The sequence below is a fragment of the Mesoplodon bidens genome (assembly GCF_964165515.1).
Source record: "Mesoplodon bidens genome assembly, chromosome: 1".
Lineage (NCBI taxonomy): Eukaryota > Metazoa > Chordata > Mammalia > Artiodactyla > Ziphiidae > Mesoplodon > Mesoplodon bidens.
This window is the reverse complement of record NC_138176.1, coordinates 30,111,390-30,172,337: the sequence shown is the minus strand read 5'-3', so window position 1 is coordinate 30,172,337 and position 60,948 is coordinate 30,111,390. Positions and strand designations below refer to the sequence as shown.

At 41.3% G+C, this 60,948-nt stretch overlaps 1 protein-coding gene across 1 annotated transcript; it reads right to left on the bottom strand.

The window, feature by feature from the left end:
- Positions 1–6,612: 6,612 nt before the first annotated feature.
- GOT1 (glutamic-oxaloacetic transaminase 1) lies at positions 6,613–38,848 on the bottom strand. The gene is made up of 9 exons (XM_081242593.1): positions 38,607–38,848; positions 27,839–28,020; positions 15,097–15,220; positions 14,342–14,454; positions 14,013–14,117; positions 12,669–12,819; positions 12,418–12,583; positions 11,425–11,567; positions 6,613–7,196 (listed from the first exon to the last, which is right to left on the bottom strand). Exons 1-9 carry the CDS (start codon positions 38,722–38,724, stop codon positions 7,057–7,059), a joined length of 1,242 nt encoding a protein of 413 aa, XP_081098719.1. The 5' UTR covers positions 38,725–38,848; the 3' UTR covers positions 6,613–7,056.
- Positions 38,849–60,948: the final 22,100 nt, after the last annotated feature.

Sequence of the window (60,948 nt, the reverse complement as noted above, 5' to 3'; positions counted from 1 at the left end):
AACTAGAGAAAGAAGAACAAACAAAACCCAAAGTTAACAGAAGGAAAGAAATCATAAATATCAGAGCAGACATAAATGAAATAAAAACAAAGAAAACAATAGCAAAGATCAATAAAACTAAAAGCTGGTTCTCTGAGAAGATAAACAAAATTGATAAACCCTTAGCCAGACCATCATGAAAAAGAGGGAAAGGACTCAAATCAATAAAATCAGAAATGAAAAAGGAGAAGTTACAACAGACACTGCAGAAATAGAAAGCATCATAAGAGACAACTACAAGCAACTCTATGCCAATAAAATGGACAGCCTGGAAAAAATGGACAAATTCTTAGAAAGGTATAACCTCCCAGACTGAACCAGGAAGAAATAGATAATGTGAACAGACCAATCACAAGTAATGAAATTGAAACTGTGATTAAAAGTCTTCCAACAAACAAAAGTACAGGACCAGATGGTTTCACAGGTGAATTCTATCAAACATTTAGAGAAGAGCTAACACCCATCCTTCTCAAACTCTTCTGAAAAATTGCAGAGGAGGAACACTCCCATACTCATTCTACGAGGCCACCATCACCCTGATACCAAAACCAGACAAAGATACTACAAAAAAACAAAATTACAGACCAATATCACTGATGAAGATAGATGCAAAAATCCTCAACTAAATACTAGCAGACAGAATTCAACAACACATTAAAAGGATCATACACCATGATCAAGTGGGATTTATTTGAGGGATGCAAGGATTCTTCAATATATGCAAATCAATCAATGTGATACACCATATAAACAAACTGAAGAAGAAAAACCATATGATCTTCTCAATACATGCAGAAAAAGCTTCTGACAAAATTCAACACCCATTTATGATAAAAACTCTCCAGAATGCGGGCAGAGGGAACCTACCTCAACAAAATAAAGGCCATATATGACAAACCCACAGCAAACATCATTCTCAATGGTGAAAAACTGAAAGCACTTCCTCTAAGATCAGGAACAAGACAAGGATGTCCACTCTCACCACTATTATTCAACATAGTTTTGGAAGTCCTAGCCATGGCAATCAGAGAAGAAAAAGAAATAAAAGGAATACAAATTGGAAAAGAAGAAGTAAAACTGTCACTGTTTGCAGATGACATGATACTATACATAGAGAAACCTAAAGATGCCACCAGAAAACTACTAGAGCTAATCAATGAATTTGGTAAAGTTGCAGGATACAAAATTAATGCACAGAAATCTCTTACATCCCTATACACTAACAACAAAAGATCAGAAAGAGAAATTAAGGAAACAATCCCATTCACCATTGCAACAAAAAGAATAAAATACCGAGGAATAAACCTACCTAGGGAGACAAAAGACCTGTATGCAGAAAACTATAAGACACTGATGAAAGAAATTAAAGATGATACCAACAGATGGAGTGATATACCATGTTCTTGGATTGGAAGAATCAATATTGTGAAGATGACTATACTACCCAAAGAAGTCTACAGATTCAATGCAATCCCTATCAAATTACCAGTGACATTTTTTACAGAACTAGTACAAAAAATCTTAAAATTTGTATGGAGACACAAAAGACCCCGAATAGCCAAAGCAGTCTTGAGGGAAAAAAACGAAGCTGGAGGAATCAGACTCCCTGACTTCAGACCATACTACAAAGCTACAGTAATCAAGACAATAAGGTACTGGCACAAAAACAGATACATAGATCAATGGAACAGGATAGAAAGCCCAGAGATAAACCCACACACCTATGTCAACTAATCTATAACAAAGGCAAGGATATACAATGGAAAAAAGACAGTCTCTTCAATAAGTGGTGCCGGGAAAACTGGACAGCTACATGTAAAAGAATGAAATTAGAACACTACCTAACACTATACACAAAAATAAACTCAAAACGGATTAAAGATCTAAATGTAAGACCGGACACTATAAAACTCTTAGAGAAAAACATAGGAAGAACACTCTTGGACATAAATCACAGCAAGATCTTGTTTGACCCACCTTCTAGAGTAATGGAAATAAAAACAAACAAATGGAACCTAATGAAACTTAAAAGCTTTTGCAAAGCAAAGGAAACTACAAACAAGACGAAAAGACAAAACTCAGAATGGGAGAAAATATTTGCAAACGAATCAATGGACAAAGGATTAATCTCCAAAATATATAAGCAGCTCATGAAGCTCAATATTAAACACACAAACAACCCAATCAAAAAATAGGCAGAAGACCTAAATAGACATTTCTCCAAAGAAGACATACAGATGGCCAAGAAGCACGTGAAACGATACTCAACACCACTAATTATTAGAGAAATGCAAGTCAAAACTACGAGGTATCACCTCACACCAGTTAGAATGGGCATCATCAGAAAATATACAAACAACAAATGCTGGAGAGGGTGTGGAGAAAAGGGAACCCTCTTGCACTGTTGGTGGGAATGTAAATTGATACGGCCACTATGGAGAACAGTATGGAGGTTCCTCAAAAAACTAAAAATAGAATTACCATATGATCCAGCAATCCCACTACCTGGCATATACCCAGAGAAAACTGTAATTCAAAATGATACATGCACCCCAATGTTCACTGCAGCACTATTTACAATAGCCACGTCATGGAAGCAAGCTAAATGCCCATCGACAGACGAATGGATAAAGATGTGGTACATATATACAATGGAATATTACTCAGCCATAAAAAGTAACGAAATTGGGTCATTTGTAGAGACATGGATGGATCTAGAGACTGTCATACAGAGTGAAGTGAGTCAGAAAGAGAAAAACAAATATCGTATATTAACGGAGATATATGGAACCTAGAAAAATGGTACAGATGAACTGGTTTGCAGGGCAGAAATAGAGACACAGATGTAGAGAACAAACGTATGGACACCAAGGGGGAAAGTGTGGGTGGGGTGGGGATGGTGGTGGGATGAATTAGGAGATTGGGATTGACATATATACACTAATATGTATAAAATAGATAACTAGTAAGAACCTGCTGTATAAAAAATAAAATTAAAAAAAATAAATGAACATATAATTTAATGTCAGCATGTAAAAGGTGCTGTGGGAAAAAAAAAAAAAAAGGAAAACACAACCCACGCCAGCTAAAAGTGACGAGTCAGGGACAACATAGAAGAGACTCTTGCACTGGGAGAGAGGCTGGAGTTAATGATTTCTAAGACCCCGATCGTCCTTCAAGACTGTAGGATTTTATTTCTTCAGTCTTGAGGCTGGGTAAGTACAGGGCTTGCAGGCCTGTGGTGTGCAGCCCAACACGGAGTGTGCTAACTTAACAAGATTTACAGGATAGTGCCATGTACCTACATGCCAGGGGCTCCGGTTTCTAAGCCTCAGAGTGGTCCCCAGGCTGAGGTGTTGGGTGCCCCCACCCCCAGCCCAGAAGCCTCCCACTTTAAGATGGCCCCATGACTCGTAGTCATTTAGCTACTTTGAGCCTCAGCCTCATGTAAGGACTGGGTGTGAAGTCCCTCTGGATTATTTGTGGTAGTTGTGAGGATTAACTAAGATAATGCCTATGAGTTCTCAGTAAACATTAGATTCCCAGATTCCAATTACTTCCCACTGCCCCCTGTTCCTTCCAGAATCCTTCATTGTGACATGAGATCTGTCCAAACAAGACTTCCAGCCACTGTTGGTCAGATAGGAATGGAGAGAAGCTCTTACCTTGCCACTAAGGAAACTTTATTTCTAGTATAACTGGATTCTTGGGGAAAGATTTGTCGTTCTACCCTTGAAAGGCAAAGGGGCTGTGGTGCCATTTGCCAACTCCGGAGCCATGAGGAGATATATGGTGTCCCATTCCTGGCAGATCCTGAAGAAGGAATTGGTGAGGAGTGTCTTCCCTCTTCCTGAGAGGGAAGAGTGGAAGACTGAACAGACAGGTATTTTGAGGAAGGGAGAGGCAGGTGTAGGAGGCGGCCTCGGATGAACGTGGCCACCCTGTACCTTTTAGAGTCACAGAGAGTTCCAGATTAGGCTTCAGAAAGACTGAATTCTGACAGAGAAGGCCATGTAGGCTACTCTGCCCTTGACGCTGAGCGAATCACAGGCTACGCTCTGAGCCCCTGAGAACTGCTCTGTACTCGCCCTTCCTGCTTTAGGAGATTCAGAGAGAATAATGCACAGCAACAGGGTACAGTAATAGCTTAAACTTATGGACTGTGGACCAAGACTTCTTGGGTTCAAATCCTAGCACCTATTAGTCATGTGACTAATATTAATATTAGGCAAGTTACTTGATTTACTCTGCTTGTTTTCTCCTCTGCAAAGGGTGATGATAACATTAGTACCTACCACACTGATTTATTGTTGAGGATTAAGTGAACCGATACATACAAGGGCTTACAATAGTGCCTTGACAATGGCAAATTGTACTCAGTAAATGTTAATTTTATTAATAAAGCCTCTCCTCATATTTCCTTTAGATACATAATTTTTAAAGAAAATATCACAGTTACAGGTTAAGCGCCTCACCGTCTCACTCCCTTTCTCCTCACTGGTAACCACTTTCCTGAGATTGATGTGTACCTTTCCTACCTATATTTAAAATTTTTATTACATATGTATGTATTCATAAGCAACTACAATATGCAGCACATTTTAAGAAATGGTATCATAAATGGCATCTCATTTCACCTTTCATCCACTCAAAATTATGTGTGAGCTTTACCCTCATTGACACACACAGCTCTGGTGCCATGTCCAGTCCTGTGACTGTACTGGATGTGGGGTGTTGATGTACCCCCTACTGATGCACACTTGTGTTTTCACCTCTTCACTGTTACACTGTGCCCTGGTCACTCCCATGGCTCTCTCCAGGTGCACGTGTGAGTTTCTCTAACGTGCATACATAAAGTGCATATATTCTTTGATTGTAAAGTATACACATCCTCAGCTTTTCAAAACGTTGCCAGATTGCTCTCCAACATATTTGTACCAAATTTCCCATTTCCCCAATCTAAGTGTAAAATAGTATCCTGTTACTTTCATTACATTTCCATTTTTTCTAGCGATGTTCAGAACATTTTCATTGTTTATAATTGATTTGAGTTTTCCCTCTGAATTACCTGTTCATATCCTTTGTTCATTTTTCTACTGGGTTATCTGTATTTTTAATTTGTAGGATTTTAAAAATTAAAATAAAAAATCCCAGATAGTAATCCTGTATAACAGTAATTCTTTATAATTCTGAATAGTAATCCTTTGTCTATTATATGCATGGCAAATATATTCTTCCAGTCTGGAAAAAAAGACTGTAGGATTTTATAACAACTCAAAGGCATCCTAAAAAGAGGCAGATCCTGTTAACATAACAAGAATTATTTTTCCGTATTTTAAGACACCAATTAGTAGACTTCTTGTTTTAAGTAAGACTCAAATTCTACTAAATCATCATTTGGAGAGTCCCTTGGACTCCCTGGAAAATGTGATCTATGTTTAAGTGGCTCTAATCCTTTCAACAGACTAAGAGGTACTCCAACTACAGTGGGAGGGACTGGGTTCTAGAATCACCCTGAGTGATGTCAACCCTTCTATGAATACATGAAGTTCAGTTTCTTAAGTAACATATGAAGATGGCTGGCCTCTGAAAGACAAAACTGTCAAAGGGCTGTGTTATGGTGAGTTCACTAAAGGGAGGCAGATTGCAGGAATACATTTTAGTTTTTTCTTTGGCAACTGGTAAATCCCACTCTAGCATTCACTTTTCTTTTTTAACATCTTTATTGGAGTATAATTGCTTTACAATGGTTAGTTTCTGCTGTATAACAAAGTGAATCAGCTATATGTATACATATATCCCCATATCCCCTCCCTCTTGCGTCTCCCTCCCACTCTCCCTATCCCACCCCCTAGGTGGTTGCAAAACACCGAGCTGATCTCCCTGTGCTACGCGGCTGCATCCCACTAGCTATCTGTTTTACATTTGGTAGTGTATATATGTGCATGCCACTCTCTCACTTCGTCCCAGCTTACCCTTCCCCCTCCCCGTGTCCTCAAGTCCATTCTCTATGTCCCAGCATTCACTTTATTTTTTATTTATTTATTTATTTTTGCGGTACGCGGGCCTCTCACTGTTGTGCCCTCTCCTGTTGCGGAGCACAGGCTCCGGACGCGCAGGCCCAGCGGCCATGGCTCACGGGCCCAGCCTCTCCGTGGCATGTGGGATCTTCCCGGACCGGGGCACGAACCTGTGTCCCCTGAATCGGCAGGTGGACTCTCACCCACTGCACCACCAGGGAAGCCCCCAGCATTCACTTTAAATCGTGGGTTACAACCCATTAGCGGATGACAAAATCAAGTCCATGGGCCTCAATCAGCACTTTCACTTTATTACTTTAGGGGAATAGAATAGAATAGAATAGAATAGAATAGAATAGAATAGAATAGAATAGAACAGAATAGAAAATATCAGAATGCATTACACATAGCAAGGGTAAGTTTTGTTTTGTGAAACTTTCATGTCAGTTAAATGTGTGGGTGAGATATATATTTCTTAACTTGGTCACTCTAAAGAACTCAAGCTTAGGGACAGGGACACAACCATGCAGAAAGAGCAGGGAGACACTCTGGATCAAGATGACGAGTTTTAATGACATAGCTGACACCCACAATCACACGTGGCTCTTCAGACAAACTCATCTTTGGGACTCGGCTTTGTACAGAGTAAAGCAACACACAGGAGCACATGAGTGACATGGGCAATACTCCTGCTTCCAGCGAGGGGGCAAGACATCTACATTTCATCATCAAAGTAAAGTACCTTTTTATTCTTCTCAAATAAAAGCCTTAATTTGCTCTGGCCTCCAAAAGGGCTCTAATCCCAGATCCCCATTTCCTTTCAAGAGATGTTCTCTTCCCGTGGGGCCAGCTTAAACAGAAACCACCTCACCAGAGCAGCTCTTCTGTCCCTCAGTAGTCTCTAATCTAGTTGTGATGTATACAACCAGGTTTGTGCAGGCAGGGAATACACGAGACAGAGGACCGCTTTGGTGGTGCTTGCTTGGGTGGTGTTTCTTCACTGGATTTTGGTGACTGCTTCATGGATGGAGCTGGCCACATAATCTAGGTTTTTGGTGGTTAAGCCACACATGTTGATCCGACCACTTGGCAGCAGATAGATGTGCTTTTCATTGACCAGATACTCAACCTGCTTGGCTGTTGAAAACCAAAAGAGATACATAATCAGAGCAGTAGGAATCCTTTAAGTAATGGAGGTCCAGAGAGCCCATTACAATGACAATTTCCTTTCTTCCCCCTAACACAGATGAGCAAAACAATAGGAGTAATTTTGTCCACCTGACGCAGTGAGAAATACGCTCAACAGATTCTGGAAACTACTCTTATGAGCTAACTTCCTAATCCCAGAAAGTTTTTTGTTTTGTTTTTTGTTTCTTTTTTTTTTTTTTTTTTTTTGCGGTACGCGGGCCTCTCACTGTTGTGGCCTCTCCCGTTGTGGAGCACAGGCTCCAGGCGCGCAGGCTCAGCAGCCATGGCTCACGGGCCCAGCCGCTCCATGGCATGTGGGATCTTCCCAGACCAGGGCACAAACCCGTGTCCCCTGCATCGGCAGGCGGACTCTCAACCACTGCGCCACCAGGGAAGCCCCCCGGAAAGTTTAACATGGTTCTTCCTGATGGGAATTTTAATCTGGGACTACCTCCCAACCAAACCTTGGAGGTTATGTTCACTGGGACACCCTATCCACTCAACCAAACCCACAGACTTAAGGACAATCCATTGATATGAAAAACTGGTTAAGAAGTGCTTCGTTTATCTCTTCCTTCACCTATATTTGCTTAACCCTGAGCACCCAGAGCAACTTCCCTTTGACATTTCATTTTCACAGTACATTGGACAAGACCCTGAGATGAGCATTCCTGGATAAATGCTGTGTGTGTGAACCCGCAGGCTGAACACTGCAGAGACCTCTCGGGCCTGGTGCATCTCAGCTCTCATTCACACACACACACACAGGAGGGTTTTCCCATGAGTGTGCAGAAACCCTGCTGTATGAAATGGGAAGGGACTGCCTGTACTTCCCTTCTGCCACAATCTCTAGAGCTTTTTTTGCTTTATTGCAAAGCCATGAGAGAATTTTAGCTGATTTTTTTCCCCTAAGTAATTAGCACCCTTAAGGCACCATCAATTTGAGGGATCAGGATAATAATAATTGTCATGGACTGAATGTTTGTGTCCCTCCAAAATTCATACTTTGAAACCCTAAGCCCCATTGCGATGGTATTAGGAGGTGGAGCCTTTGGCTGGTAATTAGGTTTAGATGAGGTCATGAGGGTAAGCATGCATGATGGGAGTAGTGACCTCATAAGAAGAGACCAGAGAGCTTGCTCATGCACGAGCTCTCTCTCTCTCTCTCTCTCTCTCTCCCCCCCCCCCGCTCACCTCCTCCCTTCATGTGAGGATACAGCAAGAAGACAGCCACTTGCAAGCTAGGAAGAGAAACCCGAGCAGAACCTGTTGATGCTGGCACCCTGATCTCAGATTTCCTAGCCTCCAGAACTGTGAGGAATAAATTTCTGTTGTTTAAGCCACCCAGTCTATGGCATTTTGTTACAGCAGCCCGAGCAGACTAAGACAGTAATAGAATCATAATCATCAGAGGAGAAAACACTAGGTGCCAGGCAGTGTTCTAAGCACTTTATATTAGCTCAGTTAATCTTAATAACCTTATCGCCCCCATTTTATAGATGGCATAGATGGAAGTTAAATGACCTTCCCAAGGTCACACAGCTAGTCAGCTGTGAATCTCGAATTTTAAGGTGGGCAGTATAACTCCCGGCTCTCAGCTCTTAGCCAGGATACTATACTGCCTCTGTATGGAAGTGAAAAACCTAGACCCTGTACTCAGTGCTACCTTTGGGCCCCTCCAAACAAAGCCACTTTCACAGTAGCCCTGACCAGCTTTAACTATGTGAATTACAGCCATCCAAGGAGATAGCGCCTAACCTCACACGTCAACAGAGCCACGGGCACAGCACCTTGTAAAGCCTATGCCCCAGAGGTAGATGTTGTGGTTACAGGGCTCCCGCCCCGTTTTCTTAAATAGAAATGAAACTTCTCTACTTTTATGGGGAAAGGGAGTATCACAGTTGAGAAGCTAGTAAAGGTTAGGGACTCTTTCCCTAGAAAAAGGCCAATATACGCATACCCAATTTTAAAAATATTTCAGGATGAAAGCCCCTGTTCTGACAGATAAAATGTAGAAAAGGAAGTACCACAACATGAGAATTGTAGAAACTATGTGGCGGGCACATGGGGTTCAATTCCTCTAACTTTTCTGTATGTTTAAAATTTTTCCTAATAAAATGTCGGGAGGAAAAAAAAAAAAACCCTGTTTTTAAAAAGGGTAAATGATGCCAAGTTCTAAAAGTATAACTTTATGTTATAAGCCCAGGTCTATTCTCACCATTTTTCAATTCATAATAAAACTAATTTCCTACTCTGGAGAGTGGGACAATATGGATACTTCATGGGAAGACATCCCCACCTTGTGAGCTTTTAGAATATTACTACTCACATGCACCCCAGTGTTCATTGCAGCACTCTTTATAATAGCCAGGTCATGGAAGCAAGCTAAATGCCCATACAGACAAATGGAAAAAGATGTGGTACATATATACAATGGAATATTACTCAGCCATAAAAAGGAATGAAATTGGGTCATTTGTAGAGATGTGGGTGGACCTAGAGACTGTCATACAGAGTGACGTTAAGTCAGAAGGAGAAAAACAAATATCGTATGTTAACACATATATGTGGAATCTAGAAAAATGGTACAGATGAACCGGTCTGCAAGGCAGAAATACAGACACAGATGTAGAGAACAAACATATGGACACCAAGGGGGGAAAGTGGCAGGGTAGTGGTGGTGGAATGAAATGGGAGATTGGGATTGACATGTATACACTAATATGTATACAACAGATAACTAGTAAGAACCTGCTGCATAAAAAAATAAAAAAAAGAAGAGGGCTTTCCTGGTGGCGCAGTGGTTAAGAATCCACCTGCCAATGCACGGGACATGGGTTCGAGCCCTGGTCTGGGAAGATCCCACATGCCACAGAGCAGCTAAGCCCGTGTGCCACAACTACTGAGCCTGCGCTCTAGAGCCCATGAGCCACAACTACTGCAGCCCGTGTGCCACAACTGCTGAAGCCCGCATGCCTAGAGCCCCTGCTCTGCAATAAGAGAAGCCACCGCAACAAAAAGCCCGTGCACCGCAACAAAGAGTAGCACCTGCTCTCGGCAACTAGAGAAAACCCGCGTGCAGCAGGGAAGACCCAATGCAGCCAAAAATTAAATAAGTGAATAAATAAATAAATTTATTTTTTTTAAAAAAAGAGATGTGGCTGGGAAAAAAAAAGAATATTACTACTAAACACCATTTCCATTACACTTAATATCTTAAAAATTGTATAAGGATGATTTTCCTTAATTAAGTGAACTAATTCCCCATTCCAGAACTGTGAGGACACCAAAGGCTAACTGAGCTATCCGTTTACTTTCTTGGTTAGCCTCATTTTACCCCAAAGTGTTTCAGTGAGTCTGCAATATACAATCTTTACCACCTTTCTTTTGGCTTTTTTCTGAGCCCATTTCAAACAGGCACTCTGATGGCCCTGGTTTATAGTACCTCCCAGTACCTCTGAGGTTCTACTGACTACCCAAAGGCACACATCTGTCCCCTGAGCCACTAAGACACAAGCTCCACAGGGAGGTCATATCTGCACCATGCAACCAGTGGCTTAGCTTGAGGTGCTCGGGAATTACTTATTAAATGAATGAGTCCTCTATCATCAGACGGGATGGCCAATCACTGATACACCCTACTGACGGCTGACCAAGATCGTGCATGGCTGCCTGCTAGACTGTCAACTGACTTTTAATTCCAACTACCAATCTAAATTCTTATTTATGAAGTGAAAAGAGAATGTTGTAACCTAGGCAATGCTTGGAGACTAGGAAAGACCTGTTAAGAAATTAGGTCCTTCGATAATCATATGTAATATTTATACTTAAGGTTAAGGAAAAGCCAAAAGGTGCCTAAGCATTTATAAAAGATGTTTCATAAGTCAAGCCTCCAAGGTACAAATCCTGTTACTTCCCAGCTGGCTCTGAGCCACTTCCCAAGCCCATAAAAATGAAAATATCTGAGTTATGTTCTGCAGGGTAGACCACAACAATGCTCTTCTGAGACCCAAGCGGTCCAGGAGATGGGTGGGACACACTGAGAAAATCTAACTTGTTCTGGTCCAAAGTAATAGCTGACCAAATGGGCAACAGCTAAAGGAGCCAAGCCCAAGAACACTGGCTGTGAGGAGTGCGGTGTCCAACAGTGAGCATTTGAGGCGGTGGGGCCACTTACAGTTCAACCCAGTGAAACTGAACATTCCAATCTGCTCCGTGATATGGTTCCAGGTTCCAGGGGTCTTGAGGGCTTCTAATCGTGCCCTGAGCTCAGATCTCATGGTCAGAATGCGGTCAGCCATTGTCTTCACATTACCTGTCCTGAGTAGACAGCAATATGAATACCAATCCACACAGGAGAGATGGTACACGAAAACATAAAAAATTTTGTAATGTAATTTAATCTGTAAGCTGAAAACAAGATCACAACCTGCCTAATTATGGTATGTGGATGCCTGGATGGGTGGATAAGGAGACCAGAGATAGACTTACTAGGCAGAAGGAAAGGACTTTATTTACTGATGGAGTTTATGGCTAGTCTTAGGTGTACTGGCTGTAATACCACTTATGTTTTAACTCAGACTTCAGCTAGGTGCTGCTTGAGACAGGATAATATATGTTCTTCAGCTAGGTGCTGCTTGAGACAGGATAATATATGTTCTTCAGCTAGGTGCTGCTTGAGACAGGATAATATATGTTCTTCAGCTAGGTGCTGCTTGAGACAGGATAATATATTTTATCAGGTGTAATTAAGTAGAGATTGCAGATTTAGCTACTACAAAAAAATTACTATTTCAAAATAAGACAAAATATATATAAATTAGATAAGAATGAAGAGCCCCAAAATTGTTGCACTGACTTGAAGTTAGATATTCTATTCTATCAGAAATTCCTCCCTGTATTTCCCAACTTTAAGGGGAGGAAGCCTGGGTGGTGGGAGAGTGGGGAAACTCCCATTCACTGAGGGCCTCCTTCCTATGTTCCCAGTGCTCTGTTACACATGTGTGTTAAGTGTCAGCTCTATTTTACAGAAATAATAACTGACACTCAAAAGAGGTTCAAGTATTTTTGTCCTGCCTCTGCCAGCATAAAAGGAAGAGACAGTTAAATGTAATGGGACAATCGCTGTTCTGCATCCCCACGCTTTGCCATCTGGTGTTGAGCCCCTTACCATTCATTAAAAAGCTCAGGGTCAGAGAGAGTATGGGCCACGATTCGTGCTCCCTGAGCAGGGGGATTGGACCACGTAATTCGCACTATCTTCTCCATCTGGGAAAGGACCCGGAGGATGCTATCAGGTTCTTTCGCAACCACGGTCAGATTCCCCACTCGCTCATCTAAAAGGAAGGAGGAGAATCAGCCTTGGGGCTCCGGGGGTGGCGAGGCTGGGGCAGCTGGGCTGTAACTCATGAGAGCACTCACTGTAGAGCCCGAAGTTCTTGGAGAAGGACTGGGCACAGAAGAGCTCGAACCCTTCAGACACAAAATAGCGAATGGCCCAGGCGTCTTTCTCCAGGTTGCCAGATGCGAAGCCCTGATAGGCTGAGTCAAAGAAGGGGAACAGAAACCGGCGCTGCGAGGAAGAAAAGTGAGTCAGGGCAGGAAATCCTCCTGGAACCAACCTCAGACACTGGCCTTCCTTCCCCAACTGGTGCCTGGAAGGAATGTCTCACCCCGTCCGTTTCTCCTACCTCTTCCCTTTCTGCATCCAACTCCACTTTACATCTGTTTCTCTGTTCACCTAAATACCAACTAACAAATCTAACAACTTCGGTAAACCTTATTTTTTTAAGTATATTGTCCTAGAGTGTCACGATGCTGCTTTGCCAACAGGGCACATCTGATCATGTCACTCCATGACATCAAAGATTTCCAGGGGCTCCCCACTGCCCTCAGAATAAAGTCCGAGGCTTCAGCACAGGACCTGGCCCCCATTTACCTCTCTAGCCTCATCACTCACTCGCCCCCTCCCCTGGAACTCCAGCCCATATCAAGAATTACTTTTACTTCCTCATATGGACCATTACCTCTGCCTTAGGCTTTTGATGGTGCTCTTCCCTCTGCGGGAAACATTCCTTCCCTGCCAGCTCCGACCCATCCTCATCCTTCAAGTCTAAACACGGAAACCACTTCTTCCAGGAAGGCTTCCTCTGCTACCACCAACCCTCCCAAAATGCACGCACTCCCCAGAGTCTGGGCTATGTGCCTCCATAGGACCCCATCAACACAGCTGTCTCACAGTATGTGGCTGTGTCCCCAAACAGGCTGTATGCTCTGAGGGCAGAACCACCTCTGCTTTGTTCACTATTGTCCCCCTATGGCACCTGGTACATAATAGTTTATCAAGAAGTATTCTTTAAACATGTTAGTGAAGAATATATACACCTTGAGCTAGAAATTCCAGTGTAGAAAGTTATCCCAAAGAAATAATTAAAAGGAGGTTTATTACATATATTGTTCACAAGAGTAAGAAACCTGGGCATGAAATGGCCATCAACTGATTTAATCAATCTGTAATGTGACATAGCCATGCATGTCATGTATAACTACACTAAAAAAAAAATTTAAAAAGAAAAGAGCCTGACATTCTGTATATCAAAATGTTAACAGTGGCTTTCTTTAGGTAATAGAATTTATAGTTAGTACTTATTTTTTTCTTTAGGCTTTTCTCCATTTTTCCAAATTCTTCCGTAAATAGGTACTGCTGTTGAATACATCAAATATTAATATACACTATTTTAAGAGATGCTCTGAAAAGACAGTTACCTTCATGACAGAGGCAATCTGCTTCCACTGCTCCGGAGTTGGGTCAGTCCCAGTTGGGTTGTGTGCACAGGCGTGGAGGACAAAGATGGAGAACTCGGGAGCTTTCTGGGGAGAAGGAAGGTATGTAAGTTCTGACACCAGCAGGGACATAGTGGGCAGAGTCAGGGGCACAGAGGGCAGGTACTCCCTCCTTACGTGCCATTTCAAAAACCACCATCTGGTCTGAGTAGGGTGTCTCAGACTCTCTCACTTATCAACTGATCCAAAGACTTTTCCCTGCTCTTCTTGACGTCATAGCATTCTGTCTACTTTTTCTTCTAATAACCCACCTCCAGATCATTCAGAAAACCCTGGAGGTCTAGTCCTCTCTTCGCTGCATCCCAATAGTGATAAGACCGAATTTCTTTAAATCCAGCGGCAATAAAGACACCATTATGATTCTCTGCAAACAAAGGGATAAAACGTTAAATGTTTTACAAACACAAGGAAACACAAGGAGGCATGAACAGAAGGGACTCAAGGCAGCTTCCAGGGCCCTCACAGGCTCAACACCCACTGGGTGACATGGAGGTGAGGGGTTAAGATTGAGAGGAATGATTGTGACCAGGAACAAGTTTGACCAGTCTAGTCATGCTGACTTACATCCTACTACAGTGGGACCTCCCTCCTCTGGGAAGGCTCAATATATACTAAAACACAAGTTCACCAAGAGTCTTGGGATAAAGTAGTCCCAATCTGAATTTAAGCATCAGGTTACCCATGTACTGCCATAATCCACTGCTCAAGCCATTCTCATGTTAGTTGATCCAGGGCTGGGTTACATTTTCAGTGTAAGCAGTGAGACTCATGAGGATAATTCCTTCCCTGCCAGCACCCGACCCATCCTCATCCTTCAAGTCTAAACACGGAAACCACTTCTTCCAGGAAGGCTTCCTCTGCTACCACCAGCCCTCCCAAAACACACGCACTCCCCAGAGTCTGGGCTATGTGCCTCCACAGGACCCCATCAATACAGCTGTCTCACAGTATATGAGAATTCCCCTGGCTTCTCTGTTTCTCCTCTCGCTACAGCTACAGGACTCACCCCAGGTTGGTGAGGATACATAGACGGGCGTGTCCTTGTTGTTTGTTCCATTGTACCATCGCGCTAAGAACTCAGCTCCAATTCGAAGTGCACCTGTTCCCCCCAAACACTGCACACCTCCTACCTGAAAGAGAAGAAGCAGGGTCACTGGTTAGTTAATGGTGAGGTCAGATAATATTAGGGAAAATATGGCAATGATGAGCACTTCCTTAAATGTGTAATCTCTATAAAATGTCATAACTACATGAAAAAGTATTATTTGCCCATGTTTACAAATGAGGAAACTAAGGCTAAGAAGTGAAGCACCTTGCTCAGAGTTACCAGCTACTCAGCAGAAAGGTCAGGTCTTCACCCAGTAAGTCTGGAAGTCTGACCCCCAAAGGAGTGTCCCTCTGAACACAGAGGTAGAGGACATACCTAGGCCCTAGGACATACCTCGGGCACATTAGAGTGTGCCCTGCAAGGCAAACCCATCCCTTTGCACCCATCCCAAGATGAAAACTGCCCTCCAACAGAAGCTGGTAAAATAATGTTCCGAGCTTGCTATCAACATCAGTCTGCAGTGCCCTTTCTCATCGCTATAACAAAGGCTTATTAACCCTTAGAAATGTTCTCACAGAACAAAGGTGATATGCAAATACTACTCTCCTCTCCTGAAGCCTCCTCTCATCTTAAAATGGCCTCACCTGGGCAATAATAAAAGTCCTACGTTTTACCGTTTACAAAATACCTTCACACACATTCTTGTCTGACCCTCACACAGCCCTGTAAAGTAAGTTCTACATCCCCAATTTATACATGAGGAAATTGATTCAGAGAAGTGGTTCGCCAAGGGATTTGCAGCTGGTGAGCGGCAGAGCTGGGCATAAATCCAGGCCTTCTCACTCTACATCTAGTCACTAGGCCCTACTTCTGTTGTTCTGCCTAAACATCTTTGCTTTTTCCCCTTCACACTTCTAATTAGGTTTTAGCATAACTCTTTCAGTAGAGAAGTGTCATTAATTACGTGTTGCTTAATATGTCTAAAGGAGAAAAAAAGAGAAAGATCACAGAAGAATGTCTACTGAAAAGGAAGGACACACACCAATGTAATAACAGCAGCAACCTCTGGGGAGGGGCCTAGGATGTGGGAATAGTGGTCAAAGGGACTTTGGCCTAATCTACAAGTTGTTTTTTTAAAAATAAGGAGAATGTATTCATGTATTATTTGGAAAATTTTTTAATAATTTAAAAAATATATTTAGATGTCTGTAATTTGCTATAAAATAATTCAGTTTTGGCAGGGAGGGTGGGGGAATATACAAGACTGACCAAATACAGACCATTGTTGAAGCTAGCTGATGGATCCATGGGGGTTTGTTCATTACAGTTTTAACTACTTTTGTATATATTTGAAATTTCCCACAATAAAAAAGTAAAAAAAAAAAAATCTTCCTAGACAAAGAAGAAAAGTTTCCAAAATCTTTTTTAAAAGAACTTATGTCAACACCAATGCTAAAAGATGACAAAGGGAAAAAAAAGAGAAAAAAAGAGACCTCTTTCATGAATATTGATACTAACTTCCTAAATATTAATGAACAGTATGAATCCAATAGTGCATTTAAAAATACTCCCTTGGTCAAGTTAGTCATCCCATGAATGCATGATTATTAAAAAATATAGGAGTGAGTTCGTTTTCCTGGACATCTCCCATGTATATGTGATTTGATTTTCTCCTATTTTAAAAAAAAAAGAGAAAAGAAATATAAAATTTGTCATGCTGCTAGATAGAGAAAATGATCACCCAAATGATCATCATAACAGGAGAAAAAAATATAGCTATCTCTGATATAAATGCTTGGTAAAAAAAGAAGCAATGAGACTTCCTAAAAATAACTAAAAAAATAATAATAAGATCCAGCCATGATGAGTAAGTCAGCTTCATGATGAACACTGAATCACGAGCAGAAGTCCCCTTTAAGCTAGGAACTAGGCAATAATACCAATTATCACTATTATTCCCCACTGCTCTATTTATATTCAGAGATCTGAGCATCTGTGAAAGAACATCGTCTGAAACGTGAAACAGAAGTGAAGTTGACGTTCAGGGAGACGAGGAACTGAGCATGGCATCCACTGCAGAGAGGAGCAAAGGCAGTGGACTGGGATGGAAAAGGTCAGTGTGCATCAGATGTGGTTCTTCAAAGTGGTCCCCCCGAGCACTGGTCCCTTCCCATTTCTTTATTTTTTTTTTATTTTAATAACTTCATTCATTCATTCATTCATTTATTACAGTAGGTCCTTGTTGGTTATCTATTTTAAATATAGCAGTGTTTACCTGTTGCTTCCCATTACCTTAAAGGTTTGGGCTTCACATTGTGACCTACCTGGATTCCTTACGCAAATCTCGACCAAGGTGATGTAACCTAAATGTACATTCATTTTTTATGGATTTGTCATCAGCTAAGCTGAATGTCAACTTTATTCATTATTTCACATTTCAAATACCTCAGCACTTTGTATAGGAATGCTGATACTTCCTATACAAATGAGCAAGGTCTCCCTTAAAGCAGGGTTTTAAGTTATCATGGATATGTGACAGGTGCATGTGGATATCAGTAAAGACATTCCCAAGCATAGTTTTTATATTTCCTGTGCTCAGCTTTTTTTTTGTTTTTTTTTTGTGGGGGGGGTTGTTTTAATTAATTTATTCTTTTTTCTTATTAGTCATCCATTTTATACACATCAGAGTATACATGTCAATCCCAATCTCCCGGTGCATCCCACCACCACCCCCAACCCCCGCCACTTTACCCCCTTGGTGTCCATGTTTGTTCTCTACATCTGTGTCTCTATTTCTGCCCTGCAAACTGGTTCATCTGTACCATTTTCTAGGTTCCACATACATGCGTTAATACACGATATACGTTTTCCTCTTTCTGCTTTACTTCACTCTGTATGACAGTCTCTAGATGCATCCACATCTCTACAAATGACCCAATTTCGTTCCTTTTTATGGCTGAGGTATATTCCATTGTATATATGTACCACGACTTCTTTATCCATTTGTCCGTTGATGGGCATTTAGGCTGCTTCCATGGCCTGGCTATTGTAAACAGTGCTGCAATGAACATTAGGGTGCATGTGTCTTTTTGAATTATGGTTTTCTCAGGGTACATGCCCAGTAGTGGGATTGCTGGGTCATATGGTAATTCTATTTGTAGTTCCTTAAGGAACCTCCACACTGTTCTCCACAGTGGCTGTATCAATTTACATTCCCACCAACAGTGCAAGAGGGTTCCCTTTCCTCACACCCTCTCCAGCATTTGTTGTTTGTAGATTTTCTGATGATGCCCATTCTAACTGGTGTGAGGTGATAACTCATTGTAGTTTTGATTTGCATTTCTCTAATAATTAGTGATGTTGAGCAGCTTTTCATGCTTCTTGGCCATCTGTATGTCTTCTTTGGAGAAATGTCTATTTAGGCCTTCTGCCCATTTTCGGGTTCGGTTGTTTATTTTTTTAATATTGAGCTGCATGAGTTGTTTATATATTTTGGAGATTAATCCCCTGTCCGATGATTCATTTGCAAATATTTTCTCCCATTCTGAGGGTTGTTTTTTTGTTTTGTTTATGGTTTCCTTTGCTGTGCAAAAGCGTTTAAGTTTCATTGGGTCCCATTTGTTTATTTTTCTTTTTATTTCCATTACTCTAGGAGGTGGATCAAAAAAGATCTTACTGTGATTTATGTCAAAGAGTGTTCTTCCTATGTTCTCCTCTAAGAGTTTTATAGTGTCCGGTCTTACAATTAAGTCTCTAAGCCATTTTGAGTTTATTTTTGTGTATAGTGTTAGGGAGTGTTCTAATTTCATTCTTTTACATGTCCCTGTCCAGTTTTCCCAGCACCAGTTATTAAAGAGGCTGTCTTTTCTCCATTGTATATCCTTGCCTCCTTTGTCATAGATTAGTTGACCATAGGGGCATGGGTTTATCTCTGGGCTTTCTATCCTGTTCCATTGATCTATATATCTGTTTTGGTACCAGTACCATATTGTCTTGATTACTGTAGTATAGATTTGTAGTATAGTGGGAAGTCAGAGAGTCTGATTCCTCCGGCTCCATTTTTTTCCCTCAAGACTGCTTTAGTTATTCGGGGTCTTTTGTGTCTCCATACAAATTGTAAGATTTTTTGTTCTGGTTCTGTAATAAATGCCATTGGTAATTTGATAGGGATTGCATTGAATCTGTAGACTTCTTTGGGTAGTATAGTCATTTTCACAATATTGATTCTTCCAATCCAAGAGCATGGTATATCTCTCCAACTGTTGGTATCATCTTTAATTTCTTGCATCAGTGTCTTATAGTTTTCTGCATACAGGTCTTTTGTCTCCTTAGGTAGGTTTATTCCTAGGTATTTTATTCTTTTTGTTGCAATGGTAAACAGGTGTGTTCCTTAATTTCCCTTTCAGATTTTACAACTTTAGTGTATAGGAATGCAAGAGATTTCTGTGTATTAATTTTGTATCCTGAAACTTTACCAAATTCACTGATTAGCTCTAGTAGTTTTCTGATGGCATCTTTAGGATTCTCGATGTACAGTAACATGTCATCTGCAAACAGTGACAGTTTTACTTCTTTTCCAATCTGTATTCCTTTATTTCTTTTTCTTCTCTGATTGCCGTGGCTAGGACTTCCAAAACTATGTTGAATACTAGTGGCAAGAGTGGACATCCTTGTCTTGTTCCTGATCTTAGAGGAAGTGCTTTCAGTTTTTCATCATTGAGAATGATGTTTGCTGTGGGTTTCTCATATATGGCCTTTATTATGTTGAGGTAGGTTCCCTCTATGCCCACTTTCTGGAAAGTTTTTATCATAAATGGGTGTTGAATTTTGTCAAAAGCTTTTTCTGCATCTATTGAGATGATCATATGGTTTTTATTCTTCAATTTGTTAATACAGTGTATCACATTGATTGATTTGCATATATTGAAGAATCCTTGCATCCCTGGGATAAATCCCACTTGGTCACGGTGTATGATTCTTTTAATGTGTTGTTGGATTCTGTTTGCTAGTATTTTGTTGAGGATTTTTGCATCTATATGCATCAGTGATATTGGTCTGTAATTTTCTTTTCTTGGAGTATCTTTGTCTGGTTTTGGTATCAGGGTGATGGTGGCCTCATACAATGAGTTCGGGAGTGTTCCTTCCTCCGAAATTTTTCAGAAGAGTTAGAGAAGGATGGGTGTTAGCTCTTCTCTAAATGTTTGAAAGAATTCACCTGTGAAGCCATCTGGTCCTGTACTTCTGTTTGTTCCAAGATTTTTTTTTTTTTTTTTTTTTTTTTTTTGCGGTACACGGGCCTTTCACTGTTGTGGCCTCTCCCGTTGCAGAGCACAGGCTGCGGATGCGCAGGCTCAGTGGCCATGGCTCACAGGTCCAGCCGCTCCGTGGCACGTGGGATCTTCCCGGACCGGGGCACGAACACGTGTCCCCTGCATCGGCAGGTGGACCCTCAACCCCTGCACCACCAGGGAAGCCCTGTTGCAAGATTTTTAATCACAGTTTCAGTTTCATTACTTGTGACTGGTCTGTTCATATTATCTATTTCTTCCTGGTTGAGTCTTAAAAGGTTATACCTTTCTAAGAATTTGTCCATTTCTTCCAGGTTGTCCATTTTATTGGCATACAGTTGCTCGTAGTAATCTCTTAGGATGCTTTGTATTTCTGCGGTGTCTGTTGTAACTTCTCTTTCATTTCTAATTTTATTGATTTGAGTCCTCTCCGTCTTTTTCTTGATCAGTCTGGCTAATGGTTTATCAATTTTGTTTATCTTCTCAAAGAACCAGCTTTTAGTTTTATTGATCTTTGCTATTGTTTTCCTTGTTTCTATTTCATTTATTTCTGCTCTGATCTTTATGATTTCTTTCCTTCTGCTAACTTTGGGTTTTATTTGTTCTTCTTTCTCTAGTTCCATTAGGTGTAAGGTTAGATTGTTTATTTGAGATTTTTCTTGTTTCTTGAGGTAGGCTTGTATAGCTACAAAATTCCCTCTTAGAACTGCTTTTGCTGCATCCCATAGGTTTTGGATCATCGTGTTTTCATTGTCATTTGTCTCTAGGTATTTTTTGATTTCCTCTTTGATTTCTTCAGTGATATCTTGGTTAGTTAGCAGTATATTGTTTAGCCTCCATGTGTTTGTGTTTTTTTACATTTTTTTCCTTGTAATTCATTTCTAATCTCATAGCGTTGTGGTCAGAAAAAATACTTGATATGATTTCAATTTTCTTAAATTTACTGAGGCTTGATTTTTGACCCAAGTGTGATCTTTCCTGGAGAATGTTCCATGCACACTTGAGAAGAAACTGTAATCTGCTCTTTTTGGATGGAATGTCCTATAAATATCAATTAAATCTATCTGGTCTATTGTTTCATTTAAATCTTGTGTTTCCTTATTTATATTCATTTTGGATGATCTGTCCATTGGTGTAAGTGAGGTCTTAAAGACCCCACTATTATTGTGTTACTGTCGATTTCCTTTTTTATAGTTGTTAGCAGTTGCCTTATGTACTGTGGTGCTCCTATGTTGGGTGCATATATATTTATAATTGTTATTTCTTCTTCTTGGATTGATCCCCTGATCATTATGTAGTGTCCTTCCTTGTCTCTTGTAACATTCTTTATTTTAAAGTCTATTTTATCTGATATGAGTATTGCTACTCCAGCTTTATTTCCATTTACATGGAATATCTTTTTCCATCCCCTCACTTTCAGTTTGTATGTGTCCCTAGGTTTGAAGTGGGTCTCTTGTAGAAAGCATATATATGGGTCTTGTGTTTGTATCCATTCAGCAAGCCTGTATCTTTTGGTTGGAGCATTTAATCCATTCACGTTTAGGGTAATTATCGATATGTGTGTTCCTATGACCATTTTCTTAATTGTTTTGGGTTTGTTTTTGTAGGTGCTTTTCTTCTCTTGTGTTTCCCACTTAGAGAAGTTCCTTTAGCATTTGTTGTAGAGCTGGTTTGGTGGTACTGAATTCTCTTAGTTTTTGTTTGTCTGTAAAGCTTTTGATTTCTCCATCGAATCTGAATGAGATCCTTGCTGGGTAGAGTAATCTTGGTTGTAGGTTCTTCCCTTTCATCACTTTAAGTATACCATGCCACTCCCTTCTGGCTTGTAGAGTTTCTCCTGAGAAATCAGCTGTTAACCTTATGGGAGTTCCCTTGTATGTTATTTGTCATTTTTTCCTTGCTGCTTTTATTAATTTTTCTTTGTCCTTAATTTTTGTCAATTTGATTACTAAGTGTCTCGGCGTGTTTCTACTTGGGTGTATCCTGTATGGGACTCTCTGCACTTCCTGGAGTTGGGTGGCTATTTCCTTTCCCATGTTAGGGAAGTTTTTGACTATAATCTCTTCAAATATTTCCTCTGGTCCTTTCTCTCTCTCTTCTCCTTCTGGAACCCCTATAGTGTGAATGTTGTTGCATTTAATGTTGTCCCAGAGGTCTCTTAGGCTGCCTTCATTTCTTTTCATTCTTTTTTCTTTATTTTGTTCTGCAGCAGTGAATTCCACCATTCTGTCTTCCAGGTCACTTAACCGTTCTTCTGCCTCAGTTATTCTGCTGTTGATTCCTTCTAGTGTAGTTTTCATTTCAGTTATTGTATTGTTCATCTCTGTTTGTTTGTTCTTTAAGTCTTCTAGATGTTTGTTCTTTAATTCTTCTAGATCTTTGTTAAACATTTCTTGCATCTTCTTGATTTTTGCCTCCATTCTTTTTCCGAGGTCCTGGATCATCTTCAGTATAATTATTCTGAATTCTTTTTCTGGAAGATTGCCTATCTCCATTTCATTTAGTTCTTTTTCTGGGGTTTTGTCTTGTCCCTTCATCTGGTACATAGCCCTCTGCCTTTTCATCTTCTCTATCTTTCTGTGAATGTGGTTTTCATTCCACAGGCTGCAGGACTGTAGTTCTTCTTGCTTCTGTTGTCTGCTCTCTCCTGTGCTCAGCTTTTAACTCCACCCTTTCTCTCCCACTCCAAAAAGCAAATTCATTAACTAAAAGAAGTCAGAAAGTCAGTAGACTAGATTGAAAATGTGTTTGGAAGAGATAAACCCACTTCACTAACAGTAACTAATTCTTTTTTTTTTTTTTGCGGTACGCGGGCCTCTCACTGTTGTGGCCTCTCCCGTTGCAGAGCACAGGCTCTGGACGCACAGGCTCAGCGGCCATGGCTCACAGGCCTAGCCACTCCGTGGCATGTGGGATCTTCCCGGACCGGGGCACGAACCCATGTCCCCTGCATCGGCAGGTGGACTCTCAACCACTGCGCCACCAAGGAAGCCCTAGAAACTAATTCTTTATATTCATGATGTATATGATACTTGACATATTAAATTCCCAAGAAATTATCATTCCCTCTAAAAATATATTGTACACTAGATGGCTTCAGTGAAACACAAGTGACTCTAAACTATATCAGCAACTAGCGGAAATGAATTTTTGGTGAATCAATAATATGTCAATTCGGTCATTCTCTGAACTGATTTTTGGCAAATAGCTCTAAAGCTCAAGAAAGTCCTGGATTTGGGATGAAGGGAAAAAATCACAATAGCAAAGGAAATAAATACAGACTTCAAAGGGAGCCAGGCAACTGGACCTGGGTGGCTAAACAGGAGTATCCAGAACGAGAGAAATCCAGTAAGACTTGGCAGAAAGCTATGCCACCAATCTGCATTCCCAATTTAGCCATGAATTGCCTGAAGGAATCCCTGCTGGGCTCTAGAACGCTTGTCCAAGATCACAATTTGCTGATGCAATGACTTCCCTGTGAGGAGCAGGAGAGCTGTTTAGAAGCTGCTTGTGGCCAAGGCTATGATGCATTGATCTGGGTGCTCCTAGCAATTCATGTGGTATCTGGCATGTGGCACTAAAGAAACATGGGCTGAACTAGATGAAGAAGAAGACAGTGTTGACAAGGTGAGAGCCACAGAGAAAGCCCCAAGTCTCCCAGAGGCAACGGTCCAAGCAGGAAACTGGGACGCCATCTCATGCCCCACAAGCCCTCCTACCTGCAGTGGCTCAGTAATTTCAGAAGCTGAAATATTACCAGGCAGGAGATGACAACTGGACATTTGGTCTGGATTCTAAGATCTGAAGATGGAAAAGCAGAAGGCGGCAGTGACGAGTCTAGAAAACGGGTCTTCTCAAAATGGTTGATGGACCTGGTAATGTAAAATCTTGAGAAGAAAAATCTAAGAGAGGACATGATTACTGTTTATTTTCTGGTTCATTCTTTCATTCATGCCTCACCTCCTTCAAGTTTTGGCTCAAATGTCATTTCTGTTTCTACCATGACCACCCTAGTTAAAACTGTATCCACTCTCACTCCCACCCTCAGCACTCCTAATATGCCTTCCTCTGCTCTGTTTTTGTAGCATTTATCATCTTTCAATACACTATATAATGTTCCTATTTATTATGTTTACTGTCGGTTTCTCCCCACAAAACTGTAAGCCAGGCAGTGGTTTTGGTCAGCACTGTGCTCCAGCGTCTAGAACAGTGCCTAGTGGTGAGCACACATCTGCTGACTGAACAAATGAGTGAATTAAAACATCTGAGATCTCTGAGGTGCCAGGCTAGGAGCTAAATGCTGAAGATTCATGAGGTAAATAAGTAAGCCATTGGGACTTCCCTGGTGGCACAGTGGATAGGACCCCCTGCTCCCGGTACAGGGCGCCCAGGTTCAATCCCTGGTCAGGGAACTAGATCTCACATGCATGCCGCAGCTAAGAGTTCATGTGCCACAACTAAGGAGCCCATGGGCCGCAACTAAGACCCAGCGCAAGCAAATAAATAAATAAATAAAAGAACCATACTTCACACCATACATACACACAAAAAAAATTTTTTTAAAGTAAGTAAATAAGCCATCACCCCTGCCCTGGAGGAACCTAGGGTCTTGTGGGAGGGACAGGCTTACAAAATTGTACATTAAACACAGTAAGTACTGCTTTTCCCAAGCGATGCACAGTCCTGTGGTGACTCAGAGCACTCCAACAACTAGCTCTGCCTAAGAGAGCTCAGGATTCAGCATGGAAGTGACCCTTGGTCAGGCCTTGAAGGACTTGGAGGTGGGGACTGGGGAGTCAGAGAAGTGAAGGGGGCATTCCTAGCAGAAGGAACAGCTGAGGCAAAGGTGCCAAGTCATGGCAGGGCTCGGCATGTCTGGAAAACAGCAGGCTCTTAGGATGGCAGGACCCTGAGAGGATGGGAGCAAGAGTAACTGCAAGAACAGGATGACACCTGGCTACAAAACATGCTGCATGCCCAGGTCAGAGTCTGCATTCTACCCTGTAGATAATGGAGGAGCTACTGTGTGTGTGTGAGAGGGGAAGCAGGTGACACAATTAGCTCTTTTTTTTTTTTTTGCTGAGGAAGATCATTCTAGCTGCACTGTGCAGAATGTACTAGAATGGGGAAGAGACTAGAGGCAAGAGGCTATTATAAGAATCCAAATGAGATGACGGTGGGCTGATCTAAGATAGTCACCTGGGGATGGTCCAGGGAAAGAGCAAGTGCCCAGAGCTCAGTATCAACTGGTAGCTAGGGTGTTGTAGATGCCCAGAGGGTATCCTAAACCATTACACACACACACACACATACACACACACACACACAAAGTAAAAAGTAAAAGTCTTCAAATATTTACAGACTGCCATTTAAATTTGTTCTATGATCAAAAACATAACACAGGATGAACTAGACTAAGAGGAAGGGCTCTATGCCACAAGCAATAGCCCCAAACCTCAGTATTAAGCGATCAAAATGGGGAACAGAGCATTTTGTTCCTGGGCAGGGAAACAAGCATCTATCTGCCAACATAGTTAATAAGCATCATATAAGAAATGTATAGTCTTAGAGGAAGAAGCTCCCCAACACAGAACCTCTGTTTTCATTTGTCAGCAATGGAATTCCAACTAATTTATCAACAACGCCTCAGAATATCACCCCCAGTCGCCAAAGTTCCCCATTTTCAAACTTCATCAGGACTCTCTCTCTCCCTCAGTGGAAACCCTAGATTTTCAAAGCAACTTCCCAATGCCACCCATAATCTCTAAAGTCTACCATTTCTACCCGTATTCCTTCAGTTCCTAGAGGCAAGTCAGTTACAGTCTCTTATACCAATCCAGACAAAACCCTCATCAAGTTAATTACTTACCTAACCATTGATCTGAGTTCCAAGACCTTCACCCAGAGCCTCCTGGCCTCCTGATATACATAAGAATGTGCCTGTGTGCAGCCTTCATTTTACCCTGCCCGTTCTGCTTATCAGGGCATCTGGGTAAGAGCATGGATATAAATCAGTGACTCCAAGATGTGGTCTCTTTCATGCATGAAGGCTGCTCAGCGGGGCTGACACTGCCTAGCAGGGCAATAAGGGCAGTTGGTTTAAATTGCACAATATCTAATCGGACTATTGCAAAAACCTGAGCTCTTCCCTTTCCTATTCATCCACCCAGGTTTATCTTCTTCAAACACTCTTATATTGGGTAACTTCTCTGCGCAAACCTTCAAGGGGCTTCCCCTGCCCTGGCTGCCAAAATCAGCCTGCCTGATCTATCCAGCATGTTCCCAGCCCTAATCAGGTAGGTCTCTTTACAACCTAGACCTGCTCACCTCCAACCTCTGTCCCTGGACTCCAACTGCTCCAGATAAATACCCCTCCTTTTTCTTCCTCTGTACTTTGTGGTTCTCAACCTTGGCTGTACTTTGCAGTCACATGGGGAGCTTTTAAAAAATACCCATGAAGGGAAGGGAATTGTAGGGAAAGGTAATAAAAGGGCAGAGAAAGGTGGTACCCTCCAAGATTCTGATTTAACAGGTCTGGTATGGGATCCAGCCATTAGAATGTTTTTAAAACCTCCCAGGTGATACAGTCACAGTTGAGAATCAGTGTCCTGGTCTCATTCCCCAAGGTTCAGCTCTAGTCCCATTTCCAGCCTTTGCCAGTCTCTCTGAATTCCTACAACACTGATAATCTCTATCACACCACTTTCTGCCACATACAGACTCTCCCCAAATGCATTCCTCTTCCATGTATCTCTAGTTATACACAGACTACATACCAGGAAGCACTTAAATGAAGAGAAGCTGAGATCAAGGCTAGAAGAATCAAATATTAGAACTGGCAGGATCTTCAGAGAGCATCTAGACTAGTGGCTCTTGGACTTGGGGGAGCCATAGGTTCCTTCAGAAAATCTGATAAAAGTTATGAACTTTCTCTCCAGAAATATACATACACACAGAATTCTGCATAAAATTTCAGGGAGTTTAGAGGCCCCTTGAATGATCCCCTATGCAAATGCTCCTTATGGGACCATGAACCATAAACTAGTCTTTCCCTACCATGTAGATGAGACATAGGGGCTGGAGAGGCAAATGACTTGCCTTTGGTCAAAAGTAGTGGCAGAGCTGGGTCCAGACCCTACTCTCTTGATCATTCCATTAAATTCCCTTGGCTTGGCATTTCCATTGACTGCTTCAAACCCAGCAGCTGAAATCCGATCATCTCTTGGGCAAAAGTGAACAACTTGAAGAAGCTGTGCTTTATACAAAAGCATATTATTCGCACTATCAAGTCCCTGAGGTCACACTATTTAAATCCTTATTCACTGACAGTTCAATAGACATAACACCTAATTTTTAACCACTTTTTACCCTCACAGTTTCTAGAAAAAAACAGATCCTCACCCAAAACTCACCCGCTTCTCCTGCAGAGCTGGGCTGTCATCCCCAAGGGCCAGGCGGGAAGCACGGGTCCGGAACTCCGCCAGGCCCAGGATGGGCAGGTACTCGTGGTTTAGGTTGCTGTCATTAGCAATCCTCTGCTCCACCTTCCTCACGACTGGCAAAACCCAGGGCTGGCTATCATCCGTGCGATAAGCTGGGACACGGAAAAGAGACATACAATGGAGGAGTCTTAGGCTTCATCCAAGGAAGAATTCGGAGGTGTGAACAGGGAGAGTTCTACCACCTTCCAATCAAAACAGAACTGTGAGGGAAATTAAAGTTCATTCACTTACTGACTGCCTGCTTTGGGCCAGGCACCGGGCTAGGTGCTGGGAAGGCAGAAGGACAGTTTCCTATCCTTATGGAAATTATAGTTCTTAAATATGTGACCTCCAAAAAGTAGAATGCTGAAGTAAAACTGGGACATCAAAGAGCCTGATCAAGTGAGAGAGTGCACGCAAAAGCACTCCGCAAATTAAAAATACCTTACAAATGCTATGTCAATATCACTAGGGCACTGAGGTCTCTACGACCACTGGCCCGGTAATCGCCTTCCTTCTGCATCTCCCCAAGAAAAGGGTTCGGTGCTACTTCACATGAACGCTGCACCTTCAAACATAAACATGGAGATAGAGGAGGGTGGAGGGAGGCCCACCTCCTCCTCTTGTCCTGTAAGAACAGAAATGAGACAAATGGCGAGGAAACACCTGTGACTGAAGATTCCAACAACTGGTTACACAATCATCGAACAACAAGTTTAAACACATCTTTGTCCTCTTGCTGTTTTTTGACATCAGCCAGTGTTTACCATTTTGACTGTTCCTACCACTCACTTCCTCTGCTTCACACTTTTATGGATCTAAGTTTACCTGTTTCATAATTTTTAATCTTGATTATAGCAAATTTCTAAGCATTTCTTCTATGCTAAAAGTATTTTTAGTCTACTTTGAGTTATCCTATCACTGATTTTTTTTCCTATACTACCCTATAATCATTTTGAGATTATAGCTTGAGAGGGCAGCTGCTTTGGCTTGCATCCAAGCCAGTGACTTCTCTGAGCAGGATTCCTGACAGGGATTTGCTTCTGCTGGACTGTTTAGGTCTCCAATAAGCCTATACTTTGGCAAGTGACTGTGAAACAAATTTTTTAAGTAATTCTTCTTTATCTTGTTGATTTCTGCTCAACATTAATCCCTGACTTTTTTTTTAAATAACTTTTTTAGGGTGGTTGATATTGTTTACTGAACAACACATGTTGATTGTAGAAAATTTAGGAAAGCCCAGAAAGAAAATAATAAACATTATGATTAACATGTAATTCCAGCACTCAGAGATAAGGAGTATGAAAATTTTGGTGTACAGCTTTTTAAACTTTATTTTACATGAGTATATTCTTTTATAAATTGTATCATTTTTATATAGAATTTTCAACATGCTTTTTTCCACTTATTAAATATATATTATGAATATCTTTCATCATCATTAACTATTTAAGTCTGTGCACACAGACTGTCTTTGTTCTTTTTAGAGCTGCATAACTGATAAATGTATTATAATTTGTTTTGCGAGTCTCCTGTTGATGGACATTTGAGTTGTTTCTAATCTTTGGCTATTAGAAAATAATACTTCAGTGAACCTTGTACATATGTCATCTTACATGTATGTAAATATAGCTGTAAGAGGCAGGGTTGAAAATGGAAGAGTAGTTTGAGAAGTACGTGTATGTGTAATTTTGTTGTTGTTTTTGAGGGTATACGTTAGTTTACTACTTTCAACTGATTTTCATTTTACAACACATGGTTGTAGGACAAATATGGTTAAAACAACTAATTGGAAGAATACTGGTGGCAATCAATGAAAAGCTTAAATGCAAATATATTACTTTTAAGCATACTTTGTATATTTGTAGTTTTGACAGATATATCCACATTGGCTTTTTTATAGGGCTGTTATCAGTGTACATCGCTGCTATAGGGCAGGGGTGTTATCAGTGTACATCACTGCCATCAATGTACAAGAGTGTCTGCTTCCCCACAGCCACAGCCACTGAGTGAATTTTTGCCAATTTAAGAGTCCAAATGCTATCTCAGGGTAGTTCAAAGTTGCATTTCTCTTATCGTGGATGCAACTGGGCATTTTTCATATATTTGAGCCATTTACAACACAATTTTCGTGGCTAGACAATATTCCTTTCTATGTGTAATTTATTAACTATTTGTGTTGCTTTTGACTATTTGCTAATATAAACATTGTAATTAATGTTCTTATACTTTACACATATTCATTAGTGCTTCCTTAGGAAAACTTTTTCTAGATGTAAAATTACTAGATCAAAAGTCAGACAACAAATAAGGCTTTATAAGATATTTTGATTTTGCATCTGTCTTCTACTCCATCAACTAACCCTACCTTCCAGGAATGTGTCATCTGCAAGTTTGAAAAGCATATCAAGCTAGTAATAAAAATGTGGACAGAGTTCCAGACTGACACAGCCACTAACCAACAACCAGTCTCTGGGTAGGTGAATCTGACTCACAATACTGCCGTATCACTCACATTAGACCCCCTGGCCCACCAAATTCCCTCCCTCTCAACAAGTTCAAAAAGCCTACTTTATCAGTCGAGATTTGGTCTGGTTTTCCAAAGAGATACCAAAATAATGACTCCCAAGTAATCGTTTTCCCTGAAGTAGATCACCCCATCTATGATCACAATGCTACCATTGTTCAAAATATTCTTGGAATTCTTCTCTTGGAATTGTTTTTAGAGGAGGCATCTCATTATTGTGAATATCCTCAATGATGCCAAATCTTTGTCCTTTGAAAGTAAATTTAATTTTTAAAAATGGTACTTGTATTATGTCCAGCAAAGTAGGTGGGTGAATGGACTGAATAATATGAACGGAGAACAGCTATAAAAAGATGGCCTCCTACGTGGGTCTAACATGTTTTTAAGGCCATTCCAAAAGAGGGTTTTCGGAAAACTTTGAGCAATAGCAGTATATATGGACTACACTACACAGAGGGGATACTGTTTAGATGTACAAGAATATGGGTGTTTGTAGAAAAACTAGTTCTATTATGCTTCCCGTCTGTGTTTGGATGGTTAATATATAATTATGCTACATATATTTATGATATGTCATTTGTAAATCATGTATTATAAATAAATAAAATATGAAAGATAAAGCCATAGTACCGCTGTTCTTACCAGTAATGTATACTCTGTGCAACTCTAAAAAATCCTGTGATAGGACTGGAGGCAGGGAGGCATTGTGTCCATATTGTGACAAAAGAGAAAATGGCCAATTCACACCTCTGCTTCCTTCTTCACTGCCCAGTTGCCCCCAGATTCAGTTCTAGATTTATCCCCAATGCCTTGTCTCACTGCCCTACTGAAGCAGAACTGCAGTTACTCTTGGGCGTTTGGAGCAATGAGGTTAAGCGTTACCAACAACCACTATTCCTGCTCTCCCAGAGGGGTTTTATTCCCGTTTTGTTGGACCCATGAGTTTCTCATTCATTCTTTCATTCTCTCACTCATTTGATGGCTACTTATTGAATCCACCATGAACCAGGTACTGGCTAGAAGTAGCTGCACAGAGATGGGCAAGATAAAACAAGATACTGTCTTGGCCTCCCTCCAGGAAACATAAGAGCATAGAGTCCTTAGTTCTCCTGTAAGTGATCAGGGAAGATGAAGTATGAAAGATGAATAAGAGTTTAAAAGACAGAAAGAAGGACTTTCCAGACAGAGGGAACACTTGTGCAAGGCCCCAGAGGCTGGGAGAGATGAGGTTTTTGAGGATCTGCATTTTCATGGCTCGGATGTAAAATCCATGGAGAAACAGCAAGGAATGGCTCAGGGAGTCTTGGGTTCTCTTCTAAGGAACTTTGTCTCAACGGGGAAACCACTGAAAGCATTTAAGCAAGAGAGTGACATGGACAGCTGTACATTTTAACAGAATCATTCGAGTGACATGATGGAAAATAAACTGGAAGGAGGACAGAAGCAGACAGTGAAGTCAGGAGGCTGCTGCAATAATCCACGAAGGAAATAATGAAGTCTTGAATCACAGCAACGGCAGCAGCAGCGGGGATAAACAAAAGGGGAGACATTCAAAATAAATTTATGAGGTAAAAGAGACAGAACCTAGTGACCAAATAAATATACATGGGACTGATGAAAGGGTCACTGACAACCTCCAAAGTCTCTCTCTAGTCTGGATAAAGACTAGTGGGTGCGGGGCAGGGGAGAGGGCAACCAAGATATAGAGCAAAGCAGAAGAAAAAAAGAAAAGATTGAGGGGAGGGTGGAATCCATGCATTGTTTTAAACATGTTGAATTTGAAGTGGCTGTACAACGTGTCCAGCAAACTGTAGTGAATATGGGTCTGGCATCCAGGGAAGAAGTCCAGGATGGAAAGAAGGATTTTATAATTATAGACAAGGACGGTGGCTGAAGCCATAGTAATAACAAGGAGTTACTGAATACTTACTACATACAGGGCACTGTGCTAAATACTTCACATTTTTTTTACTTTCATTTAATTCTTATAACAACTCACAAAATAGATATTATGATCTCTATTTTTGGGATCTGCAAACTGAGGCCAGAAAAGTTTGCCCAAGGTCACAAGAACTGTAAGAGCTAGGCTGTCATACTATTAAGTTCATGGATCCCTGTGCTTTTTCTAAAGAGCAAGAGATGTCTAGGGAAAGTCTGAAGCCAGCAGGCCCCAGAGGACTGACTGTGCAAGGGGGCTTTCTACCTACCAGCATGCCCCTCAGCTCCACACACCACACCCTTCTCCCTGAGGACCAGCTCTTTTAGAGGAGTCACACAGATTGCAGGTGAGTCTCGATTTCCAGAAGAACACAGAGAATTAGATGATCAAACCATCACCCTCCTCCTCCTCCTCCTAAGATCTCCACTTCCCCCATCCATCCCTACCCAACAGCCCATGCACATATGCCTCTTTAAGGCCCTTCTCCAACTAGGGTCCTGCGGAGAGGACCGGGGGTACTCAGAAACACCTGATACAGCACGTCTCACCCACAACTTTATTTAAAGATGCTAAGAACCCACATTAAAAACAACAACAAATATGAAAGCAAGCACAGTCTACCTGGAACGAAAGAAAGCTAAGTTTACATGATGAACAGAGTGGAGTCTATGTAGAAATGTCTTGCTTCAGGCTGCATCAGGCTGAATGAACTCATATCTCCCCTGCCCCTAAAGTCACTTGTCTGAAACTTTACAAAGCGCTAAAACAGTCAACTCAAAGAGCATCATATTTAACAGTGAAAAATGTGATGCTCTGCTCTGTTTAACTATATGGAAATTATGCAAATAGTCAGAGCAAGAAGAAAATCTCTGGGGAAACTATCTGCAAGTAGGAATGAGCTAATGAGATTATAATTGCAGTTTGTTCTAAATGTCCAACATCATTAGAACTTGAGCTGGTTAACTTCCATTAGGCTTTATCTTAACTTAGAAAAAAAAAAGGGGCATCTTCACCAAAGTCAGAGATTAATTATCAATACATTTCCTTCACAAAGGATATACTTCGGGATGCGTATAAATAGAGCTAGGACATACAAAAGCCGTAAAGAGACTTCTTATTCTACTATACTTTAATGAGACCTTTATCTGAGCACCTGCCATCCACAAAAAAGACGGGTCACAGTGATCATCAAAAATAACATTTATACAACACTTTTCATTTATATGTCACATTTCACACACATAATTATTCATTTAATTCTCAGTCATCTGATGAAGCCAGTAACATTATTATTCTATACTACAGTCATGTAACATGCTAGTGAATCTTAGAGTATAATTTTAGAGAGAGGTCATTCCATTCTGGCTCCTCATTTAACGGACTGGGTCCAGGGATGTTAAATAACACTCCCAAGGTCACATCACTGGACCGCAGGCCTGGGCCTGTACCCAGGTCTCCTGGCTGTTCCACTACCACACACTGGCTCCCTCTGGACCACCTGAAGGTGCCCAACAGAGAAGGGGGCAGGGACCAAGGGACCTGAGAAATGTGGCCTGGAATCCCAGCTCCACCACCTACAGCCATGTGATCTCGACCAAAATGCTTCATCAATCTGGGCTTCAGCTTTCTTACCTCTAAAACAGTAGTAGTAATAAACAACCCTCCAGAGTCATCCTAAGCACTAAATGCAATTAACTGCATAAATCATTTGCTTGTAGTAAAGAGAAAGAATTCCTCGGTTCCAGGAAAACATGACAAAGGCACTTTCACAGTTGAATTGACCATTATCTGGGCTGCAGAATATGCTTCTGAGCCAAACACTTCTGGCCTCGGCTGGCAGGGTGCTTTTTCTATGCATGAGCAATTTATTTCCGAACCAGTGTCAGAAATTATTTCACTTTGCAGTTCTTGAGCTGAAAATTTTTATTCAGTATCTTTTATGCAAAGAAATGCCAAAACAAATCCAAGTTTGGATAAACTTCGGAAAGTAAGTTCACTTCTGTGAGCCTCAGTTTCCTCATCCTGTAAAATAGGAATGAAAACAAAACACCTGACCTAACTCCCAGTGTTGTTGTGAGGATCAGGTGACAATAATGAGTAAGAAATGTGTTTTATAAACTGAACACTTCTATAACAGTATAAGGTGTGAAGATGATACATCAGGTTCTTAAGAATTTACAATGGAAAGTCCAGAATCCTCAGAAGAGGCTTTGATGCAGCTAATAATGTGGCCCAACCTCATCTCTCTACCCTTCCCATTCATGCCCTTATGAGACTTCTCTGCTCTATTTACATGGTTCCATTTGCTCTCCTGTGAATAAAACGTTATCTTCCTGCCTCTGTTACTTGACTTATATTATTCTTCCTGCCTTTTGCCCGTCCCCTTTTATTTAACCTGACTAAAACAGCCAGGAAATGCACCTAGCTTAAGAAGTGCTTCCTCCAAGAAGGCTTTCTACATCCTTACTGCTATTCAAAGCATGGTCCTCACACTAGCAGGATCAGCATCACTTAGAAGCCCATTAGAAATGCAGATTTCCAGGCACCTCCCAGACCTACTGAACCAGTTTATGATCAGGCCATCCAAGATGGCTGTTTACTTGCTCTCTGTACATCCCCTGCTCTATCAGTCCCTGCTTCACCTATGCCCTTCTCACATGACTGACCTTTCCTCTTAATCATACAGCCTAATCAGTAAATGCCTACGTGCTTGCTCCCGCCTCCAGCTAGTGATTGTTCTAACTTTTAGATCAGAACATCTCCACCATGATACCTTATCAAAGGGGGCAGTGCCCCTCTGCTAGTTTCCCTGGTAACCAATGAGCCAACCTAACATCAACTGCCCCTATAGCTAGTAACCTTCCCCCTGCCCCCGAGTAGTGAAGACTGCCACCATGTCCTGCCCACTGTTGGCCGCACACAGTGCTCCAGGACATTGCTTCAGACACGTAAGCTCCCCCATCCATTAAACCATTGATGTCTCTGTCACTGACTCCGGGCTCTTTCTTCGGTCTTGAAGCTGGTCAAGTACAGGCCTTGTAGGCCTGCAGGGTGCAGTCCAACAATAAGCTTCTGCATTTTAACAAACTCCCCACTGTGCATTACAGTTTGAGAAGTGCTGTCCTACACAGCTCCAGCCCTCATTTACTTCTCCCTTCTCTGAACTTCTAGAGCACTTGGGGTTGTCTTTCTTATTATTGAATTGCTTCCCAGTTAAACTATTCTTTTCAACTTTTAGACTGTAAGCACGTGGGAGGCAGCTGTTTATTTAATGATTTTGCATTTAGGAATCATTTTTTTACCTGCTTTCAATTCCACAGAGGTCTCCTTTGTATAAGCCATTGCGGGTACAAAAATGAGTAAGATGTAGTACCTACCCTGAGGAGCTCAAGGTCTAGTAAAGGGAGGGATTCCTTCCTTCCTTCCTCCCTTCCTTCCTTCTTTTCATTCCTCAACGTTTTCCAAACATTACTCTGTTCCATACACAACACTAGTTGTGGGAATGTAAGGATAGGCAAGACAAAGCCTCTGCTTTTGAGTCTGGTGGAAATACATATGATCATAAGCAAGTATCTTTTTAAAAAAAAATATTTTATTGGGGTGTTGTTGATTTACAATGTTGTGTTAGTTTCAGATGTATGGCAAAGTGATTCAGTTGTACATATACATACATCCTTTTTCATATTTTTTTCCATGATGGTTTATCACACGATACTCAATATAGTTCTTTGTGTTATACAGTAGGGCCTTGTTGTTTATCCATTCTATATATAATAGTTGGCATCTGCTAACCCCAACCTCCCATGCCCTGTGTGATGGACCAGTATGTGTACAGATAGATAGATAGATAGATTCTATATTCTCTGTAATATTCCATTGGTTTATTAGCCTCTCCTTGACCAGTACCCCATGCCTTAATTCCTAGAATTTCATAATAAATTGGAAGAGTGGTAACCTATGTCTTACTTTTTCAAGATTACTTTTGTATTCTTGACATTCTGTATTTCCTATGCCTGCACTGTCCAGTACGGTGGTGACTAGCCACAAGTAGCTATTTATTTATTTATTTGGTTGGTTGGTTTTCTGGGTTTTTTTTCTTTTTTTGTTGGAGTATGGTTGATTTCCAGTATTGTGTTGATTGCTGCTGTACGGCAGGGTGATTCTCTTATACATATATATGCGTTCTTTTTTTATATATTCTTTTCCATTATGGTTTATCATAGGATATTGAATATAGTTCTCTGTGTTATACAGTAGGACCTTGTTGCTTATCCATTCTATATATAATAGTTGGCATCTGCTAATCCCAAATTATCCATCCCTCCCTCACTCCCCTCCGCTTTGGCACCCACAAGTCTATTCTCTACAGAAGCAAGTATCTTTAATAAATGTTCCTTAATGCTGTAAAAATAAATAAATAAATAAATTTTTTAATAAAAAAAGAAATGCCAAAACAACTACAGTAACAGCTAATACTTACATAACTCCTACTTATGTGCCAGAGACTATTCTAAGCACTTTAAATGCATTTAATCCTCACCAAAATCCTGTAAGATAGTTCAAGGGTAATTGAGCCAATGAAACCTAAGGTTTTAAAAACATGTATTTCGATTAATATCAATACTAGTTCTTCACGATATATCTGGACCTAAAGAAATACTTGGAGGTTTTGGATTGGTTTTAAATTAAGAGCTTGAATAGTGCTCATTCCAATTCAATTCAAAGCAATCTTTCAATATTACTTCCACTTTGCTGCCTGCTAAAAACATCACTTTCCCTCTGTGGGTGAAACTATGTATTCTGAATTGACTTTTTATGCTTTATTATGGAAAATTTCAAACATACACAAAAGTTGTGAGAATAATATAATGGATGCCCACGTACCCATTACCCAGGTTCAACAAACCATCACTTTTTTTTTTTTTTTTTTGCGGTACGCGGGCCTCTCACTGTTGTGGCCTCTCCGGTTGCGGAGCACAGGCTCCGGACGCACAGGCTCAGCGGCCATGGCTCACGGGCCCAGCCACTCCGCAGCATGTGGGATCTTCCCGGACCAGGGCAGGAACCCGTGTCCCCTGCATCGGCAGGTGGACTCTCAACCACTGCGCCACCAGGGAAGCCCAAACCATCAATTTTTAATGGCTTTTTCCTCACCCCTCCTCCATATTCCTTGGTGAAGACTTTAACAGGTGCTATGTACAGACACAGTCACTGTGGGACACCTGATTCTGCACCTCCTTCTTGCCACTGCTTCTCTGCTACAAAACAGTTCAATTTTCTCTTTCAGAAATTTCTGGTCCTTCTGCTCTAAGTCTGTTCCCTAGCACAGAACATTGTCCTATTCATTCTCTTCTCCCTGGCTCATCTTTCTATGTGGTTGAGTAAGTGTTGGTGTGGCTTCAAACATCCAAATGACAGTGACAGAAATAACAAATTCACCAGAGAAGATTAAGATAAGAGGTAAAGGAATTTCAGAGGCATTTCAGTCCAAATCAGTAGGAAAAACTGAGGCCCATGCTCTGAGCTGTCCAAGAAATACAAATGATGACAACGATGTGTGGAAAGTGAGCTTCTACTGTCCACACTCTTTCGTCTCTTTTCCACCATCTCTACCCATTCCTACCACATCTGTGAGAGCCAGAACATTCTTCCCAGATCCCAGAGAGCATTAACCTGTCTCAGAAGCATTTTACGTCTCTATTACATCACTTAACACCTGCTGATTTTAATCTCCTTGGGGCCAGAACCAAGACTCAGTCTTCCCCGCACAAGGCTTGATAAACAACCTGATTGATACCTGGCAGTTACTCAAACATTTACCGACCCAGACCAGAGCTCCCTAGGGCTAAGAGTTCTCCTTTTTCCATTCCCCAGCAGCCAGGACTCCAAGCCTATAAGTCTTCCTATTTTTATCCCTCTCCTTTCAATCCCTGGCCGCCCCATTTCTTATGAGGCGAAAGGATGCAGTATAAAGAACACACAATGCGGAATCGGAAAAACTGAGTTTGTGCCCTGACTGCTACACCTTTTCTGTGTGTACACTGATATATCTCCCTTGTCCATGGACTCCATATGCCCATCTGTAAAATGGGCAGGTTGAACTAAGCCTCGTGGATCTTGCCTCCTCTCCGACGGAGCTAAGCTGGGCCTGGGCATCTCCAACGGTCCCCACAGCCAGGGTTAGGCCCGCTCCACTCCCAGGCTGCTCACACTCTTGGGTACTGCATCCTTACCTCCCACTCCCAGGTTGACCTTGCGGGGGTCCGGATCCTCCCGGAAGTCAGCAGTGAGCTTAAAGACAAGGACCGGCTGGGCCTGAGGAACCTCGGCGAAGATTGATGGAGGCGCCATAGCTAGAAAGCTGGAGTCGGCCGAAAGCTTCCACTCTGCGCTTGAAGCCGCTCGGTCCGGTCCAACCGCGGCGACTGGAGGAGACTCTCACCTTCACCTACCCGGCAGGGGCGGGCCCGCGGCCTCCAATGGTCGAGCCGCGTCCGGAACTTGGCAACGCGGTTAACCAATCGCAAGCTTCTGACGCAAAAGGAACGGGATAGTATTAGCCAATCTAAGAAGATCATCTTATCGGAGTCCGGTAATGATGCAACCAATGCAACGTACGCCGGCTGGGACGGGGCGGGGATAGAGTTGATTGGCAGAGCGTGCTCCTATCGCTGAAGCCGTTGTTCCTTGGGTCGCTGAGGGGAGGACCGAGCGGTGTACGCGGGAGACAGCTTTCTCGACCTTCAGGCACCCGGAGACAAGCTGGAGGTAGCTGGCGGGAGGTAGCTGGCAGCAGGTAGCTGGAGGACCGGCCTTCCGGTGCCCGCGGAGCTGGTGTTCTCCCTGCCAGGCCCGGGAGTGCGCACGTTCCTGACCCAGTCTGGCCCGGCTCGGGCTGGCAGCCAAATCCGGCTCTGCGCACGGGTCGTGAGTCCTCGGCCAGGACGTGCAGCTCCGGAGCCCGCGCGGACGACCTTGACCATCTCGGCCGGCTGTTTCCCCCTGAGAGAAATGTGGGTGGGCCACCTGCCTTGGTTTCAGACTGGGGGCCATCCTATTAAAAGAGGAAGTGTGCAGGAATTCCTTTCTGCCGCTCTTACAGTTTGAAGCTTTTGCTCTCCTTTCCTTACCGAGAGAGCTTGGTCCTCACGGACCTTACGGATCTGGGCGCGGCCTCCCCCTCCAGCTTTTCTCCCACGCAGGCACTCAACCAGATCTTGCTGTCGTCAGCTGGCTGGTATTCAGACTGTCTTTTCTTTTAGTCAGGCTGTTCCTTCCTCCCCAGCCCCTCTCTCCATCTGTTGACCTTCAAGATCCAGAGCAAATGCCTCCTCCCTAAAGCTTTGCCTTAACCCTCACTCTGGTAAAAATCCCTCTCTCTTTCCTGTGCTTCTGTCCCTTGTTGGCAATATTACAATTGTAGAAAAAGCCCAAAATGCCCAGTTAGGAACCTAGTTCTGGAGCCAGACTACCTAGGTTTAGATTCTAGTGCTACCACTTACTAACTTGGTCAGGTCTAGGCAAGTTACTTAACCTCTCTGTTCCTGCTCCATAAAGTGGAGATAATAGTACTTTTCTTAGGGTCGTTGTGGGGATTATGTGAGTTAATACATATGAAGTGTTTAGTTGCATATAGTAAGCACTCCCTAAATGTTAGCTATTGTCATCATTGCACAGATGCACACCCCTTGTAGATGGTAAACGTCCTTTGGCTAGAGATCTTAACCCTGTATTAGTCTCCCTTAGTTTCTTGCACTTAGTAAGTATTCAATAAATGGTGGCAGGAGGAGTCAGTTCTGTTGGTTCAGAAAAAAGCAATACCTTACCCTCTATTCATTGGATAATATGAAAATCTCAAAATGAATCATTCAAAGTAACAAACATAAGCCAAAGGTCCTTTGTGCAGCACCTGCCAACCTTTGTATCATTTGCTTCTTCTCAGAAACAGCCTCTGGTTTTAAAGATAACTGTCAACAGTGTTTCATTAACAACACTTTCCTCTAAGATTGTGAGTTCAATACTGAAGGTGAAATGACAATGAACTTTCGGTGCTTCCATAAGCAGAGGCAAAGGGCAACTGCTGAGTGAGATGTTATATAGCCCAGCCTTACCAAAGTTTGATTTAAAAGTATGATCTTCACAGCGTTGGCCGACAATGTCATGGTCACTCCTTACGTCATTCTCTGGGGAAAAAAACAACCCTAAATTACCTAAACATTATCAGCTTAGCTAAGTCCAAATAAATATTTATTGGCAACCTAAGCAGCCCCATAACCAAGTCAGTGCTGATAGGGGCAAAGAAAGTACCATATGCAGTTTTTCTTCATGTCCCCATAATTATCTGTTCTGAATTTTAGAAAGGGGCAAACAGTTACTGGTTGTTGGGGGAAGGGATTGCATATTATGTGGGATGCAAGTCTCAAACTTTTTTCCTCAGGAATATGTTTCTCGGAGATACTTTAAGTTCAGTACCCTTCTGTCTTGAGCCCTGCAGCCTGCCCCTCTAAGCAAAATGCCTGTATTGAACTAAAATGCTTTCCAGGCCATCACTAATTTTAACACTTTGACTTAGAATGGATGCAAGACAGCCTCCCTGCTGAATGGATAATTCAAGCAAAAGATTCTTGAGAGGTAAACATTGCCCAGACTAGTAGGCAGCCAGGTAAAGTGAGTGTCCAGGGAAAGGGCAGTAAGGGTCAGAAGGAAAAGGGGCAGGTATTCCCCTGGCTCCTGACTTCATTACGACTATCTGTCCCTACCATCTCCTTTCTGCCTTTTTTTTTTTTTTCCAAAAAAATTGGAAGGGAGGAAGTATGAACCACATAGCAACAGCTTGATCAGGAATGAATTCCTTTAGAATATACTCGCTTGGAAATCTGAAGCCTTTGGGGCTAGGCAGCACTGCCGCATAGCATAAGAGGCAGGCCAGGGCAGTAGGGGGCACTGTAGGGACCTCTAAGCAAATCCACACCTGCTTATTGTACTTAATCTTGCCGCTGATACCCAGAAGGTCTACGCTTAGCAACAAGGGAGGGAGGAGTTTATCACACTTTGCACTTAAGCACAAAGCGCTTTGGAATGGTTACATTTCGGTATATGTTGTCACTAAGGGTAGGATATTGTTTAGAAGCTGAGTTGTGCACTGAACAAAAGTTTCTTTAAAAACCAAAGCTGTCACTTTGCTGTACAACTGAAACTAACACAACATTGTAAATCAACTATACTCCAATAAAAATTAAAAAAAAAAACAAAGCTGTTAGAGGAGATCTGTTTGATAGTCACCGTGTGACCAAATCGTGGGCAACAAAGTAAGTGTAGAGCCCCTAAGCTGGTGCTGGCTTCTGATTGTATTGAGTTTACTCTTGCTAAGGAAAGTGATCGCTTATCAACCACTCCCTTCAGCTTAACTGGCTTGTTCCCTGGCTGTGCCTTGGTGGAACCATCTCCCCTTGCATCTCTTCCCTCACTTCTCCCTCCCTTATGTATGACTTGTCTCCCCACCTGCACACATGGATTGGACCAAGTGAAGGTCTCTTGCTGTTTCCTATTTCATAGAAGGGCATGTCTAGTGAGGCCTGCGGTGGACAAGGTCTAATGTTCTAAACTAGGCACCTACATGGGCAGAACTTTTTTTAAAGCTGCTGAGGCCTTTGTATAACAGAGATATCAAGGGGACTGACAACTATGGATGGGTTTTATCTACTTATTAATAGAACTAAGTTCCAGGGCACCATTTAGAAATTGTTGTGCTATATAATTTTTGTACTTTACTTAAGAAGCAGTGTAGCATAATGGTTAAAAGCGTGGCCTCTGGGACTAGATTTCCTCTGTATACCTCAGTTTCCTTACTTATAACATGAAGATAATATTTCTACCTCATGGGGTTGCTGTGAGGATTAAATGATTTAATGTTATTAAATGATTGACTCTAAAATGCTTTGAATTGTACTGGACACTTAGTAAGTACTCAGTATGTTAACTATCATCATTGTCATCATCACAGATGTTGTTTACAAGCATGTGCCTTTGAGATTTGTTTAGTTTGTTCGTTGATCAGCTGCATAGTAGAACAATACCTAGGCTTTCAATCAAATTCTGAAATCAAACTCTGGTTTTGCCTCTTACTAGTTTTGAAAGTTTGAGTAAATTAATATGTCTGAGTTTTAGTATTCTTATCTGTAAATTGGGGGGAAAAAATTTTTTTTCTTGGTGTTGATACACACACACATACACACACACACACATGCATTTAACACAGTTGTAGAAATTATTACCATGAAGATTACAATTTAGTCCCTGGGTAGCTATAGGGTAATGGTTAGACTATCTTTAAAGTCTGTCTGCCGTGGCCTCTTGAGGGCATGTACTCTGAAATTTTTTTTAATGGAAAAGAAAACAAAACATAATTCTTAATATCTTCAACCCTTCAAGAAGTCTTTGTAGAGATCTGTAAAATCTCAAAGCAATTTAAAGGTAACAAGACATTTAATAATTAACTAAAATGTAGCTATATTAATAATAGCCCTTTGTATTTCTATATTATCTTTTCTGAAGAGTAGAGAGTGTTTTAGAAACCCTATTCCACTACTCTCTTAACATGCCCAGGTGACTGTCATCTCCAGTCAAAGAAACATAGAGAAGGAAATAGATCACCCTAGCTAAAAGCTAATGAGAACGCTCCAAATGACAGAAGACCAGAAGGCTACAGACCTTAAAGTCAGAAGAAAGTTTCCTCCCCTTGCCCCATTTCTCCCTAAATGCATCAAAACACAGCCTCTTACCTCTAGAGCAATGTCTTAAGCTTTTCCCCCCCAAGTTGTAATATCCTTTTTTTGTTGTTGTTAGGTCATGTCCTAAAAGTCCTATGCTTTGATACAAGAGGAAGGTAGATGAAGAGATAATGAAGGGAACAAATTCAATGTATTTTCCAAGAACACATTTCTTTTAAACAACTCCTAAAGGGGTAGTGTAAAACCTACCCCTTTTAGGTTTTACAAATAGATCGTCTTCCTCTACCCGACATGTCTGGGGTGGGTTGCGGGGTGATGCGTGGATGTAGAAGTGTACTGTGAACATTGCAACGTCCTGCAGTAGAGGGCAGCACTGCCCTTCTTTTGCAAAATGTTGAGCACTCACGAGAAGGAAAATGGAAAGCAAAGCTCTTGATCACTGTGTCTGTGCGTTTACTTTTACCTAATACTTAAAAAACAAAAAGTTAGAGTATTTTTCTTGTTTAGGTGATTATGTAGAAAGAACATCAGATCCTGTATTGTCCTGAAGTAATTGGTGAAAAACGCAGGTTTTAGGATATGGGCTCTGTTCAGGATATGGGTTGTGTCTGGCAGAGATAAACAGTAGCTTGACCCTGGGCAATCAGATAGGGTTATTGTATGAACAGACCTAATGCTCCTCTGCACTTTCTGGGGAGAAGTCAGTCCACTGAACTAGCAGGATGTGGTTTTAAAAATGTGTGTAAGTCATATGGTCTTAGCCCTGATAACTGCTTTTAAATTTGAATTCACTGACTTTATTCTGCTGTCTGTGTTAGTTTTCTTTTCTATCACACCTGGGTCAGATCAGACCTGTCTTAACTGTACCATATGTATTTTGACTTTAAAGAATGATGTCAGACATGATGGGTAAGGAATGTCTGTCACGGGACTGCAGTTGGCTAAATGGCTGTGTGTATGTAGTGGTGAAATTAAAGTCTTGCATGTTAGTCCTCATTCAATTGCAGTTTGACTTGAGTTTTTCTATGTAGTAACTAGCAAGAAAAAAATAATCCCTTATTTTGTATTAAAAGTTACTTGATGCTCTTTGGCAGGATGACAGCGAGGAGAGAATAATCGTAATTCTAGCAAATACATAACCAGAGTGTCCCTGGCACATTTGGATTCTGCTGTAACCCTCAAAACCTTCTGGCAGCAAATCTTCAGTGCCAACTTAAATAAATCCCACTAGGAGTAAGGACTGGAAGACCTGAGTCTAGTTCCCAGTTCTGCTGTGTGAACTTGGAAAAATTACGACCTCTGAGCCTTTGTTTCCTCATCTGTTAAACGGAGATAATGTCTCCTAGATCTGGTCAAAGGGTCAATTTGGAAAATATATGTTAAAGTGCTTTGAAAGCCCTTTAAGTACCTAACAAATATTTCTATCACTGTAGTCAGATTCCTGCTTTTTCCAAACTCCTTATAAGAATTTGTGTCTCTTCTCCTCATTTGGTATCATTACATTGCCTGAGATTGTACATTTTCATGCATACTTAACTTTTTTCTCCAACTTGATAGCTTCTTAGTTCCTTGAGAACTGAAACCACCAATTATATTTCCTGGTATCCTGCACTGCAACAAGATATTTGGTACATAATAGACACTCAAATATTTGTTGATTGATTAAAAACATACACTCTAATGCAGAATTGACTCTTTTAATTTAATTATGGTAAAAAACATATAACATAAAATTTACCATCTTAACCATTTTAAAGTGTATAGTACAGTAGATTTAGCTACATGCACATGGTATACAACAGATCTCTATAACTTTTTCATCCAGAATTAATTCTTAATAACTATCTTCCAAATCACCTGCTTTCCAAAGCACATTTTTGTTGATTGGGCAAAAACAGGAAAAAAATACAGGACTTTCACTCTGTGGATAGGGATGTGTAGAACAAGGTAATCGAAAGACTTCTACTCTGTTTTAAATTCTCACTCCCCTCAGGGAGGTTCTGTCCTGGTCTCTCTCTAACCATTTTCTCAGCCATTTTCTATAAACATGGGAACATATGCCAGAAAAGAGAGACGCCTCTATAAAATGCTTTCACAGGTCATTTATGTCTAGCATATAATTAAACATTTATATGAAGAAAACTATCACGTTAAAAGAAACCCTATTATTATTTGATTTCCAGAATATGTGACTTCTGTTAATTACTGAAAATTAAGTACTATTTTTAATCATTATTGCTATCACCGTAGCAATTTTTTGAAATTTAAATATTTAAACTACAAACAAAGTAGGGAAGATACTGGAGATTTTTGAAACAGTACTGGGGTGGAATAGACTTTCCCAATCACGACACAATCTCAGAAGCCGTAAAGAAAAACACTGACGATAGACACCATAAATTAAAATATGATGACTTGGAAAAAATATTTGCAGCCTGCTTATCAGTCACATCTACTAGTTACTCAGCGCTTCATTGTATTGATATAAAAATGAATTAAGGATATAGAGAAATCAATCAGGAAAGAATAAATACAAATGGCCAATAAATGGACCAAAAATCATACTCATTATAAAATTGAAACCACACCAATTAATCCATTTTTGCCCATCAGACTGACAAAAATATTTATAAATATGGATAAAATAGTGTCATTGAGAGTGCAGGGTAGGGTAGGCACTTTCATGCACTATTGGTGAGAGTGTCAATCGATAAACCCTTTCTTAGAATGCATTTTGGCAATATCAGTCAAAATTAAAATGTGTATACCATTTCACCAAGCAATTTCTCCTCTTAGGAATCTATCCTAAAGACATTTATACAAGTTTACAAAGAGAGACAGTCATATACAGCTATGCATTGCAGCATTGCTTTAATAGAAAAATAAACAATGACATAACTTTCCAACAAAGGTGTTATTTTATAACCTAAAAAATCAAGTTTTTATTGAAAAAATAACATTTGAAAGAGACTTCACAAGAATACAAAATTAAGATAGTCTCTAACAATGGTAATTAAGTAGTAACAGACAGAGGGAGGAAAACAGTGGTACAAAGCTCTAGAAATGTAGTAATTTAAAACTTCAGAAGTTATGAGAATATGTTGTAATAAAGATTAATGTGACACACTACAGTTTTGAGCTGATCTGGAAATCGAGGGAGCTATTGAAAATCACTTGTTAGTAAAATAGTAATTTTTTAAAACATAAATCCCAAGACATTGTGTCTCAGGACCAAAAACAGCTCCTGATATCTAGTGAACACTCAATAAATATTGGCTGAAGGAATGAAAGAGGATGATATCACCAGCAGAGTTGTCATAAAAATTGATACAAAACTGCCTACAGATTAGTGCTTGATACATAGCAAGTGTTCAGTAGATACTAGCTCACTAATTTCCTGGAAGCCTGTTGGTGCTTAGTACCTGCTTGGCATATTACAAGAGTTTGTTTATTTAAAACCATGTACATAGTGCTCACTATATGGCAGGTACTGTTCTAAGTGCTCAATAAAAACTAACTCAAATTACAATAACAAGGGAAGTAGGTTGTCTTATTATTCCATTTAACAGATGAGGCAATTGAGGCAAAAAGCACTGGAACAATTTTCCCAAAATGGCACAACCATAAAATGGTGGGGATATGAATTTAGACGGCCTATCTTCAGGGTCCCTGCTCCGCTGTGCCATATGGCCTCTGGTGTCATAAAAGTTTGTTGAGTGGAAGAATGCATGAGATGTTCTGGTTTTAGATATTATATTGTGCTTTTATTCCAGGGACCTCAGAATATTTTATATTAATGCATACCACAATTTAATCCCACAACTTCTCCTTAAGGTAGACCATATTTTAAAAAACATTTAAAATGTATTACTGGTTCATTACTTGAGTTTAAAAAGACCACAGGAGGTCCTTGTTCTGTGATGAAGTCGCTGTATTTGCTTTCTGACATCATATTAATTTCCATACAAGAGTTCCAAGTTCCGAACAGAGAAACATCCTGCTCTAGAAATGGAAGAGGCATAGGGCTTACAAAGAAAAATGACCTAATAATGTCAAAATTATTTGAAGGGATAAGGTGTGAGCTTTACTCTTCCACATGACTAAAGCAATGGGTCTCCAACTTTTCCAATCAGGAATCCTTCCTCCGTAGCTAAGCTTTGTCAACTGAAAAAATATTCACAACCTAAAAGTTGAGAGTTATGTTTTATCTGGTGGGAATTTTTAGGACTTCAAGCCCAGGAGGCAGCCTCTCAAGTAACCCTGAGAGAACTGCTCTGAGGAGGTGAGGGGGGAGCTAGGATATATAGGAGTTTTGCGACAAAGGGCAGGTAGTAGTAACAAATGATTACTGTTAATTAAAGAAAACTAGAAATCTCAAGGAATTTATTGCTTTTCTATGTATGGGAAGATGCAAGAGTCTGGGCTCACTGAAATCATTCCTTTGACATGTACTTCAGCTAACTGGGGCCAGTATCCTGTGTTTTCTCATCCTGAGTTTCCTCAGGGCTCACCCTAGGGAGTAGTAGCAGCCTGATGGCTGCTAGATGGCAGGTACCCTTTTCCTTCGTGAGTTTCCTCAGGACTCACCAGCTCACCACTGGCTGTGACTGCAATCGCTGATGACTGTGAGATCTTTTGTTTACTGATATGGCAGGCAATATTCCATTTATCAGCTTTGTAGTCTTGAGAGCCTTTTATTTTTTAGTTTTAGTTATAGTTTTAACCTTAGTTACATTAAAACTCCATCTCGTAACATAATACCCCTGTTTCTTTTTCTTCATAATTTTCTTCATGATTTTTTCCATTCACTTCATTCATTTTATCAATATTTATTGACCATCTACTATGTGTCAGGCATGACACTGGGTGCTAAAGATAACATGGTGAGGGACTTCCCTGGTGGTCCAGTGGTTAGGACTCGGAACTTTCACTGACATGGCCTGGGTTCAATCCCTGGTCAGGGAAGTAAGATCCACAGCTGCACGGTGTGGCCAAAAAAAAAAAGATAACATGGTGAACAAAAAGACAAAGTCCCTGCCCTCATGAATTCTCTAATCTAATGGGGGAGACATAATAAAAGCAATGCACAAATAAAATTACTAAAATTACAGCCATGGTAAGTGCTGTTTGTCCTTTCATGGAAAAGGAACGTGAAAGCATATTAATAAGGGGAGTTCATCTAGATGAGGCCAGTTCTTTCCCCTCAGAATGTTCCCTCCAGCGTGGATAGCATTCCCCTTCTAATTCCCACCCCAGCAGCACCTCTTAGACCCTACAGCTTGCACATATTAATCTTAAATTTCTGGAATCTGTTTTGGCAGCCAATGTTTTCAAGAGAAAATGGCCCATTAAAATAATACCTTTATTATCTTATTAGTGCTTCTAGCTCTTTTGTTCCAAATGATAAAAAACACAAAAACAGCATTTTAAAAAATCTAGTTTCTATTAGTAAGATACAAGTATCTTTATCATTGTGACTCAGTTGAGAAATGTAAAGCAAGTAAAAAATTTATTCTGAATCACATAGATCTTTATTAATTAAATAAAAACAGATATCAAGAGAAGGGAGAATCAGAAACGTGTACTTATATGTTTATTATTCTTATCCTACACAAGACAGGAATCTCTAAGGAGTGAGAGGAAAACTGATGACAGGCACTGCCCAAAGAAGATGGAACTGTCATAGGTGGTGAGTGGATATCGCCAAGAGACTTATGGTATCTCCTCCATGTCTGACGGAGATAACAGCCAGCGCTGGGCTGCAAAGTCTCCTCTGGAAGACCACTGAACCAAGAGGGTAAATGGTGTGCAGAGACAAGTCAAGTTCAGAATTGGAGCCTCTGGTTCCCCCAGGAAGGAATGGGTTGTATAAACAAGGTGAAAGGCAGTGGGATGAGCACTACAGGACCCATGGGCTACCATCAGGATCCGCCAGAAGGGAAAGTTACAGAGACAAGAAATCGTATTGGGCAAGCTCCAGGATTACAGACGGTATGACAGCCAATAGGCTTGGAATGCTTTTAGTGCCATGTTCAGGATGTGCCCCTGTTGAGGGCATGGGATTCCAAGATGAAAGGCATCCTTGTTTAGCTGATGTAGAGGAAGAGCTTCTTTGCCGTCCATCCTTCTCCACCCTATATTCCCTTCTCCTTTCACTCCTTTCTTCGTCATGCTAAGTGTCCATCATTTCAGTGACACCCAGTTTCTTCTATTGAATTGAGTTCTCCATTGTATTTAGCTCAGTACCTTTAATCCAGGTGCTTACTAATGAGTGTGGTCCTCAGATCAACAGCATCAGAGTCACCTTCATGCTTGTTAGAGATATAAAATCTCAGGCCCCACCCCTGACCTACTAAGTTGGAATCTGCATTTTAAGAAGATTCCCAGATTTTTCCTAAGCATATTAAAATTGAGAAGCATCATTTTACCCCCATCAGCTTCCAGGACTGTAAAATAGACAAGGTCATTCCTCGCCCACCTTGCTCACAGCTTTGAATTGAAGATGCTGAGATTAAAAAAGGAAAGCATTTCCAAAGATAAAAATGCCATGCAGCTCTTAAATATCATATTTATTTTCACTTGGATAACTTGATTTACTCAAGGTGTTTTCAGAGTAAATGATTAAAAATTAATCAGTGACTATTTGACTGTCTCTGATTGCTTCCATGATAATTGATTGTACTATCTTAAAATGCTCTAGAGTTCTGTTTTATTCTGTTTAATATAGAGATCGTGATTCTCAATCCTTGCCTCACATTAGAATTTTCCAGTTTTTTTCTGAAAAAATCCAAAGCCTAAGCCCTACTCGCAAAGATTCTGAATCAGTGGGTCTGGAGTGCAGCATGGGTATACATCATTTTTAAAAGTTAGTAATAGCAAACATATTGGAAACAATCTTAATGTCTACCAGTTAGTGAGTGATTCCCTAAGTAGGGCACACCCCTATAATGCAGTACTGTGCTAATGTGAAAATGAATGAGGAAGACTCATATGTACTGCTATGAAAATATCTCCAAGATATATATACTATTCAGGTTTTTTTAAAGTTACATAGCAATATATATGATCTCATTTATGCGAAAAGATGAGTGTGCATATATACATACGTGTGTATGTAAATGTTCAGAAAGGTGACTGAAGTATACTTACTGAACTGTTGACAGTGGTTACCTCTGGGAAGAGGAATGGGAGGGAAAGGGACTTTTTGCTGTGTAAACTTCTAAATATTTTACAAGAATGTATCCGTGCACTACTCGTGTAACTATTCCAAGTGCATTCCAGGGCTGTTGGTTGTCATACCATCTGTAATTCTGGATTACAGACTATTTAAGCTAACTACTATTTTAATATTATAATCTTGAATGCATAATTTTATAATAAATAGCAGAGTGGCTGACAAAAAATATATCTATAATTCCTGCAGCAAACCAAAACTGCTAGGGCACCAAGGTTTTTGTTATTAAACCTGTAGCTTTTCGATTCTGGGATTACTGGAATTGTGTCACTCTGACTTTTCCAGATACATTCCCCCCACACCCCCGATGTTACACTTGGCGTTGTCTCTAACAACCTCTCTGGTTCCTTGGATATCTCATCCGTGCGAGCAGATCCCACTTCTGGAAAGATCTCTACATTAGCACTTTGTAAATTCTCACTTGTCCCAGGCCTGAAAATCACTAGGGACAAAAGGTCTCCTACAGCTCAGCCATGCTGAGAGCCAGGTCTCCCCCATTTTAAGCAGCTGAAAAAAGCACACTGATTAAGCTACAGTATGGGGGCTGTGCATCCTGTCTAGGGCAAAATTCTCAGAGTCTGCTCTGATAACTCATCCTCTTTGAAATGGTGATTAAGAACTGGAAGTGTATAATGAGGGAAATTGCTTATGAATTTGTGCCTCTCAGCCCCAGGCCACTTCTCTTTGTCTGAGAGGAACTCAAGGATTTTTACCCTAATAGCATTGGAACAAAGTCAGGGCTAAGGCAGGCTGGTGGGACCCTGCTGACAGCTCATTAGAAACTGTCCCTCTCCCGCTCCCTCTTTCATTCCTTCAAGTTACAAAGCCGGACAGAGTTTGATGGGAAAACCAAGGCGGTAACATCCCCCGCAGCAACCAAGTCCCTGCTCATCTATCTTTGACAGATAAGGAGAATAGACGTCACCTTCAAAACACCTCACTCACTGGAGCCAAGTGTACCAGGACAGCCCTGTCTCCCTCGCAGGACCCTACAGGAGGAATCCAGACAAGGCCCGCCTACCACAATTGAGATTTCTCTCTAAAGAAAATCATTTGAACCAGACAGTTCCTGAAAACCAAATGCCCACTCTAGTTGTCCTCAGAAAAGGGCATAACATCTAATAACTCAAAGACAGTTATGCTTTGATTTACAGAAGTCTTTTCCGGGTTACACCCTCCCTGGTCCTTGAGGGCTGGTGACCATCTAAGATCTGAGAAGTCAGTCTAGGTTCCATGCAGACTGCTGGGAAGGGGAATATGACAAAACAAAACAAAAACGTCTCTCCACACCAGCTGGCAGAGGCTGCAATGCACTGGGAGCAGCCCAAGCTTCTGTCAGTGGTTCTCTGACTCTAACATGTCTCAGACAAATTTTTGAAGCTTATTTAAAATGCATATCCTAATTCAGTAGGTCTGGAGTAGGACCAAGGAATCTGCATTTTAACAAACTCTCTAGGTGATTCTCACTGCTGCTACAGGGTAGCGCCTCCAGCAAGGGCTTCTAATGGTGCTTCCAGCACACCTCTTGGCGGAGCTCCTCTTCGCCTCCCCCAACAAGCCCAGAGTGGGTCCTCAGCAGCTGTTCCTGTTGGAGGTGAAGCCTTTTGTCTTTAGGATTCTCCTGGCTATAACAATAGTCCCTCGCAACAGAGGCATCTCCCAGACACCAATCTCTCAGAGCCCTTTCCAGAAGGCAACTCCAACAAAGTCCTGCTGAGCCCAATGCTGCCACCTGGACATAGTGGTTGTTTGTTTTAACCAATTGCTTTTTATTGGCTCACAGGTTCTTAAACCTCATTTTGCATCAGAATCACCAGGGGATCTTGGTAAAAGTCCACGGACCCAGGCCCCATCCCAGAACCACCTAGAAATATAGGCAGTTGATCAGTAGTTTAACAAGCTATCAGATGATGCTGATGCACACCCAAGATTGAGAACTGCCATCGGAAGAAAAGCAACAATCATAGAAACATTAAAGTCCAACCACTGTTTTGCAACAACTGAAATCTAGAACACTATTAACACTAAACACAGTTGGTTCTCCTTCCTTGCTCTATTACTGTCCCTAACAACTTTCCACTCAAGTATTCAAATACTTTCCTAGAGGGGAAAAGCTAGTAGACTACCTGACTTACTAAGCACAAATATGCTGTGGTTTAAGAAAATCTATACACAGAAATCTAAACTTTTAAAACTAATCAGAGGGCTTCCTGGTGGCGCAGTGGTTGAGAGTCCGCCTGCCGATGCAGGGAACACCGGTTCGTGCCCCAGTCTGGGAAGATCCCACATGCCGCGGAGTGGCTGGGCTCGTGAGCTGTGGCCGCTGAGCCTGCGCGTCTGGAGCCTGTGCTCTGCAACGGGAGAGGCCACAACAGTGAGAGGCCCGCGTACCGCAAAAAAAAATAAAAATAAAACTAATTAGAGATTATTTTTATCATTACAAAAAATTATAGTGATAATAATAACTAATATTTATTATGTTCTTACTATGTGCCAGGTACTGTTCTAAGCATTTTCTAAGCGTTAAACTATCTGATATTTATTGAGCACTTGCTTTGTAATGAAAACAATTGTTTCATTTAGTGCTTCATTTCCTCGAAGCATTTTAATAGATGGGGTAACAGATGAGGAAACTGAGGAACAGATAAATTAATTACTTGCCAAAAGTTGCACAGCTGTTAAGCAGTAGACCTAAAGTTTGAACCCAGAGCCCAATTCTTAAAGATTATATCACCTCGCTCATGTTATAATGATAGGGCTTTATTTAACAAATGTCTATAATTAGATTGTCAAGTGCCAGTACTGGGGGTTATATGCTAAGTATACAGTGACAAACAAGACAAATACCCCGGCTTTCTGGGGCTTATGATCTGGTGGATGATCCAAATGTGTCAACAAGTCGTCCAATGCAGTGTGAGGAGTGCAATACTGGGAAACTGCTGGGGTGGGTGCTAGACACGTAGGCTAGATCAGGAGGACCAAAGAGTTGTAAAAGCCCAGAGTTTAAGGAACACAGGACACGGTTAGTGGAAGAAATGAAAAATGGCTTGGTCTGATTGGAGCAGAGAGGGAAGAGAGAATGTGTGAGCAATGAGATTAAAAAGGTAACCTAGCCCCAGATTTTGAAGGACCATGTAAAGCATGTTAAAGGGTTTTAGCATGCAGGAAATGGGGTTCTATTAGAAGGTATCAGGCAGAGCATGGAGCTAAGGAGAGAGATTTGGCCTGATCCGTTGACTTGTATGTCACAGGCATGCAGTGGCCACTAAAGCCACAGGAAGATAATATCACCCAAGGAAAGGAGAAGAGGGGCCTCGGACAGCAGCTTTAGGAACACCAGCATTATAGGGCTGGAAAGAGAAGAAGGAGGAGACCCCCCAAAAAAGATTCACAGGAAGGAGGAGGAAAATAATGAGAGGTGATGTAATTTGCCCATGATCACAAAGCTAGTAAGTGGCAAACTTAGAATTCAAAATGTCTCTATCATCCCAAAGCCACATTCCTGACCTCAACATGTCTTAAATATTGTTTTCCCTTACTGCCTGGTGATGTAAAAGTTTTATTTATACGTTTTTCCAGGGGTTCATTTATATAACAACAACAACAAATTTGTCAAGGAATTGGTTCAGTGCATCCTTGAGTTGCATTAAGGAAGCAAACTCATGAAACATGCTTGTAGCGGCCTCCTCATGGCTCTCCTTGTGTGCCCTGCCAAATCTTTGGCTGGGACATGCTCTCCTTCTACCTAAGAATGCCCCCTAGGACATAGCCATGCACAGTTCATTGGCAGATGCTTAGGATTTCTCTTCAGAAGTCCTTCCATGTGGCACAAGGGGCACGTACAAATCCAGGAACCACTCTGGGTATCCATAATTAAGCGCAGGATATACAACAGTTCAGAAGTTATAAAGTAAAAATAAATTATTAAATTCTCCTGTCTCCCCAACCTCATTGCCTATAACCCATTCCCAGAAATACCATTGTTAACTAGTATATATCCTTAAATGCATTTTCTACACATACATAAGTTTTTTAATGAAAAGGATCATATTATCTGTATTGTTCTGAGACTTGCTGTTTAAACTACAAAGTGGCCATCTCTTCACATCAGTATATGTAGATTTACCTACTTCATTCTTGCCCACATACCAGTCCACATTATGAAGGTGCCATTATTGCTTTAATCAAATCCTCTATTGATGGCCATTTGTATTGTTTCTAGGTTTGTTTTGTTTTGTTTTCAGGACGCTTTTCTTCTGCAGAGTGTGAGGGGCCCAAAAAAATGTTGTTTGGGCTCAATTTTGGACCGAACATTTTTCTGAATTTGCCATTGTTTGTCCTTAACTTTCTTCCCTTTTTGAGCTTGTTGGCTGTTTCCCTCCTGCTGTTCCCTCTAATCTCACTAATACTCAGTTCAAGGTATGTTTGTTGCTTTAAAGATCTCCTTACAAAATCTAGGACTCTTTGGAGGAGGTATGTTCAGCAAATAAACAAACTACCATCCTGACTTTACATTCTTATTCTAGAGGATTTCGGAGATGCTGGAAGAAGTTCTCTTGTTATCTGGGAATCAACTTAAAAGCCTCAAGTTATGTTTAAACTGTGCTTCTCATTTCCTTTTTAACAGTATCATAGATAAAGATTGACTGAATATGTTTAAACTGAAGGCATAGCCTATAACTTCAAAGACTTTTCTGGCTCCTACAGTCTACTGGGAGGCAAAATTAGTGTAAGGGAAACAATTGGAGAGCAGTTGAGTATTAATTATGTGCTACAAGCCCTTGGGCACCAAAAGTTTAGGGAGGAGAAAGCTGGAGGAGTTCTCTGCCCCTCCAAGGGGAAGGTGGAACTTGAGCTGAGTTAGGAAGCAGGAGGTAACTTTCGGAGAATTTTAGGCAGAAGTTGGAAGGCTTTTCAAGTACAGGGTAAATTCTCATACCTTTTTATTATCTGAAATTTTCTTAGTTTTTGTTTAGGTTCTGCTTACCCCCCTGAGAACATAAGCTTGATGAAGGCAAGGACCGTTTCTTATCACTGTTGAATCCCAGTTCCTGGTACAGTGCCTGGCACATAGTGGATGGTCAATGGATTTATGAATGAATGAACAAATTAACAAACGACCATGGGATGTGTGAAGAGCAGTGAGAAGACTAGACTATTTGGAAGGACGTGTCTTTCCTTGAGGGGTAGAGGAATCTCCGATTCTCCAACAGACTGGCAGAGGAACAAGTAAATGGGCCCGCATGGGATTCAAAACACAGGGGCAAGTGGGACCAGCTGAACAAGGTATGATGATTGCCAAGGTGGACCCTGTGTAGATTGCAGTAGGGCACTTGAATCTGAAATTAAATTAAAGCACAAACAAAGGAAAATTGATCTGCATAGCCTCCTGGACTCTACTTGGTCAGCCGACAGTTAGACTTAAAAAAAAAAAAAAGATTTGTTCAGTTCTACCCTTCCCTTGCTAAGAATACAGTAAAATGTTAATGTGATCACAATACTTTTATTAACACCTACCATTATTGTATTCACTCTTTAAGCAGATAGGTTCATTTTTATCTCATATTGAACCAGTTGCTGACCAAAAAAATGGTTTGTTTTATTTTGTTTTTACATAAACTGTTGTTTTATAGGTCTTTCCGTCCTATGCTCATAAATTGATTATTGGACCTAAATGTAGTGCTTCACATTCCTGGCACATCCTCTCTTATTGATTTTAGACCATCTTTCACCTTATGGAATTCATTTTAAACCTTGATCCTATCATCAATCATAGTAGTTGCTCCTCTTAGCTTGGGGTAATCCATATATATGATCTGCAAATCCCCAAGGATTTGGATGCCTAGAGCTCCTTTGGAGAGTTTTAAGGGGCAAGGAGTGTTTACCAGCTGATACACCACCAGCCATGTGCAAAAAAGAAATGACATTTGGCTCTAGGATGACATTAGGCTCATGGGTACGTGGGGCAAAACTTGAAGGTACTTGGAAAGGAGAAACTGTTGGAATTCCAAGTTAAAGCAAGCCAAGGTCAGAATCTCCAGTTTAAGCAACCCAGAAAGTTTTCTTCTAGGAAGCAGCATTTTAGATGCAGAAAGGGGAAAACTAGCTTGACAAGTTTTGAGGCAGACAGCAAGGGGGAAAGGGCATGTTGCTCAGTTGGTTTATTTATTTATTTATTTATTTATTTATTTATTTATTTATTTATTTATGGCTGCGTTGGGTCTTCATTGCTGCACGTGGGCTTTCTCTAGTTGCTGCTAGCAGGGGCTACTCTTCGTTGCGGTGCGCGGGCTTCTCATTGTGGTGGCTTCTCTTGTTGCGGAGCACGGGCTCTAGGCTCGTGAGCTTCAGTAGTTGTGGCACATGGGCTCTAGAGCGCAGGCCCAGTAGTTGTGGTGCACGGGCTTAGTTGCTCCATGGCATGTGGGATCTTCCCTGACCAGGCTCAAACCCGTGTCCCTTGCATTGGCAGGAGGATTCTTAACCACTGCGCCACCAGGGAAGTCCCATGTTGCTCAGTTTAGAAGCAAAACTAGGGGTTAGAGAAGGATGACCAGCCAAGTTAGATTGTGAGCCTCATTGCCTGGCAGGCAGATATTAAAATTCACTTAGAATCGTGGACTACTTGGAATAATCTTCCCTTCCAGCTCTCAGGAATAAGTCCTACTTTGGGGGTTTAAGATGTTTCTCCTCCTCTAGCCACAGTCCAGGTTCTTCACTGGAATTCTGCCTCATTGAGACTCCTCTGTACCTCTCCTCTCACTCTGCCTCTGTTGTAAAATCAATAACAATTGGCTTACATCTCCAGTTCTGGGTACATTTTCCATCTGCTCCAAACATGCACACCCTCCGACTGTACCATTCCCCACTCCTCCCACCTCCCCCACCCCCTTCCTTCTCCCCATTAACTTTATCTGCTTAAGCAGCTCAGGAACACAGATGTTTTCACCCTGTAGCTCCCGCACAAGGGTATTTTCCCAGTGTCTCTCTGTGTATATGCTCCAGGCACAGTCCCTCTGGGGAGGGAGAGAGTAAATGTTTTCATTCCAAACCCTCAGGGTCAGGTCTTGTTTGTCTAAACTGTGTTTGTTGCCATAATTATCAGATTAGCTGATCTCTGGCAGCAAGTTGGGGGGCAGGGGAGGGGGGAGGATTAACCCTTTGTAGGGCGGTTGCTGTGCTTTGTCACGGGAATACTTCTGGGAGGAGCTGTCATTTCTCTTCTAACCTGGAGGATTTGGCTAGAATTCTTTTCACCAACGCTAACAAGCCTCAGTAATAGTTTGCTCTGAGTCAATCCAGCCACCCAATGGGCTCCACTGCTGGGATCCAAAAGACATTTAGTAGAGATGGAGGTTGAAAGGGCATCTCTCCAGGGATCTGCTGAGGAAAGAAAGGAGCTTAAAGAGAATCTAGATAAGTAACTCAACAAGGGGTATCAGCGTCTCTCAGGCTGAATAAGGAAACCAGGAGTATGCACTGGACGTCTTCCGCCTGTCCACCCACCCCCTGCCCCTTAGCATAAAGGCTGTGAGACTACCAGGCCCCATTTAGGTTTGTTTGGGGATTTTCTGTTGTTACAAAGAATACCACGATCATTTTCACCACTGCAGTTTTAACAAAACCAATGGTCTCCCTTTGTAAGAATATTCCCAGCTTTTGTCATCAGACTCAGATGGCTGGGCATTTCAAGATTTTCTCGTTTTCCCTTGTCTCCCATAACACGACTGAACTTCTGTCTGGTCTCCAAAGATACCATAAATACAGAGGTTGCTTTCTCCTCTCAACTCCAAGAGTAGCAACTCCTTTGCATTTTAATTATCTCTTTTACAAATGAATAAATCTTGTCTCCTCAAAAGTGTGGTAGGCTCTTTGAGGACAAGAATATCCTTGAGTCCCATACATTGGAGGACCTAAACATATAAATAGGAAGTTCTTAGTAAATATTTACTGTTGATAGCGTTTTTCTAAACTCTTTTTTCCATTTCTCACCTCTGTTCCTTTCTGTTTTGTGTTTGATTTTTTGTGTGTTTGTTTGATTGTATACTGATCCTTTATTTCTGGACCAGTCGTCCAATTCATACTCATCAAATCTTCCTCCTCTTTTCACCAAACACACACACACACAGAGTGAGAGAAGGAAACTAACATTTACTGAGTGTCTATATACCTAACATTATGCAAACTTATTCCATGTGCTTTTCAAATACCTTGTTTGAAACCCACAGTGGCTTCTGAGATAAGTGCTATCAGTCACATAGAAGGAAGTGGAGACTCAGGGAGTTGTCACATACACAAGCTCCCACAATTTTAAGTCGTAGAATGAACATTGAGCCGCAGATGTGCGTGGCCCTAAAATCCATACAGATCCCATCTTTCTAGTTATGGAAGTGGAGGAAAGTTCAGACAATTAGGGAAAACACACTTTTACCAGAACCCTGACTAAAAATCAACCAGTCTCTCTTTGGTATTTTTTCCCCAACGAATATAACTATAATAAAATCTGTATTAAAAATAAAAGAAGGGCTTCCCTGGTGGCGCAGCGGTTGAGAGTCCGCCTGCCGATACAGGGGACACGGGTTTGTGCCCCGGTCCGGGAAGATCCCACATGCCGCGGAGCGGCTAGGCCCGTGAGCCATGGCTGCTGAGCCTGCGCGTCCGGAGCCTGTGCTCCGCAGCGGGAGAGGCCACAGCAGTGAGAGACCCAAGTACCGCAAAAAAATAAAATAAAATAAAATAAATTAAAAAATAAAAGAAGCTCAGGGCTTCCCTGGTGGCGCAGTGGTTGAGAGTCCGCCTGCCGATGCAGGGGACACGGGTTCATGCCCCGGTCTGGGAGGATCCCACATTCCGCGGAGCGGCTGGGCCCGTGAGCCATGGTCGCTGAGCCTGCGTGTCCGGAGCCTGTACTCCGTAACAGGGGAGGCCACAACAGTGAGAGGCCCGCGTACTGCAATAAACAAACAAACAAACAAACAAATAAATAAAATAAAAGAAGCTCAAACCCAATACACAAATTCTGAACAATATTTTATACAATAAAGTAGTTTTGGAATTGCCTTAGCTTTAGTTATAACTGAATTAGATTCATCTGTTTATGTCCATTCTGTTTATAAAGCTGTCATTGCTTGAAAGCAAATATGATTTTAAAATATTCTATGCAACCCACACTGATGCACCCAACAATGAAAAAAATGGCTGCTGACAGAATATTCCCGCGTTCTGAGAGGACAAAAGTCTTTCCTCTCTACCGATATTGCCAGACCTGGTTGCAAATGTAAATAGGGCATAGACAGTGGTTCTTGGAAAGAAATGTACACAGCCAGGTTTGGGCAGGAGTTTTCAGTTCTGTCCTAGGAGCAGAATTCAGGTGAACGTCCATGGAAGCAAACAGCCAGGGATCCAGCTCCCTTCTCTGCTGCCAGAGAGGTGCTCTGTTCAACATGCAGCCAGCTAAGATGCCACACATCTCCACGTTCTACCCAGGGTTCTTCTCTCCTGACACCTGCTCACCCTTCACCATAAGCCACATAGGAGAAAGATCCAACAGATCTTGAATAGGTCAACTGATCTGTGTTTGTCAGTTGTTCTGATGGGAGAGTTAATGGCAGACAGGTTGAAATGATTTTGTTCCTGATCCAGAAATCTCACTGACGTGGAAAGAAATTCACTTGGCTATATTAGAAAAGTTTTTAAAAACACTGGGAAATGGAAGGAGAGATGATACAAGTGCCTTAAAGGAAATTCAAAGAAGGACTTACTTTAAAAGATAACAAGGTAGGAAAGGTGATTTTGGCACCTTGTGGCAGAGTATTAGCCATATGTAGAACAAAACAAGGCAGATTCTTATGAAAGAGAATCTCAGGTTCCTACAATACCTTTCTTGATCCTGGCTATGAACAATGAGCTTGTTGTTATTAAGATGCTTGAGATCCCACTCTACCACTAATAGCTGTGTGACCTAAGGTAAGGCACACACCCTCTCTGGGACTTGTGGGGAAAGTTGAGGATTGGACTAGATGACATCTAGATTCCTTCTTTTGTGAATATGCCATCAAATTCTGGTCTGGGAGGATCCCACATTCCGCGGAGCGGAAGCAAATAGGAAGCAAATAGGAAGCAAATAGGAAGCAAATAGGAAACGTTGTTTAGAGAAATTACATTTACTCAATTTAATATATGCAAAATGCTAAGAAAATGCCTGGCACACAGTAATTCTATAGAAGTATTAGCAATTATTATTATACTAGATGATAAGGCTGATGAGGATGGATCCGTGGACTACAAACACATTTTTACCTCTACATCTGTAATTCAAATGTCTTGCAAAAACTTTGATAGGAGTGCAATGACCTATGGCTATTGAAAGTTACGAATAACTATAATTCATGGAAGGAGAATTTGCAAAGCAAACAACCACCCTGACAAAATATATGAATGTTTTCTTTGAAAATCTAGCTTTCTTATTTGGTCGTGGAATGGATTAGGCTGACTTGGGAAGTAATGAGTTTCCCTTCACTGGATTCAGGGACGTAGATGTCAGGTGGCCATATGGACTGCACTGACTTTGAAGAAACTTTCTGCCAAAATCTCTGTAATTCCAAAGTGAAT

What these genes read in the sequence shown, in the direction of transcription:
- GOT1 (XM_081242593.1), bottom strand. Translation starts at nt 38,724, where the DNA reads ATGGCGCCTCCATCAATCTTCGCCGAGGTTCCTCAGGCCCAGCCGGTC. An exon ending in CAGCTCTGCAGGAGAAGCGG is followed by an intron (nt 15,221 to 27,838) that starts GTGAGTTTTGGG and finishes CTTCTCTTTCAG; the next exon opens with GTAGGAGGTGTGCAGTGTTT. An exon ending in CCTGAGCTTTTTAATGAATG is followed by an intron (nt 11,568 to 12,417) that starts GTAAGGGGCTCA and finishes CTGTCTACTCAG; the next exon opens with GACAGGTAATGTGAAGACAA.